The 63,830-nt window shown below is 31.3% G+C and overlaps 3 protein-coding genes across 3 annotated transcripts; 2 read left to right on the forward strand and 1 right to left on the reverse strand.

Annotated features, from left to right (window-relative positions):
- Positions 1–18,600: 18,600 nt before the first annotated feature.
- LOC123466449 (MFS-type transporter clz9-like) lies at positions 18,601–19,929 on the forward strand. Its single transcript, XM_045167871.1, has 6 exons — positions 18,601–18,621; positions 18,683–18,802; positions 18,875–19,490; positions 19,565–19,636; positions 19,707–19,871; positions 19,919–19,929. The coding sequence occupies exons 1-6, from the start codon at positions 18,601–18,603 to the stop codon at positions 19,927–19,929; spliced, it is 1,005 nt and encodes a 334-aa protein (XP_045023806.1).
- On the forward strand, positions 19,819–20,651 carry LOC123468410. The gene is made up of 2 exons (XM_045167870.1): positions 19,819–20,305; positions 20,387–20,651. Exons 1-2 carry the CDS (start codon positions 19,970–19,972, stop codon positions 20,609–20,611), a joined length of 561 nt encoding a protein of 186 aa, XP_045023805.1. The 5' UTR covers positions 19,819–19,969; the 3' UTR covers positions 20,612–20,651.
- A 20-nt stretch (positions 20,652–20,671) lies between these two features.
- On the reverse strand, positions 20,672–21,593 carry LOC116935788. The gene is made up of 3 exons (XM_032943032.2): positions 21,409–21,593; positions 21,119–21,340; positions 20,672–21,053 (listed from the first exon to the last, which is right to left on the reverse strand). The coding sequence occupies exons 1-3, from the start codon at positions 21,528–21,530 to the stop codon at positions 20,753–20,755; spliced, it is 645 nt and encodes a 214-aa protein (XP_032798923.1). The 5' UTR covers positions 21,531–21,593; the 3' UTR covers positions 20,672–20,752.
- Between the last annotated feature and the right edge of the window lie 42,237 nt (positions 21,594–63,830).

Genomic DNA, 63,830 nt, shown 5'->3' on the forward strand with positions numbered 1-63,830 from the left:
GAGTTTTTAACTTCTATATGTAAACAGCATCAAATATACTTGTATTCAATGTGAATACACTGTTATACCATGAGTTTTTACTTCTATATGTAAACAGCATCAAATATACTTGTATTCAATGTGAATACACTGTTATACCATGAGCTTTTACTTCTATATGTAAACAGCATCAAATATACTTGTATTCAATGTGAATACACTGTTATACCATGAGTTTTTATTCTATATGTAAACTGCATGGAATATACTTGTATTCAAAGTGAATACACTGTTATACCATGAGTTTATACTTCTATATGTAAACGGCATGGAATATACTTGTATTCAATGTGAATACACTGTTATACCATGAGTTTTTACTTCTATATGTGTACTGCATCAAATATACTTGTATTCAATGTGAATACACTGTTATACCATGAGTTTTTACTTCTATTTGTATACTGCATCAAATATACCTTTATTCAATGTGAATACACTGTTATACCATGAGTTTTTACTTCTATATGTAAACAGAATCAAATATACTTGTATTCAATGTAAATACACTGTTATACCATGAGTTTTTACTTCTATATGTAAACAGCATCAAATATACTTGTATTCAATGTGAATACACTGTTATACCATGAGTTTTTACTTCTATATGTAAACAGCATCAAATATACTTGCATTCAATGTGAATACACTGTTACACCATGTGTTTTTACTTCTATTTGTAATCTGCATGGAATATACTTGTATTCAATGTGAATACACTGTTATACCATGAGTTTTTACTTCTATATGTATACTGCATCAAATATACTTTTATTCAATGTGAATACACTGTTATACCATGAGCTTTTACTTCTATATGTATACTGCATCAAATAAACTTGTATTCAATGTGAATACACTGTTTTACCATGAGTTTTTACTTCTATATGTAAACAGCATCAAATATACTTGTATTCAATGTGAATACACTGTTATACCATGAGCTTTTACTTCTATTTGTATACTGCATCAAATATACTTGTATTCAATGTGAATACACTGTTATACCATGAGTTTTTACTTCTATATGTAAACAGCATCAAATATACTTGTATTCAATGTGAATACACTGTTATACCATGAGTTTTTACTTCTATATGTAAACTGCATCAAATATACTTGTATTCAATGTGAATACACTGTTATACCATGAGTTTTTACTTCTATATGTAAACAGCATCAAATATACTTGTATTCAATGTGAATACACTGTTATACCATGAGTTTTTACTTCTATATGTAAACAGCATCAAATATACTTGTATTCAATGTGAATACACTGTTATACCATGAGTTTTTTACTTCTATATGTAAACAGCATCAAATATACTTGTATTCAATGTGAATACACTGTTATACCATGAGTTTTTACTTCTATATGTAAACTGCATGGAATATACTTGTATTCAAAGTGAATACACTGTTATACCATGAGTTTATACTTCTATATGTAAACGGCATGGAATATACTTGTATTCAATGTGAATACACTGTTATACCATGAGTTTTTACTTCTATATGTAAACAGCATCAAATATACTTGTATTAGATGTGAATACACTGTTATACCATGAGTTTTTACTTCTATATGTAAACAGCATCAAATATACTTGTATTCAATGTGAATACACTGTTATACCATGAGTTTTTACTTCTATATGTAAAATGCATGGAATATACTTGTATTCAATGTGAATACACTGTTCTAATATGAGTTTTTACTTCTATATGTAAACTGCCTGGAATATACTTGTATTCAATGTGAATACACTGTTATACCATGAGTTTTTACTTCTATATGTAAATATGTATACTGCATCAAATATACTTGTATTCAATGTGAATACACTGTTATACCATGAATTTTTACTTCTATAGGTAAACAGCATCAAATATACTTGTATTCAATGTTAATACACTGTCATACCATGAGTTTTTACTTCTATATGTAAACAGCATCAAATATACTTGTATTAAATGTGAATACACTGTTATACCATGAGTTTTTACTTCTATATGTATACTGCATCAAATATACTTGTATTCAATATGAATACACTGTTATACCATGAGTTTTTACTTCTATATGTAAACAGCATCAAATATACTTGCATTCAATGTGAATACACTGTTATACCATGAGTTTTTACTTCTATATGTAATCTGCATGGAATATACTTGTATTCAATGTGAATACACTGTTATACCATGAGTTTTTACTTCTATATGTAAACAGCTTCAAATATACTTGTATTCAATGTGAATACACTGTTATACCATGAGCTTTTACTTCTATATGTAAACAGCATCAAATATACTTGTATTCAATGTGAATACACTGTTACACCATGAGTTTTTACTTCTATATGTAAACTGCATGGAATATACTTGTATTCAAAGTGAATACACTGTTATACCATGAGTTAATACTTCTATATGTAAACGGCATGGAATATACTTGTATTCAATGTGAATACACTGTTATACCATGAGTTTTTACTTCTATATGTATACTGCATCAAATATACTTTTATTCAATGTGAATACACTGTTATACCATGAGTTTTTACTTATGTATGTAAACAGCATCAAATATACTTGTATTCAATGTGAATACACTGTTATACCATGAGTTTTTACTACTATATGTAAACTGCATGGAATATACTTCTATTCAATGTGAATACACTGTTATACCAGGAGTTTTAACTTCTATATGTATACTGCATCAAATATACTTTAATACAATGTGAATACACTGTTATACCATGAGCTTTTACTTCTTTATGTAAACAGCATCAAATATACTTGTATTCAATGTGAATACACTGTTATACCATGAGTTTTTACTTCTATATGTAAACTGCATGGAATATACTTGTATTCAAAGTGAATACACTGTTATACCATGAGTTTTTACTTCTATATGTAAACGGCATGGAATATACTTTATTCAATGTGATACCTGTTATACCATGAGTTTTTCTTTATTAAACAATCAAATATCTTGTATTCAATGTGAATACACTGTTATACCATGAGTTTTTACTTCTATGTAAACAGCAAATATACTTGTATTCAATGTGAATACACTGTTATACCAGAGTTTTACTTCTTATGTAAACGATTTTTTTGTTATTTTCATTTTTATTTTTAAACTCTGAATACACTTGTTTCTGATATGTTATACCATGAGTTTATACTTCTATATGTAAACGGCATGGAATATACTTGTATTCAATGTGAATACACTGTTATACCATGAGTTTTTACTTCTATATGTAAACAGCATCAAATATACTTGTATTCAATGTGAATACACTGTTATACCATGAGTTTTTACTTCTATATGTAAACAGCATCAAATATACTTGTATTCAATGTGAATACACTGTTATACCATGAGTTTTTACTTCTATATGTAAACAGCATCAAATATACTTGTATTCAATGTGAATACACTGTTATACCATGAGTTTTTACTTCTATATGTAAACTGCATGGAATATACTTGTATTCAATGTGAATACACTGTTATACCATGAGTTTTTACTTCTATATGTAAAGCATCAAAATACGCATTCAATGTGAATACACTGTTTCATTTTATTTTTAGAATATACTTGTATTCAATGTGAATACACTGTTATACCATGAGTTTTTACTTCTATATGTATACTGCATCAAATATACTTGTATTCAATGTGAATACACTGTTATACCATGAGTTTTTACTTCTATTTGTATACTGCATCAAATATACTTGTATTCAATGTGAATACACTGTTATACCATGAGTTTTTACTTCTATATGTAAACAGCATCAAATATACTTGTATTCAATGTAAATACACTGTTATACCATGAGTTTTTACTTCTATATGTAAACAGCATCAAATATACTTGTATTCAATGTGAATACACTGTTATACCATGAGTTTTTACTTCTATATGTAAACAGCATCAAATATACTTGTATTCAATGTGAATACACTGTTATACCATGAGTTTTTACTTCTATATGTAAACAGCATGGAATATACTTGTATTCAATGTGAATACACTGTTATACCATGAGTTTTTACTTCTATATGTAAACTGCATCAAATATACTTGTATTCAATGTGAATACACTGTTATACCATGAGTTTTTACTTCTATATGTATACTGCATCAAATATACTTGTATTCAATGTGAATACACTGTTATACCATGAGTTTTTACTTCTATATGTAAAACTGCATCAAATATACTTGTATTCAATGTAAATACACTGTTATACCATGAATTTTTACTTCTATATGTAAACTGCATCAAATATACTTGTATTCAATGTGAATACACTGTTATACCATGAGTTTTTACTTCTATATGTAAACAGCATCAAATATACTTGTATTAAATGTGAATACACTGTTATACCATGAGTTTTTACTTCTATATTGTAAACTGCATCAAATATACTTGTATTCAATGTGAATACACTGTTATACCATGAGTTTTTACTTCTATATGTAAACTGCATGGAATATACTTGTATTCAATGTGAATACACTGTTATACCATGAGTTTTTACTTCTATATGTAAACTGCATGGAATATACTTGTATTCAATGTGAATACACTGTTATACCATGAGTTTTTACTTCTATATGTAAATAGTATACTCATCAAATATACTTGTATTCAATGTGAATACACTGTTATACCATGAGTTTTTACTTCTATAGGTAAACAGCATCAAATATACTTGTATTCAATGTGAATACACTGTTATACCATGAGTTTTTACTTCTATATGTAAACAGCATCAAATATACTTGTATTCAATGTGAATACACTGTTATACCATGAGTTTTTACTTCTATATGTATACTGCATCAAATATACTTGTATTCAATATGAATACACTGTTATACCATGAGTTTTTACTTCTATATGTAAACAGCATCAAATATACTTGTATTCAATGTGAATACACTGTTATACCATGAGTTTTTACTTCTATATGTAAACTGCATGGAATATACTTGTATTCAATGTGAATACACTGTTATACCATGAGTTTTTACTTCTATATGTAAACTGCATGGAATATACTTGTATTCAAAGTGAATACACTGTTATACCATGAGTTAATACTTCTATATGTAAACGGCATGGAATATACTTGTATTCAATGTGAATACACTGTTATACCATGAGTTTTTACTTCTATATGTATACTGCATCAAATATACTTTTATTCAATGTGAATACACTGTTATACCATGAGTTTTTACTTATATATGTAAACAGCATCAAATATACTTGTATTCAATGTGAATACACTGTTATACCATGAGTTTTTACTACTATATGTAAACTGCATGGAATATACTTGTATTCAATGTGAATACACTGTTATACCATGAGTTTTAACTTCTATATGTATACTGCATCAAATATACTTTGTATACAATGTGAATACACTGTTATACCATGAGCTTTTACTTCTATATGTAAACAGCATCAAATATACTTGTATTCAATGTGAATACACTGTTATACCATGAGTTTTTACTTCTATATGTAAACTGCATGGAATATACTTGTATTCAAAGTGAATACACTGTTATACCATGAGTTTTTAATACTTCTATATGTAAACGGCATGGAATATACTTGTATTCAATGTGAATACACTGTTATACCATGAGTTTTAACTTCTATATGTAAACAGCATCAAATATACTTGTATTCAATGTGAATACACTGTTATACCATGAGTTTTTACTTCTATATGTAAACAGCATCAAATATACTTGTATTCAATGTGAATACACTGTTATACCATGAGCTTTTACTTCTATATGTAAACAGCATCAAATATACTTGTATTCAATGTGAATACACTGTTATACCATGAGTTTTTACTTCTATATGTAAACTGCATGGAATATACTTGTATTCAAAGTGAATACACTGTTATACCATGAGTTTATACTTCTATATGTAAACGGCATGGAATATACTTGTATTCAATGTGAATACACTGTTATACCATGAGTTTTTACTTCTATATGTATACTGCATCAAATATACTTGTATTCAATGTCAATACACTGTTATACCATGAGTTTTTACTTCTATTTGTATACTGCATCAAATATACTTGTATTCAATGTGAATACACTGTTATACCATGAGTTTTTACTTCTATATGTAAACAGAATCAAATATACTTGTATTCAATGTAAATACACTGTTATACCATGAGTTTTTACTTCTATATGTAAACAGCATCAAATATACTTGTATTCAATGTGAATACACTGTTATACCATGAGTTTTTACTTCTATATGTAAACAGCATCAAATATACTTGTACTCAATGTGAATACACTGTTATACCATGAGTTTTTACTTCTATATGTAAACTGCATGGAATATACTTGTATTCAACGTGAATACACTGTTATACCATGAGTTTTTACTTCTATATGTAATATATATACTGCATCAAATATACTTGTATTCAATGTGAATACACTGTTATACCATGAGTTTTTACTTCTATAGGTAAACAGCATCAAATATACTTGTATTCAATGTGAATACACTGTTATACCATGAGTTTTTACTTCTATATGTAAACAGCATCAAATATACTTGTATTCAATGTGAATACACTGTTATACCATGAGTTTTTACTTCTTTATGTATACTGCATCAAATATACTTGTATTCAATGTGAATACACTGTTATACCATGAGTTTTTACTTCTATTTGGATACTGCATCAAATATACTTGTATTCAATGTGAATACACTGTTATACCATGAGTTTTTACTTCTATATGTAAACAGCATCAAATATACTTGTATTCAATGTGAATACACTGTTATACCATGAGTTTTTACTTCTATATGTAAACAGCATCAAATATACTTGTATTCAATGTGAATACACTGTTATACCATGAGTTTTTACTTCTATATGTAAACTGCATGGAATATACTTGTATTCAATGTGAATACACTGTTATACCATGAGTTTTTACTTCTATATGTAAACTGCATGGAATATACTTGTATTCAATGTGAATACACTGTTCTAATATGAGTTTTTACTTCTATATGTAAACTGCCTGGAATATACTTGTATTCAATGTGAATACACTGTTATACCATGAGTTTTTACTTCTATATGTAAATATGTATACTGCATCAAATATACTTGTATTCAATGTGAATACACTGTTATACCATGAATTTTTACTTCTATAGGTAAACAGCATCAAATATACTTGTATTCAATGTGAATACACTGTTATACCATGAGTTTTTACTTCTATATGTAAACAGCATCAAATATACTTGTATTAAATGTGAATACACTGTTATACCATGAGTTTTTACTTCTATATGTATACTGCATCAAATATACTTCTATTCAATATGAATACACTGTTATACCATGAGTTTTTACTTCTATATGTAAACAGCATCAAATATACTTGCATTCAATGTGAATACACTGTTATACCATGAGTTTTTACTACTATATGTAAACTGCATGGAATATACTTGTATTCAATGTGAATACACTGTTATACCATGAGTTTTAACTTCTATATGTATACTGCATCAAATATACTTTTATACAATGTGAATACACTGTTATACCATGAGCTTTTACTTCTATATGTAAACAGCATCAAATATACTTGTATTCAATGTGAATACACTGTTATACCATGAGTTTTTACTTCTATATGTAAACTGCATGGAATATACTTGTATTCAAAGTGAATACACTGTTATACCATGAGTTAATACTTCTATATGTAAACGGCATGGAATATACTTGTATTCAATGTGAATACACTGTTATACCATGAGTTTTAACTTCTATATGTAAACAGCATCAAATATACTTGTATTCAATGTGAATACACTGTTATACCATGAGTTTTTACTTCTATATGTAAACAGCATCAAATATACTTGTATTCAATGTGAATACACTGTTATACCATGAGCTTTTACTTCTATATGTAAACAGCATCAAATATACTTGTATTCAATGTGAATACACTGTTATACCATGAGTTTTTACTTCTATATGTAAACTGCATGGAATATACTTGTATTCAAAGTGAATACACTGTTATACCATGAGTTTATACTTCTATACGTAAACGGCATGGAATATACTTGTATTCAATGTGAATACACTGTTATACCATGAGTTTTTACTTCTATATGTATACTGCATCAAATATACTTGTATTCAATGTCAATACACTGTTATACCATGAGTTTTTACTTCTATTTGTATACTGCATCAAATATACTTGTATTCAATGTGAATACACTGTTATACCATGAGTTTTTACTTCTATATGTAAACAGAATCAAATATACTTGTATTCAATGTAAATACACTGTTATACCATGAGTTTTTACTTCTATATGTAAACAGCATCAAATATACTTGTATTCAATGTGAATACACTGTTATACCATGAGTTTTTACTTCTATATGTAAACAGCATCAAATATACTTGTACTCAATGTGAATACACTGTTATACCATGAGTTTTACTTCTATATGTAAACTGCATGGAATATACTTGTATTCAACGTGAATACACTGTTATACCATGAGTTTTTACTTCTATATGTAAATATATATACTGCATCAAATATACTTGTATTCAATGTGAATACACTGTTATACCATGAGTTTTTACTTCTATAGGTAAACAGCATCAAATATACTTGTATTCAATGTGAATACACTGTTATACCATGAGTTTTTACTTCTATATGTAAACAGCATCAAATATACTTGTATTTGTAAATACATTGTGATACAATGAGTTTTTACTTCTTTATGTATACTGCATCAAATATACTTGTATTCAATGTGAATACACTGTTATACCATGAGTTTTTACTTCTATTTGGATACTGCATCAAATATACTTGTATTCAATGTGAATACACTGTTATACCATGAGTTTTTACTTCTATATGTAAACAGCATCAAATATACTTGTATTCAATGTGAATACACTGTTATACCATGAGCTTTTACTTCTATATGTAAACAGCATCAAATATACTTGTATTCAATGTGAATACACTGTTATACCATGAGTTTTTACTTCTAAATGTAAACTGCATGGAATATACTTGTATTCAAAGTGAATACACTGTTATACCATGAGTTAATACTTCTATATGTAAACGGCATGGAATATACTTGTATTCAATGTGAATACACTGTTATACCATGAGTTTTTACTTCTATATGTATACTGCATCAAATATACTTTTATTCAATGTGAATACACTGTTATACCATGAGTTTTTACTTATATATGTAAACAGCATCAAATATACTTCTATTCAATGTGAATACACTGTTATACCATGAGTTTTTACTACTATATGTAAACTGCATGGAATATACTTGTATTCAATGTGAATACACTGTTATACCATGAGTTTTAACTTCTATATGTATACTGCATCAAATATACTTTTATACAATGTGAATACACTGTTATACCATGAGCTTTTACTTCTATATGTAAACAGCATCAAATATACTTGTATTCAATGTGAATACACTGTTATACCATGAGTTTTTACTTCTATATGTAAACTGCATGGAATATACTTGTATTCAAAGTGAATACACTGTTATACCATGAGTTAATACTTCTATATGTAAACGGCATGGAATATACTTGTATTCAATGTGAATACACTGTTATACCATGAGTTTTAACTTCTATATGTAAACAGCATCAAATATACTTGTATTCAATGTGAATACACTGTTATACCATGAGTTTTTACTTCTATATGTAAACAGCATCAAATATACTTGTATTCAATGTGAATACACTGTTATACCATGAGCTTTTACTTCTATATGTAAACAGCATCAAATATACTTGTATTCAATGTGAATACACTGTTATACCATGAGTTTTTACTTCTATATGTAAACTGCATGGAATATACTTGTATTCAAAGTGAATACACTGTTATACCATGAGTTTATACTTCTATATGTAAACGGCATGGAATATACTTGTATTCAATGTGAATACACTGTTATACCATGAGTTTTTACTTCTATATGTATACTGCATCAAATATACTTGTATTCAATGTCAATACACTGTTATACCATGAGTTTTTACTTCTATTTGTATACTGCATCAAATATACTTGTATTCAATGTGAATACACTGTTATACCATGAGTTTTTACTTCTATATGTAAACAGAATCAAATATACTTGTATTCAATGTAAATACACTGTTATACCATGAGTTTTTACTTCTATATGTAAACAGCATCAAATATACTTGTATTCAATGTGAATACACTGTTATACCATGAGTTTTTACTTCTATATGTTAACAGCATCAAATATACTTGTACTCAATGTGAATACACTGTTATACCATGAGTTTTTACTTCTATATGTAAACTGCATGGAATATACTTGTATTCAACTTGAATACACTGTTATACCATGAGTTTTTACTTCTATATGTAAATATATATACTGCATCAAATATACTTGTATTCAATGTGAATACACTGTTATACCATGAGTTTTTACTTCTATAGGTAAACAGCATCAAATATACTTGTATTCAATGTGAATACACTGTTATACCATGAGTTTTTACTTCTATATGTAAACAGCATCAAATATACTTGTATTCAATGTGAATACACTGTGATACAATGAGTTTTTACTTCTATATGTATACTGCATCAAATATACTTGTATTCAATGTGAATACACTGTTATACCATGAGTTTTTACTTCTATTTGGATACTGCATCAAATATACTTGTATTCAATGTGAATACACTGTTATACCATGAGTTTTTACTTCTATATGTAAACAGCATCAAATATACTTGTATTCAATGTGAATACACTGTTATACCATGAGCTTTTACTTCTATATGTAAACAGCATCAAATATACTTGTATTCAATGTGAATACACTGTTATACCATGAGTTTTTACTTCTATATGTAAACTGCATGGAATATACTTGTATTCAAAGTGAATACACTGTTATACCATGAGTTAATACTTCTATATGTAAACGGCATGGAATATACTTGTATTCAATGTGAATACACTGTTATACCATGAGTTTTTACTTCTATATGTATACTGCATCAAATATACTTTTATTCAATGTGAATACACTGTTATACCATGAGTTTTTACTTCTATATGTAAACAGCATCAAATATACTTGTTTTCAATGTGAATACACTGTTATACCATGAGTTTTTACTACTATAGGTAAACTGCATGGAATATACTTGTATTCAATGTGAATACACTGTTATACCATGAGTTTTAACTTCTATATGTATACTGTATCAAATATACTTTTATACAATGTGAATACACTGTTATACCATGAGTTTTTACTTCTATATGTATACTGCATCAAATAAACTTGTATTCAATGTGAATACACTGTTTTACCATGAGTTTTTACTTCTATATGTAAACAGCATCAAATATACTTGTATTCAATGTGAATACACTGTTATACCATGAGCTTTTACTTCTATTTGTATACTGCATCAAATATACTTGTATTCAATGTGAATACACTGTTATACCATGAGTTTTTACTTCTATATGTAAACAGAATCAAATATACTTGTATTCAATGTAAATACACTGTTATACCATGAGTTTTTACTTCTATATGTATACTGCATCAAATTTACTTGTATTCAATGTGAATACACTGTTATACCATGAGTTTTTACTTCTATATGTAAACAGCATCAAATATACTTGTATTCAATGTGAATACACTGTTATACCATGAGTTTTTACTTCTATATGTAAACAGCATCAAATATACTTGTATTCAATGTGAATACACTGTTATACCATGAGCTTTTACTTCTATATGTAAACAGCATCAAATATACTTGTATTCAATGTGAATACACTGTTATACCATGAGTTTTTACTTCTATAAGTAAACTGAATGAAATATACTTGTATTCAATGTGAATACACTGTTATACCATGAGTTTTTACTTCTATATGTATACTGCATCAAATATACTTTTATACAATGTGAATACACTGTTATACCATGAGTTTTTACTTCTATATGTATACTGCATCAAATAAACTTGTATTCAATGTGAATATACTGTTTTACCATGAGTTTTTACTTCTATATGTAAACAGCATCAAATATACTTGTATTCAATGTGAATACACTGTTATACCATGAGCTTTTACTTCTATTTGTATACTGCATCAAATATACTTGTATTCAATGTGAATACACTGTTATACCATGAGTTTTTACTTCTATATGTAAACAGAATCAAATATACTTGTATTCAATGTGTATACAATGTTGTACCATGAGTTTTTACTTCTATTTGTATACTGCATCAAATATACTTGTATTCAATGTGAATACACTGTTATACCATGAGTTTTTACTTCTATATGTAAACAGAATCAAATATACTTGTATTCAATGTGATTACACTGTGATACAATGAGTTTTTACTTCTATATGTATACTGCATCAAATATACTTGTATTCAATGTGAATACACTGTTATACCATGAGTTTTTACTTTTATTTGGATACTGCATAAAATATATACTTGTATTCAATGTGAATACACTGTTATACCATGAGTTTTTACTTCTATATGTAAACAGCATCAAATATACTTGTATTCAATGTGAATACACTGTTATACCATGAGCTTTTACTTCTATATGTAAACAGCATCAAATATACTTTTATTCAATGTGAATACACTGTTATACCCTGAGTTTTTACTTCTATATGTAAACTGCATGGAATATACTTGTATTCAATGTGAATACACTGTTATAACCTGAGTTTTTACTTCTATATGTAAACTGCATGGAATATACTTGTATTCAAGGTGAATACACTGTTATACCATGACTTTTTACTTCTATATGTATACTGCATCAAATATACTTTTATTCAATGTGAATACACTGTAATACCATGAGTTTTTACTTCTATATGTAAACAGCATCAAATATACTTGTATTCAATGTGAATACACTCTTATACCATGAGTTTTTACTACTATATGTAAACTGCATGGAATATACTTGTATTCAATGTGAATACACTGTTATACCATGAGTTTTTACTTCTATATGTATACTGCATCAAATAAACTTGTATTCAATGTGAATACACTGTTTTACCATGAGTTTTTACTTCTATATGTAAACAGCATCAAATATACATGTATTCAATGTGAATACACTGTTATACCATGAGTTTTTACTTCTATATGTAAACAGCATCAAATATACTTGTATTCAATGTGAATACACTGTTATACCATGAGTTTTTACTTCTATTTGTATACTGCATCAAATATACTTGTATTCAATGTGAATACACTGTTATACCATGAGTTTTTACTTTTATATGTAAACAGCATCAAATATACTTGTATTCAATGTGAATACACTGTTATACCATGAGTTCTTACTTCTATTTGTATACTGCATCAAATATACTTGTATTCAATGTGAATACACTGTTATACCATGAGTTTTTACTTCTATATGTAAACAGCATCAAATATACTTGTATTCAATGTGAATACACTGTTATACCATGAGTGTTTACTTCTATATGTAAACTGCATGGAATATACTTGTATTCAATGTGAATACACTGTTATACCATGAGTTTTTACTTCTATATGTAAATATATATACTGCATCAAATATACTTGTATTCAATGTGAATACACTGTTATACCATGAGTTTTTACTTCTATATGTAAACAGCATCAAATATACTTGTATTCAATGTGAATACACTGTTATACCATGAGTTTTTACTTCTATTTGTATACTGCATCAAATATACTTGTATTCAATGTGAATACACTGTTATACCATGAGTTTTTACTTCTATATGTAAACAGCATCAAATATACTTGTATTCAATGTGAATACACTGTTATACCATGAGTTCTTACTTCTATTTGTATACTGCATCAAATATACTTGTATTCAATGTGAATACACTGTTATACCATGAGTTTTTACTTCTATATGTAAACAGCATCAAATATACTTGTATTCAATGTGAATACACTGTTATACCATGAGTTTTTACTTCTATATGTAAACTGCATGGAATATACTTGTATTCAATGTGAATACACTGTTATACCATGAGTTTTTACTTCTATATGTAAATATATATACTGCATCAAATATACTTGTATTCAATGTGAATACACTGTAATACCATGAGTTTTTACTTCTATAGGTAAACAGCATCAAATATACTTGTATTCAATGTGAATACACTGTTATACCATGAGTTTTTACTTCTATATGTATACTGCATTAAATTTACTTGTATTCAATGTGAATACACTGTTATACCATGAGTTTTTACTTCTATATGTAAACAGCATCAAATATACTTGTATTCAATGTGAATACACTGTTATACCATGAGCTTTTACTTCTATATGTAAACAGCATCAAATATACTTGTATTCAATGTGAATACACTGTTATACCCTGAGTTTTTACTTCTATATGTAAACTGCATGGAATATACTTGTATTCAAAGTGAATACACTGTTATACCATGAGTTTATACTTCTATATGTAAACGGCATGGAATATACTTGTATTCAATGTGAATTCACTGTTATACCATGAGTTTTAACTTCTATATGTATACTGCATCAAATATACTTTTATACAATGTGAATACACTGTTATACCATGAGTTTTTACTTCTATATGTATACTGCATCAAATAAACTTTTATTCAATGTGAATACACTGTTTTACCATGAGTTTTTACTTCTATATTTAAACAGCATCAAATATACTTGTATTCAATGTGAATACACTGTTATACCATGAGCTTTTACTTCTATTTGTATACTGCATCAAATATACTTGTATTCAATGTGAATACACTGTTATACCATGTGTTTTTACTTCTATATGTAAACAGAATCAAATATACTTGTATTCAATGTAAATACACTGTTATACCATGAGTTTTTACTTCTATATGTAAACAGCATAAATATACTTGTATTCAATGTGAATACACTGTTATACCATGAGTTTTTACTTCTATATGTAAACAGCATCAAATATACTTGTATTTAATGTGAATACACTGTTATACCATGAGTTTTTACTTCTATATGTAAACAGCATCAAATATACTTGTATTCAATGTGAATACACTGTGATACAATGAGTTTTTACTTCTATATGTATACTGCATCAAATATACTTGTATTCAATGTGAATACACTGTTATACCATGAGTTTTTACTTCTATATGTAAACAGCATCAAATATACTTGTATTCAATGTGAATACACTGTTATACCATGAGCTTTTACTTCTATATGTAAACAGCATCAAATATACTTGTATTCAATGTGAATACACTGTTATACCATGAGTTCTTACTTCTATTTGTATACTGCATCAAATATACTTGTATTCAATTTGAATACACTGTTATACCATGAGTTTTTACTTCTATATGTATACAGCATCAAATATACTTGTATTCAATGTGAATACACTGTTATACCATGAGTGTTTACTTCTATATGTAAACTGCATGGAATATACTTGTATTCAATGTGAATACACTGTTATACCATGAGTTTTTACTTCTATATGTAAATATATATACTGCATCAAATTAACTTGTATTCAATGTGAATACACTGTTATACCATGAGTTTTTACTTCTATATGTATACTGCATCAAATATACTTGTTTTCAATGTGAATACATTGTTATACCATGAGTTTTTACTTCTATATGTAAACAGCATCAAATATACTTGTATTCAATGTGAATACACTGTTATACCATGAGTTTTTACTTCTATTTGTATACTGCATCAAATATACTTGTATTCAATGTGAATACACTGTTATACCATGAGTTTTTACTTCTATATGTAAACAGCATCAAATATACTTGTATTCAATGTGAATACACTGTTATACCATGAGCTTTTACTTCTATATGTAAACAGCATCAAATATACTTGTATTCAATGTATATACACTGTTGTACCATGAGTTTTTACTTCTATTTGTAAACTGCATGGAATATACTTGTATTCAAAGTGAATACACTGTTATACCATGAGTTTTTACTTCTATAGGTAAACAGCATCAAATATACTTGTATTCAATGTGAATACACTGTTATACCATAAGTTTTTACTTCCATATGTAAACAGCATAAAAAATACTTGTATTCAATGTGAATACACTGTTATACCATGAGTTTTTACTTCTATATGTATACTGCATCAAATATTCTTGTTTTCAATGTGAATACACTGTTATACCATGAGTTTTTACTTCTATATGTAAACAGCATCAAATATACTTGTATTCAATGTGAATACACTGTTATACCATGAGTTTTTACTTCTATTTGTATACTGCATCAAATATACTTGTATTCAATGTGAATACACTGTTATACCATGAGTTTTTACTTCTATATGTAAACAGCATCAAATATACTTGTATCCAATGTGAATACACTGTTATACCATGAGCTTTTACTTTTATATGTAAACAGCATCAAATATACTTGTATTCAATGTATATACACTGTTGTACCATGAGTTTTTACTTCTATTTGTAAACTGCATGGAATATACTTGTATTCAAAGTGAATACACTGTTATACCATGAGTTTTTACTTCTATATGTAAACTGCATCAAATATACTTGTATTCAATATGAATACACTGTTATACCATGAGTTTTTACTTCTATATGTATACTGCATCAAATATACTTTTATTCAATGTGAATACACTGTTATACCATGACTTTTTACTTCTATATGTATACTGCATCAAATATACTTGCATTCAATGTGAATACACTGTTATACCATGAGTTTTTACTTCTATATGTAAACAGCATCAAATATACTTGTATTCAATGTGAATACACTGTTATACCATGAGTTTTTACTTCTATTTGTATACTGCATCAAATATACTTGTATTCAATGTGAATACACTGTTATACCATGAGTTTTTACTTCTATATGTATACTGCATCAAATATACTTGTATTCAATGTGAATACACTGTTATACCATGAATTTTTACTTCTATATTTAAACTGCATGGAATATACTTGTATTCAAAGTGAATACACTGTTATATCACGAGTTTATACTTCTATATGTAAACTGCATGGAATATACTTGTATTCAATGTGAATACACTGTTATACCATGAGTTTTTACTTCTATATGTATACTGCATCAAATATACTTGTATTCAATGTGAATACACTGTTATACCATGAGTTTTTACTTCTATATGTAAACTGCATGGAAAATACTTGTATTCAATGTGAATACACTGTTATACCATGAGTTTTTACTTCTATATGTATAGGGGGGAGCGGGGCTATTTCGGACAAAATTTTGCCAACTGTGTTCTAGTTGACATTTATTTAAATACAAGCAAATATAAGTAATCGTTTTTGTACCAAAATGTAGCCTAGGTTTTCTACTTTTAAAAACTTATTTTACAATTTCTTTCTGGTGATAAATGGCTTAAATATAAACATTTTAGTTTCATTGCCTTTTTGTCCGGTTTTACCCAACCGAAGGGGCTTTTTCGGACAGTTGAAGAATATATATATTTAAAATAATTTTAGCCAATATTTATTACGTATAAATATACCAATCGAACCGAAATTTCATTTCCGTTTTGATGGTTTACCTTTTATGTTACTTTATAGTAAAGAAATTCAAAGAAATGAAATGAAATGAAATACAGTATAGTAAAGGTTTGTTTTCCCTTTTTCTGCAGTTTGTTTAGCCGAACCCGCAAAAGAAGGGAGGAGCCTATGGTAGCAGACGTTCTAGTTTAAAAACGGCGGGTTCTTTAAATATTCTGTGTAAAAACTATTCCATAATTTCGTTGTAAAAATGGTTCGTGTCTACAAGAGAAAAAAGGCTAAACCACCACCTACTGATGCTGAGATAGCTTCTGCATTACTTTTGATTAAAACTAGTGGTAAATCATTAAGAGAAGTTGCTTTAACAAGTGGTATACCAAAAAGTACACTTTTTGGTTATTCGAAACGGTTTCCAGACTTTTCAAACCTACCACCTGATACCAAAATTAAACCAACATTTCACCATCTGCAAGTGCTGAAACCAGAACACGAGCAAGAATTGACTGATTACTTGATTGTATCACAACTAAGAAGCCATGGCTTGACCCCAAAAAAACTGAAACTTCTCGTGTACTCTTATGCTGTTTTTAATGGTATCCCGGTCCCTCCAACTTGGCTGCATAAGAAAACAGCTGGAAAAGATTGGTTTAGTAGTTTTCTAAAACGAAACAAGAGGCTATCAATTCGTAAACCTGAAGCAACAAGCCAGGCTAGGGCAGCTGCTTTAAACAAAGTTGTAATGAACAACTTTTACGACCAGGTATTTAGATTAATTTCTTTCAATAGTTTCTTTTTTACTTAATCTTTGAAATTTCTTGTAGGTGGATGAGCTATATGAAAAACACAAGTTTGATGCAGATTCCGTTTTCAATACAGATGAGACTAATAACACAACTGTAGTTGAACCAGCAAAAATTATTGCACAAAAAGGCACTCACCAGGTATAATTTTTGGTTAAATTTGTGTTATGATTTCTAAATATGAACATAATAATATGAATTTCATAATTTCAGGTTTATCAAATGACTTCTCAAGAAAGAGGTGTAAACGTGACAATGTTGCCCTTCGTAAATGCTTCTGGAAAGTTATTCGGTGGTGTTTTTGTATTCCCACGTAAGAAAGTGAGCGAGAAAATGAAAAACTTGCCAGAAGGCTTTATTGCATTAGCCCACTCTTCAGGATGGATGACAGAAGAAAACTTTTTGATCGCTCTGAAACATTTTCATTCCCAAGTTCAAAGTAGGCCTACTAAAGAAAAGCCTATATTGTTGTTCCTCGATAACCACATCAGCCATATGGGTTATTCCATTTGTATTTTCGCCAAAGAAAATGGCATAATTCTTCAAACATTGCCCCCTCACACTTCTCATGCTTCACAGCCATTGGACAGAACTACCTTTGGCCCATTTAAGTCCAATCTTGCAGATAGTCACTCGGATTGGATGAGGGAACATCCAGGTCAACGCATTTCAATTTATGAAATCCCTCTTCTTTCAAAACCTGCTCTGCAACGTGCATTTACTGAGAAAAATATCAAGAAAGGGTTCAAGGCAACAGGCTTATTCCCTTTTAATCGTAATGCCATTCCTGACAGCATGTATGCTCCTTCTATCGTAACTGATTTACCAGGTATGTAAGTGTTTTCATTACATTTACTCCTATGTTCATAAATTAATGTCGACTTTACCACATTATACCTACAGCGCCAACTGAGGTTAATTCTCGTCAAAATGGTTTAACTATCTGTAATGCTATCCAGCATCTTCCCATCTCAGGTAAGTTATTTAAATGTATTCTAATAACAATCAACGTTATTAAAGTAATATCCCTTTTTGCATGCAATAGTAAACCAAACATTGCGATTTGAGATGCCATCTTCTATAGCTGCCCAGCATACCACAGTGGCAACCCAAGAACCTCCAAAGAGTCATTATTTATTGACAGTTTCAACAGCTGGACAGTTGACGTTGAGTCCAATCAGCGTTTCCCCTGTTGCTCAGCCACAAGCAGGTCCTTCTTCTGAAATTAGGTCATCTAGTTCTACGCCAATTATTCAGACGGAACATGAAAGAACAACGCCAACTGGGTCACCCTCAACAATTAATGATATGGCTTCTACTACTGCAAGTTTGCCTAACCAGCTCAGCCCTCAACAGCTGCTAACTACTCCAGTAAAATTTCGCGAGCCTCACTCTTTTCGTCCACAGGATCTTCTGCAATTGCCACAAGTAGCACAAAATGGCCCAAGAAATTCCAATCATAATAAACGACTTGGGGCATCACGATGTTTGACCAGCTCTCCAGAAATAAAACGAATTCGAGAGGAACACGAAGAAAAGGAGCGGAAGCTAAAAGCAGCAGAGAATCGGAAGATAGCCAAAGCAACAAAAGCAAAAGCAGCTGAAGGAAAAAGGAAATCAAACAAAGTACACAGTGTGGAAGAGGTAATCAAAATTTTTGTTTGTTATATTTTTTAAACCAATGATGCATTTCTTTGTTAACTGAATTAATTATATAATTTTCAGGATCAATACTTCGAAACTACACCTGCAGTTTCGAATCCGCAACAGGGAAGGAAAAGTACCTCCAGAGTGCTACGGTACGATAAGGAAAATGTGTCATCAATCAATCTAGTGGAAGAAGAAGAGGACCTTCCCAGTGAACCACGTAATAGTCCAGTTGTCCCAAGAAGGGAAAGAATAACTCGAGCAGTAAAGCAAAATAGAATGCGTAATGTATGTGGTCGTTAACCATGTCTTCGTGTTTGTTTTCTTGATAAGAATACCAAATAAGGTTTCAATACAACACAATTAATCGATTGAACCTCTCTTGTGTTTTTATTTCCCTGATCAAGAAATCAATGTTTCAATGCAGTTTACTTAATCGGTGAATCAAAGTGAATCACCTTTCTTCAAAACAATCGTTTGCAACTTAATTGGGATTTGGGAAATAAGAGACTTTACATAACCATCTTTTTCAGTTAAAGACACAAATGTGGTTCTGATTTCTTCATAAAGAGCTTTTTCACTGTGTACACGCATTTCTTGTTCGTCGAAGTCTGTCAAAATTTCTGAGAACACTGAATCAATTGGCATCAAATCACCACTAGCTGGTGGCCAGCTATCCAAAACAGACATTCTTGGATTATCTCCGATCCATTTAGTTACTTTGAGACTGCTATAAACTGGATATCTAAAATGATAAGAATTGTTACATAGGAAATGAACATTAAGTTTTCATATAAACAATAGGCCTACTTATTGTGAACAACTGTAATGGGCTCCACTTTTGGATATGATGACATCACCTCCAAGAGAAAACTAATATACTGTTGTGAGTCAATCCTGGTTTGAACTTGACGAATAAGATTGCATCCATCATCATTTGGTTGTGAGATGCAACCAACCACGGAAACACTATTTGGTATATTGGTTCGTTGAGTACCAACATATGAAGATATTACTCCTTTTCCATCAAACCTGCCACAATATGAACGTGATGGTTTAAAAGTATGCATATGAATATAAATCAATAAAATTTAGTATACTTGTAGCGATGTTCGTTGACGTAAACTTTTGACAACCAAAATGTAACTGGCTTTTCACGAAACTTTGAAGAAAAATCAATTCGTTCCTCTTTCTGTGAGCTAGAAATAGGCCACTGTGCCATCTTTCACAAATGAGCTCGTCTAATTATATGTGTAATACACAAATCAATTTGTTCAACACAATTTGAGAATACTTGTCAATCAGAATCGTCAATCAATCATCAAGATTGTTTGTCAATTGCGGAATATTCCGCATCACGTTTCTTGTTAAAAGCAAAATTAGGCTCCACCCAAAAAGAGGGGCTTAGCAGGCCAAAAAATCACACTTTTTGCCGTCCGGAATAACCCCGCCAACATAACATATACATTTTCGTTAATTGTGAATCAACGAGAAAAGAAAACAAAACAAAAATTTTACACTTTAAAAGAAAATTAAATGGGCTATTCAGTAATATATAGTTTAACTAGATTTTTAATTTTTGTAATGTTCAAAATAACAATTAAAGCAGAAAAGAAAAAAAAATTGTATTGGAAAAACAACATTTTCTTAAATAACTCTAAAACTAATTATTATTTTTTTACCAAACTTGGCATACCAATACCTCACATGGTTATGCATCACTTGGTAAAAAATTATTTCCGTAATTGATTTATAACAGGTTGATAAGACCGTTGTCCGGAATAGCCCCCGTCCGGAATAGCCCCGCTCCCCCCTACTGCATCAAATATACTTTTATTCAATGTGAATACACTGTTATACCATGAGCTTTTACTTCTATATGTAAACAGAATCAAATATACTTGTATTCAATGTAAATACACTGTTATACCATGAGTTTTTACTTCTATATGTATACTGCATCAAATTTACTTTTATTCAATGTGAATACACTGTTATACCATGAGCTTTTACTTCTATATGTAAACAGCATTAAATATACTTGTATTCAATGTGAATACACTGTTATACCATGAGCTTTTACTTCTATATGTAAACAGCATCAACTATACTTGTATTCAATGTGAATACACTGTTTTACCATGAGTTTTTACTTCTATATGTATACTGCATCAAATATACTTGTATTCAATGTGAATACACTGTTTTACCATTAGTTTTTACTTCTATAGGTAAACTGCATGGAATATACTTGTATTCAATGTAAATACACTGTTATACCATGAGTTTTTACTTCTATTTGTTTATTGCATCAAATATACTTGTATTCAATGTGAATACACTGTTATACCATGAGTTTTTACTTCTATATGTAAACAGCATCAAATATACTTGTAGTCAATGTGAATACACTGTTATACCATGAGTTTTTACTTCTATATGTAAACTGCATGGAATATACTTGTATTCAATGTGAATACACTGTTATACCATGAGTTTTTACTTCTATATGTAAATATATATACTGCATCAAATATACTTGTATTCAATGTGAATACACTGTTATACCATGAGTTTTTACTTCTATATGTAAACAGCATCAAATATACTTGAATTCAATGTATATACACTGTTGTACCATGAGTTTTTACTTCTATTTGTAAACTGCATGGAATATACTTGTATTCAAAGTGAATACACTGTTATACCATGAGTTTTTACTTCTATAGGTAAACAGCATCAAATATACTTGTATTCAATGTGAATACACTGTTATACCATAAGTTTTTACTTCCATATGTAAACAGCATAAAAAATACTTGTATTCAATGTGAATACACTGTTATACCATGAGTTTTTACTTCTATATGTATACTGCATCAAATATACTTGTTTTCAATGTGAATACACTGTTATACCATGAGTTTTTACTTCTATTTGTATACTGCATCAAATATACTTGTATTCAATGTGAATACACTGTTATACCATGAGTTTTTACTTCTATATGTAAACAGCATCAAATATACTTGTATTCAATGTGAATACACTGTTATACCATGAGCTTTTACTTCTATATGTAAACAGCATCAAATATACTTGTATTCAATGTATTGCACTGTTGTACCATGAGTTTTTACTTCTATTTGTAAACTGCATGGAATATACTTGTATTCAAAGTGAATTCACTGTTATACCATGAGTTTTTACTTCTATATGTAAACTGCATCAAATATACTTGTATTCAATATGAATACACTGTTATACCATGAGTTTTTACTTGTATATGTATACTGCACCAAATATACTTTTATTCAATGTGAATACACTGTTATACCATGACTTTTTACTTCTATATGTATACTGCATCAAATATACTTGCATTCAATGTGAATACACTGTTATACCATGAGTTTTTACTTCTATATGTAAACAGCATCAAATATACTTGTATTCAATGTGAATACACTGTTATACCATGAGTTTTTACTTCTATTTGTATACTGCATCAAATATACTTGTATTCAATGTGAATACACTGTTATACCATGAGTTTTTACTTCTATATGTATACTGCATCAAATATACTTGTATTCAATGTGAATACACTGTTATACCATGAATTTTTACTTCTATATTTAAACTGCATGGAATATACTTGTATTTAAAGTGAATACACTGTTATATCACGAGTTTATACTTCTATATGTAAACTGCATGGAATATACTTGTATTCAATGTGAATACACTGTTATACCATGAGTTTTTACTTCTATATGTATACTGCATCAAATATACTTGTATTCAATGTGAATACACTGTTATACCATGAGTTTTTACTTCTATATGTATACTGCATCAAATAAACTTTTATTCAATGTGAATACACTGTTATACCATGAGCTTTTACTTCTATATGTAAACAGAATCAAATATACTTGTATTCAATGTAAATACACTGTTGTACCATGAGTTTTTACTTCTATATGTATACTGCATCAAATTTACTTTTATTCAATGTGAATACACTGTTATACCATGAGTTTTTACCTCTATATGTAAACAGCATCAAATATACTTGTATTCAATGTGAATACACTGTTATACCATGAGTTTTTACTTCTATTTGTGAACAGTATCAAATATACTTGTATTCAATGTGAATACACTGTTATACCATGAGTTTTTACTTCTATTTGTATACTGCATCAAATATACTTGTATTCAATGTTAATACACTGTTATATCATGAGTTTTTACTTCTATATGTAAACAGCATCAAATATACTTGTATTCAATGTGAATACACTGTTATACCATGAGTTTCTACTTCTATATGTAAACAGGATCAAATATACTTGTATTCAATGTGAATACACTGTTATACCATGAGTTTTCACTTCTTTATGTAAACAGCATCAAATATACTTGTATTCAATGTGAATACACAGTTATACAATGAGTTTTTACTTCTGTATGTAAACAGCATCAAATATACTTGTATTCAATGTGAATACACTATTATACCATGAGTTTTTACTTCTATATGTAAACAGCATCGAATATACTTGTTCTCAATATGAATACACTGTTATACCATGAGTTTTTACTTCTATATGTAAACTGCATGGAATATACTTGTATTCAATGTGAATACACTGTTATACCATGAGTTTTTATTTCTATATGTAAACTGCATGGAATATACTTGCATTCAATGTGAATACACTGTTATAACATGAGTTTGTACTTCTATTTGTATACTGCATCAAATACACTTTTATTCAATGTGAATACACTGTTATAGCATGAGTTTTTACTTCTATATGTATACTGCATCAAATATACTTGTATTCATTGTGAATACTCTGTTATACAATGAGTTTTTACTTCTATATGTAAACAGCATCAAATATACTTGTAGTCAATGTGAATACACTGTTATACCATGAGTTTTTACTTCTATATGTAAACTGCATGGAATATACTTGTATTCAATGTGAATACACTGTTATACCATGAGTTTTTACTTCTATTTGTATACTGCATCAAATATACTCGTATTCAATGTGAATACACTGTTATACCATGAGTTTTTACTTCTATATGTGAACAGCATCAAATATACTTGTATTCAATGTGAATACACTGTTATACCATGAGCTTTTACTTCTATATGTAAACAGCATCAAATATACTTGTATTCAATGTGAATACACTGTTGTACCATGAGTTTTTACTTCTGTTTGTAAACTGCATGGAATATACTTGTATTCAAAGTGAATACACTGTTATACCATGAGTTTTTTTTCTATATGTAAACTGCATGGAATATACTTGTATTCAATGTGAATACACTGTTATACCATGAGTTTTTACTTCTATATGTGTACTGCATCAAATATACTTTTATTCAATGTGAATACACTGTTATACCATGAGTTTTTACTTCTATATGTATACTGCATCAAATATACTTGTATTCAATGTGAATACACTGTTATACCATGAGTTTTTACTTCTATATGTAAACAGCATCAAATATACTTGTATTCAATGTGAATACACTGTTATACCATGAGTTTTTACTTCTATATATAAACAGGATCAAATATACTTGTATACAATGTAAATACACTGTTATACCATGAGTTTTTACTTCTATATGTAAACTGCATCAAATATACTTGTATTCAATGTGAATATTGTTATACCATGAGTTTTTACTTCTATATGTAAACAGCATCAAATATACTTGTATTCAATGTGAATACACTGTTATACCATGAGTTTTTACTTCTATATGTAAACTGCATGAAATATACTTGTATTCAATGTGAATACACTGTTATACCATGAGTTTTTACTTCTATATGTATACTGCGTAAAATATTCTTTTATTCAATGTGAATACACTGTTATACCATGAGTTTTTACTTCTATATGTATACTGCATCAAATATACTTGTATTCAATGTGAATACACAGTTATACAATGAGTTTTTACTTCTATATGTAAACAGCATCAAATATACTTGTATTCAATGTGAATACACTGTTATACCATGAGTTTTTACTTCTATATGTAAACAGCATCGAATATACTTGTTCTCAATATGAATACACTGTTATACCATGAGTTTTTACCTCTATATCTAAACTGCATGGAATATACTTGTATTCAATGTGAATACACTGTTATATCATGAGTTTTTATTTCTATATGTAAACTGCATGGAATATACTTGCATTCAATGTGAATACATTGTTATATCATGAGTTTGTACTTCTATTTGTATACTGCATCAAATACACTTTTATTCAATGTGAATACACTGTTATACCATGATTTTTTACTTCTATATGTATACTGCATCAAATATAGTTGTATTCAATGTGAATACTCTGTTATACAATGAGTTTTTACTTCTATATGTAAACAGCATCAAATATACTTGTATACAATGTAAATACACTGTTATACCATGAGTTTTTACTTCTATATGTAAACTGCATCAAATATACTTTTATTCAATGTGAATATTGTTATACCATGAGTTTTTACTTCTATATGTAAACAGCATCAAATATACTTGTATTCAATGTGAATACACTGTTATACCATGAGTTTTTACTTCTATATGTAAACTGCATGGAATATACTTGTATTCAATGTGAATACACTGTTATACCATGAGTTTTTACTTCTATATGTATACTGCATCAAATATACTTTTATTCAATGTGAATACACTGTTATACCATGAGTTTTTACTTCTATATGTATACTGCATCAAATATACTTGTATTCAATGTGAATACACAGTTATACAATGAGTTTTTACTTCTATATGTAAACAGCATCAAATATACTTGTATTCAATGTGAATACACTGTTATACCATGAGTTTTTACTTCTATATGTAAACAGCATCGAATATACTTGTTCTCAATATGAATACACTGTTATACCATGAGTTTTTACTTCTATATCTAAACTGCATGGAATATTCTTGTATTCAATGTGAATACAATGTTATACCATGAGTTTTTATTTCTATATGTAAACTGCATGGAATATACTTGCATTCAATGTGAATACATTGTTATATCATGAGTTTGTACTTCTATTTGTATACTGCATCAAATACACTTTTATTCAATGTGAATACACTGTTATACCATGATTTTTTACTTCTATATGTATACTGCATCAAATATACTTGTATTCAATGTGAATACTCTGTTATACAATGAGTTTTTACTTCTATATGTAAACAGCATCAAATATACTTGTAGTCAATGTGAATACACTGTTATACCATGAGTTTTTACTTCTATATGTAAACAGCATCAAATATACTTGTATTCAATGTGAATACACTGTTATACCATGAGTTTTTACTTCTATATGTAAACAGCATCAAATATACTTGTATTCAATGTAAATACACTGTTATACCATGAGTTTTTACTTCTATATGTAAACTGCATCAAATATACTTGTATTCAATGTGAATACACTGTGATACCACGCGTTTTTACTTCTATATGTAAACAGCATCAAATATACTTGTATTCAATGTGAATACACTGTTATACCATGAGTTTTTACTTCTATATGTAAACAGCATCAAATATACTTGTATTCAATGTGAATTCACTGTTATACCACGAGTTTTTACTTCTATATGTAAACAGCATCAAATATACTTGTATTCAATGTAAATACACTGTTATACCATGAGTTTTTACTTCTACATGTAAACTGCATCAACTATACTTGTATTCAATGTGAATACACTGTTATACCATGAGTTTTTACTTCTATATGTAAACTGCATCAACTATACTTGTATTCAATGTGAATACACTGTTATACCATGAGTTTTTACTTCTATATGTAAACAGCATCAAATATACTTGTATTCAATGTAAATACACTGTTATACCATGAGTTTTTACTTCTATATGTAAACTGCATCAAATATACTTGTATTCAATGTGAATACACTGTTATACCATGAGTTTTTACTTCTATTTGTAAACTACATGGAATATACTTGTATTCAATGTTAATACACTGTTATACCATGAGTTTTTACTTCCATATCTATACTGAATCAAATATACTTTTATTCAATGTGAATACACTGTTATACCATGAGTTTTTACTTCTATATGTATACTGCATCAAATATACTTGTATTCAATGTGAATACACTGTTATACCATGAGTTTTAACTTCTATATGTATACTGTATCAAATATACTTGTATTCAATGTGAATACGCTGTTATACCATGAGTTTTTACTTCTATATGTAAACAGAATCAAATATACTTGTATTCAATGTGAATACACTGTTATACCATGAGTTTTTCCTTCTATATGTATACTGCATCAAATTTACTTGTATTCAATGTGAATACACTGTTATACCATGAGTTTTTACTTCTATATGTAAACAGAATCAAATATACTTGTATTCAATGTGAATACACTGTTATACCATGAATTTTTACTTCTATATGTAAAACGCATCAAATATACTTGTATTCAATGTGAATACACTGTTATACCATGAGTTTTTACTTCTATATGTTAACAGCATTAAATATACTTGTATTCAATGTGAATACACTGTTATACCATGAGTTTTTACTTCTATATGTAAACAGCATCAAATATACTTGTATTCAATGTGAAAACACTGTTATACCATGAGTTTTTACTTCTATATGTAAACTGCATCAAATATACTTGTATTCAATGTGTATACGCTGTTATACGATGAGTATTTATTTCTATATGTAAACAGCATCAAATATACTTGTATTCAATGTGAATACACTGTTATACCATGAGTTTTTACTTCTATATGTAAACAGCATCAAATATACTTGTAATCAATGTGAATACACTGTTATACCATGAGTTTTTACTTCTATTTGTATACTGCATCAAATATACTTGTATTCAATGTGAATACAATGTTATACCATGAGTTTTTACTTCTATATATATACTGCACGAAATATACTTGTATTCAATGTGAATACACTGTTATACCATGAGTTTTTACTTCTATATGTAAACAGCATCAAATATACTTGTATTCAATGTGAATACACTGTTATACCATGAGTTTCTACTTCTATATGTAAACAGCATCAAATATACTTGTATTCAATGTAAATACACTGTTATACCATTAGTTTTTACTTCTATATGTAAACTGCATCAAATATACTTGTATTCAATGTGAATACACTGTTATACCATGAGTTTTTACTTCTATATGTATACTTCATAAAATATACTTGTATTCAATATGAATACACTGTTATACCATGAGTTTTTACTTCTATATGTATACTGCATCAAATATACTTGTATTCAATGTGAATACACTGTTATACCATGAATTTTTACTTCTATATGAAAACAGCATCAAATATACTTGTATTCAATGTGAATACAATGTTATACCATGAGCTTTTACTTCTATATGTATACTGCATCAAATATAATTGTATTCAATGTGAATACACTGTTATACCATGAGTTTTTACTTCTATATGTAAACAGCATCAAATATACTAGTATTCAATGTGAATACACTGTTATACCATGAGTTTCTACTTCTATATGTATACTGCATCAAATATACTTGTATTCAATTTGAATACACTGTTATACCATGAGATTTTACTTCTATATGTAAAAAGCATCAAATATACTTGTATTCAATGTGAATACACTGTTATACCATGAGTTTTTACTTCTATATGTAAACAGCATCAAATATACTTGTATTTAATGTGAATACACTGTTATACCACGAGTTTTTACTTCTATATGTATACTGCATCAAATATAATTGTATTCAATGTGAATACACTGTTATACCATGAGTTTTTACTTCTATATGTAAACAGCATCAAATATACTTGTATTCAATGTGAATACACTGTTATACCATGAGTTTCTACTTCTATATGTATACTGCATCAAATATACTTGTATTCAATTAGAATACACTGTTATACCATGAGATTTTACTTCTATATGTAAAAAGCATCAAATATACTTGTATTCAATGTGAATACACTGTTATACCATGAGTTTTTACTTCTATATGTAAACAGCATCAAATATACTTGTATTTAATGTGAATACACTGTTATACCATGAGTTTTTACTTCTATATGTAAACTGCATGGAATATACTTGTATTCAATGTGAATAAACTGTTATACCATGAATTTTTACTTCTATATGTATACTTAATAAAATATATTTGTATTCAATGTGAATACACTGTTATACCACGAGTTTTTACTTCTATATGTATACTGCATCAAATATACTTGTATTCAATGTGAATACACTGTTATACCATGAATTTTTACTTCTATATGTAAACAGGTTCAAATATACTTGTATTCAATGTGAATACACTGTTATACCATGAGTTTTTACTTCTATATGTATACTGCATCAAATATACTTGTATTCAACGTGAATACACAATTATACAATGAGTTTCTACTTATATATGTAAACTGCATGGAATATACTTGTATTCAATGTGAATACACTGTCATACCATGAGTTTTTACTTCTATATGTATACTTCATAAAATATACTTGTATTCAATGTGAATACACTGTTATACCACGAGTTTTTACTTCTATATGTATACTGCATCAAATATACTTGTATTCAATGTGAATACACTGTTATACCATGAGTTTTTACTTCTATTTGTATACTGCACCAAATATACTTGTATTCAATGTGAATACACTGTTATACTATGAGTTTTTACTTCTATATGTAAACTGCATGGAATATACTTGTATTCAATGTGAATACACTGTATACCATGAGTTTTTACTTCTATATGTATACTGCATCAAATATACTTTTATTCAATGTGAATACACTGTTATACCATGAGTTTTTACTTCTATATGTATACTGCATCAAATATACTTGTATTCAATGTGAATACACTGTTATACAATGAGTTTTTACTTCTATATGTAAACAGCATCAAATGTACTTGTATTCAATGTGAATACACTGTTATACCATGAGTTTTTACTTCTATATGTAAACTGAATGGAATATACTTGTATTCAATGTGAATACACTGTTATACCATGAGTTTTTACTTCTATATGTATACTGCATCAAATATACTTGTATTCAATGTGAATACACTGTTATACCATTAGTTTTTACTTCTCTATGTAAACTTCATGGAATATACTTGTATTCCATGTGAATACACTGTTATACCATGAGTTTTTACTTCTATATGTAAACTGCATGGAATATACTTGTATTCAATGTTAATACACTGTTATACCATGAGTTTTTACTTCCATATGTATACTGAATCAAATATACTTTTATTCAATGTGAATACACTGTTATACCATGAGTTTTTACTTCTATATGTATACTGCATCAAATATACTTGTATTCAATGTGAATACACTGTTATACCATGAGTTTTTACTTCTATATGTATACTGCATCAAATATACTTGTATTCAATGTGAATACGCTGTTATACCATGAGTTTTTACTTCTATATGTAAACAGAATCAAATATACTTGTATTCAATGTGAATACACTGTTATACCATGAGTTTTTACTTCTATATGTATACTGCATCAAATTTACTTGTATTCAATGTGAATACACTATTATACCATGAGTTTTTACTTCTATATGTAAACAGAATCAAATATACTTGTATTCAATGTGAATACACTGTTATACCATGAGTTTTTACTTCTATATGTAAAACGCATCAAATATACTTGTATTCAATGTGAATACACGGTTATACCATGGGTTTTTACTTCTATATGTAAACAGCATCAAATATACTTGTATTCAATGTGAATACACTGTTATACCATGAGTTTTTACTTCTATATGTAAACTGCATGAAATATACTTGTATTCAATGTGAATACACTGTTATACCATGAGTTTTTACTTCTATATGTATACTGCATCAAATTAACTTGTATTCAATGTGAATACACTGTTATACCATGAGTTTTTACTTCTATATGTAAACAGAATAAAATATACTTGTATTCAATGTGAATACACTGTTATACCATGGATTTTTACTTCTATATGTAAAACGCATCAAATATACTTGTATTCAATGTGAATACACTGTTATACCATGAGTTTTTACTTCTATATGTAAACAGCATTAAATATACTTGTATTCAATGTGAATACACTGTTATACCATGATTTTTTACTTCTATATGTAAACAGCATCAAATATACTTGTATTCAATGTGAAAACACTGTTATACCATGAGTTTTTACTTCTATATGTAAACTGCATCAAATATACTTGTATTCAATGTGTATACGCTGTTATACGATGAGTATTTATTTCTATATGTAAACAGCATCAAATATACTTGTATTCAATGTGAAAACACTGTTATACCATGAGTTTTTACTTCTATATGTAAACTGCATCAAATATACTTGTATTCAATGTGTATACGCTGTTATACGATGAGTATTTATTTCTATATGTAAACAGCATCAAATATACTTGTATTCAATGTGAATACACTGTTATACCATGAGTTTTTACTTCTATATGTAAACAGCATCAAATATACTTGTATTCAATTTAAATACACTGTTATACCATGAGTTTTTACTTCTATATGTAAACTGCATCAAATATACTTGTATTCAATGTGAATACACTGTTATACCACGAGTTTTTACTTCTATATGTTAACAGCATGAAATATACTTGTATTCAATGTGAATACACTGTTATACCATGAGTTTTTACTTCTATATGTAAACAGCATCAAATATACTTGTATTTAATGTGAATACACTGTTATACCATTAGTTTTTACTTCTATATGTATACTGCATCAAATATACTTGTATTCAATGTGAATACACTGTTATACCATGAGTTTTTACTTCTATATGTAAACAGCATCAAATATACTTGTATTCAATGTAAATACACTGTTATACCATGAGTTTTTACTTCTTTATGTAAACAGCATCAAATATACTTGTATTCAATGTGAATACACTGTTATACCATGAGTTTTTACTTCTATATGTATACTGCATGGAATATACTTGTATATATGTGAATACACTGTTATACCATGAGTTTTTACTTCTATATGTAAACAGCATCAAATATACTTGTATTCAATGTGAATACACTGTTATACCATTAGTTTTTACTTCTATATGTAAACAGCATGAAATATACTTGTATTCAATGTAAATACACTGTTATACCATGAGTTTTTACTTTTACATGTAAACAGCATCAAATATACTTGTATTCAATGTGAATACACTGTTATACCATGAGTTTTTACTACTATATGTAAACTGCATGGAATATACTTGTATTCAATGTGAATACACTGTTATACCATGATTTTTTACTTCTATATGTAAACTGCATGGAATATACTTGTATTCAATGTGAATACATTGTTATACCATGAGTTTTTACTTCTATATGTATACTGCATCAAATATACTTGTATTCAATGTGAATACACTGTTATACCACGAGTTTTTACTTCTATATGTAAACAGCATCAAATATACTTGTATTCAATCTAAATACACTGTTATACCATGAGTTTTTACTTCTTTATGTAAACAGCATCAAATATACTTGTATTCAATGTGAATACACTGTTATACCATGAGTTTTTACTTCTATATGTATACTGCATGGAATATACTTGTATATATGTGAATACACTGTTATACCATGAGTTTTTACTTCTATATGTAAACAGCATCAAATATACTTGTATTCAATGTGAATACACTGTTATACCATTAGTTTTTACTTCTATATGTAAACAGCATGAAATATACTTGTATTCAATGTAAATACACTGTTATACCATGAGTTTTTACTTCTATATGTAAACAGCATCAAATATACTTGTATTCAATGTGAATACACTGTTATACCATGAGTTTTTACTTTTACATGTAAACAGCATCAAATATACTTGTATTCAATGTGAATACACTGTTATACCATGAGTTTTTACTTCTATATGTAAACTGCATGGAATATACTTGTATTCAATGTGAATACACTGTTATACCATGAGTTTTTACTTCAATATGTATACTGCATCAAATATACTTGTATTCAATGGTAATATACTGTTATACCATGAGTTTTTACTTCTATATGTAAACAGCATCAAATTAAGTTGTATTCAATATGAATACACTGTTATACCATGAGTTTTTACTTCTATATGTAAACAGCATCAAATATACTTGTATTCAATGTGAATACACTGTTATACCATGAGTTTTTACTTCTATATGTAAACAGCATGAAATATACTTGTATTCAATGTAAATACACTGTTATACCATGAGTTTTTACTTCTATATGTAAACAGCATCAAATATACTTGTATTCAATGTGAATACACTGTTATACCATGAGTTTTTACTTCTATATGTAAACAGCATCAAATATACTTGTATTCAATGTGAATACACTGTTATACCATGAGTTTTTACTTCTATATGTAAACTGCATGGAATATACTTGTATTCAATGTGAATACACTGTTATACCATGAGTTTTTACTTCTATATGTATACTGCATCAAATATACTTGTATTCAATGTGAATACACTGTTATACCATGAGTTTTTACTTCTATAAGTAAACAGCATCAAATATACTTGTATTCAATGTGAATACACTGTTATACCATTAGTTTCTACTTCTATATGTAAACAGCATCAAATATACTTGTATTCAATGTGAATACACTGTTATACCATGAATTTTTACTTCTATATGTAAACAGCATCAAATATACTTGTATTCAATGTGAATACACTGTTATACCATGAGTTTTTATTTCTATATGTATACTGCATGGAATATACTTGTATTCAATGTGAATACACTGTTATACCATGAGTTTTTACTTCTATATGTATACTGCATCAAATATACTTGTATTCAATGTGAATACACTGTTATACCATGAGTTTTTACTTCTATATGTAAACTGCATGAAAAAATACTTGTATTCAATGTGAATACACTGTTATACCATGAGTTTTTACTTCTATATGTATACTGCATCAAATATACTTGTATTCAATGTGAATACACTGTTATACCACGAGTTTTTACTTCTATATGTATACTGCATCAAATATACTTTTATTCAATGTGAATACACTGTTATACCATGAGTTTTTACTTCTATATGTAAAAAGCACCAAATATACTTGTATTCAATGTGAATACACTGTTATACCATGAGTTTTTACTTCTATATGTAAACTGCATGGAATATACTTGTATTCAATGTGAATACACTGTCATACCATGAGTTTTTACTTCAATATGTATACTGCATCAAATATACTTGTATTCAATGGTAATATACTGTTATACCATGAGTTTTTACTTCTATATGTAAACAGCATCAAATTAAGTTGTATTCAATATGAATACACTGTTATACCATGAGTTTTTACTTCTATATGTAAACAGCATCAAATATACTTGTATTCAATGTGAATACACTGTTATACCATGAGTTTTTACTTCTATATGTATACTGCATGGAATATACTTGTATATATGTGAATACACTGTTATACCATGAGTTTTTACTTCTATATGTAAACAGCATCAAATATACTTGTATTCAATGTGAATACACTGTTATACCATTAGTTTTTACTTCTATATGTAAACAGCATGAAATATACTTGTATTCAATGTAAATACACTGTTATACCATGAGTTTTTACTTCTATATGTAAACAGCATCAAATATACTTGTATTCAATGTGAATACACTGTTATACCATGAGTTTTTACTTTTACATGTAAACAGCATCAAATATACTTGTATTCAATGTGAATACACTGTTATACCATGAGTTTTTACTACTATATGTAAACTGCATGGAATATACTTGTATTCAATGTGAATACACTGTTATACCATGATTTTTTACTTCTATATGTAAACTGCATGGAATATACTTGTATTCAATGTGAATACATTGTTATACCATGAGTTTTTACTTCTATATGTATACTGCATCAAATATACTTGTATTCAATGTGAATACACTGTTATACCACGAGTTTTTACTTCTATATGTATACTGCATCAAATATACTTGTATTCAATGTGAATACACTGTTATACCATGAGTTTTTACTTCTATATGTAAACTGCATGGAATATACTTGTATTCAATGTGAATACACTGTTATGCCATGAGTTTTTACTTCTATATGTATACTGCATCAAATATACTTGTATTCAATGTGAATACACTGTTATACCATGAGTTTTTACTTCTATAAGTAAACAGCATCAAATATACTTGTATTCAATGTGAATACACTGTTATACCATTAGTTTCTACTTCTATATGTAAACAGCATCAAATATACTTGTATTCAATGTGAATACACTGTTATACCATGAATTTTTACTTCTATATGTAAACAGCATCAAATATACTTGTATTCAATGTGAATACACTGTTATACCATGAGTTTTTATTTCTATATGTATACTGCATGGAATATACTTGTATTCAATGTGAATACACTGTTATACCATGAGTTTTTACTTCTATATGTATACTGCATCAAATATACTTGTATTCAATGTGAATACACTGTTATACCATGAGTTTTTACTTCTATATGTAAACTGCATGAAAAAATACTTGTATTCAATGTGAATACACTGTTATACCATGAGTTTTTACTTCTATATGTATACTGCATCAAATATACTTGTATTCAATGTGAATACACTGTTATACCACGAGTTTTTACTTCTATATGTATACTGCATCAAATATACTTTTATTCAATGTGAATACACTGTTATACCATGAGTTTTTACTTCTATATGTAAACTGCATGAAAAAATACTTGTATTCAATGTGAATACACTGTTATACCATGAGTTTTTACTTCTATATGTATACTGCATCAAATATACTTGTATTCAATGTGAATACACTGTTATACCACGAGTTTTTTACTTCTATATGTATACTGCATCAAATATACTTTTATTCAATGTGAATACACTGTTATACCATGAGTTTTTACTTCTATATGTAAAAGCACCCCAAATATACTTGTATTCAATGTGAATACACTGTTATACCATGAGTTTTTACTTCTATATGTAAACTGCATGGAATATACTTGTATTCAATGTGAATACACTGTTATACCATGAGTTTTTACTTCAATATGTATACTGCATCAAATATACTTGTATTCAATGGTAATATACTGTTATACCATGAGTTTTTACTTCTATATGTAAACAGCATCAAATTAAGTTGTATTCAATATGAATACACTGTTATACCATGAGTTTTTACTTCTATATGTAAACAGCATCAAATATACTTGTATTCAATGTGAATACACTGTTATACCATGAGTTTTTACTTCTATATGTAAACAGCATGAAATATACTTGTATTCAATGTAAATACACTGTTATACCATGAGTTTTTACTTCTATATGTAAACAGTCAAATATACTTGTATTCAATGTGAATACACTGTTATACCATGAGTTTTTACTTCTATATGTAAACAGCATCAAATATACTTGTATTCAATGTGAATACACTGTTATACCATGAGTTTTTATTTTTTTTGTAAACTATGATATACTTGTATTCAATGTGAATACACTGTTATACCATGAGTTTTTACTTCTATATGTATAACTGCATCAAATATACTTGTATTCAATGTGAATACACTGTTATACCATGAGTTTTTACTTCTATATGTAAACAGCATCAAATATACTTGTATTCAATGTGAATACACTGTTATACCATGAGTTTCTACTTCTTATATGTAAACAGCATCAAATATACTTGTATTCAATGTGAATACACTGTTATACCATGAGTTTTTACTTCTATATGTAAACAGCATCAAATATACTTGTATTCAATGTGAATACACTGTTATACCATGAGATTTTACTTCTATATGTAAACTGCATGGAATATACTTGTATTCAATGTGAATACACTGTTATACCATGAGTTTTTACTTCTATATGTATACTGCATCAAATATACTTGTATTCAATGTGAATACACTGTTATACCATCGAGTTTTTACTTCTATATGTATACTGCATCAAATATACTTGTATTCAATGTGAATACACTGTTATACCATGAGTTTTTACTTCTATATGTAAACTGCATGGAATATACTTGTATTCAATGTGAATACACTGTTATGCCATGAGTTTTTACTTCTATATGTATACTGCATCAAATATACTTGTATTCAATGTGAATACACTGTTATACCATGAGTTTTTACTTCTATAAGTAAACAGCATCAAATATACTTGTATTCAATGTGAATACACTGTTATACCATTAGTTTCTACTTCTATATGTAAACAGCATCAAATATACTTGTATTCAATGTGAATACACTGTTATACCATGAATTTTTACTTCTATATGTAAACAGCATCAAATATACTTGTATTCAATGTGAATACACTGTTATACCATGAGTTTTTATTTCTATATGTATACTGCATGGAATATACTTGTATTCAATGTGAATACACTGTTATACCATGAGTTTTTACTTCTATATGTATACTGCATCAAATATACTTGTATTCAATGTGAATACACTGTTATACCATGAGTTTTTACTTCTATATGTAAACTGCATGAAAAAATACTTGTATTCAATGTGAATACACTGTTATACCATGAGTTTTTACTTCTATATGTATACTGCATCAAATATACTTGTATTCAATGTGAATACACTGTTATACCATGAGTTTTTACTTCTATATGTATACTGCATCAAATATACTTTTATTCAATGTGAATACACTGTTATACCATGAGTTTTTACTTCTTATATGTAAACTGCATGAAAAAATACTTGTATTCAATGTGAATACACTGTTATACCATGAGTTTTTACTTCTATATGTAATACTGCATCAAATATACTTGTATTCAATGTGAATACACTGTTATACCATGAGTTTTTACTTCTATATGTATACTGCATCAAATATACTTTTATTCAATGTGAATACACTGTTATACCATGAGTTTTTACTTCTATATGTAAAAGCACCAAATATACTTGTATTCAATGTGAATACACTGTTATACCATGAGTTTTTACTTCTATATGTAAACTGCATGGAATATACTTGTATTCAATGTGAATACACTGTTATACCATGAGTTTTTACTTCAATATGTATACTGCATCAAATATACTTGTATTCAATGGTAATATACTGTTATACCATGAGTTTTTACTTCTATATGTAAACAGCATCAAATTAAGTTGTATTCAATATGAATACACTGTTATACCATGAGTTTTTACTTCTATATGTAAACAGCATCAAATATACTTGTATTCAATGTGAATACACTGTTATACCATGAGTTTTTACTTCTATATGTAAACAGCATGAAATATACTTGTATTCAATGTAAATACACTGTTATACCATGAGTTTTTACTTCTATATGTAAACAGCATCAAATATACTTGTATTCAATGTGAATACACTGTTATACCATGAGTTTTTACTTCTATATGTAAACAGCATCAAATATACTTGTATTCAATGTGAATACACTGTTATACCATGAGTTTTTACTTCTATATGTAAACTGCATGGAATATACTTTTATTCAATGTGAATACACTGTTATACCATGAGTTTTTACTTCTATATGTATACTGCATCAAATATACTTGTATTCAATGTGAATACACTGTTATACCATGAGTTTTTACTTCTATAAGTAAACAGCATCAAATATACTTGTATTCAATGTGAATACACTGTTATACCATTAGTTTCTACTTCTATATGTAAACAGCATCAAATATACTTGTATTCAATGTGAATACACTGTTATACCATGAATTTTTACTTCTATATGTAAACAGCATCAAATATACTTGTATTCAATGTGAATACACTGTTATACCATGAGATTTTATTTCTATATGTATACTGCATGGAATATACTTGTATTCAATGTGAATACACTGTTATACCATGAGTTTTTACTTCTATATGTATACTGCATCAAATATACTTGTATTCAATGTGAATACACTGTTATACCATGAGTTTTTACTTCTATATGTAAACTGCATGAAAAATACTTGTATTCAATGTGAATACACTGTTATACCATGAGTTTTTACTTCTATATGTATACTGCATCAAATATACTTGTATTCAATGTGAATACACTGTTATACCACGAGTTTTTACTTCTATATGTATACTGCATCAAATATACTTGTATTCAATGTGAATACACTGTTATACCATGAGTTTTTACTTCTATATGTAAAAAGCACCAAATATACTTGTATTCAATGTGAATACACTGTTATACCATGAGTTTTTACTTCTATATGTAAACTGCATGGAATATACTTGTATTCAATGTGAATACACTGTTATACCATGAGTTTTTACTTCAATATGTATACTGCATCAAATATACTTGTATTCAATGGTAATATACTGTTATACCATGAGTTTTTACTTCTATATGTAAACAGCATCAAATTAAGTTGTATTCAATATGAATACACTGTTATACCATGAGTTTTTACTTCTATATGTAAACAGCATCAAATATACTTGTATTCAATGTGAATACACTGTTATACCATGAGTTTTTACTTCTATATGTAAACAGCATGAAATATACTTGTATTCAATGTAAATACACTGTTATACCATGAGTTTTTACTTCTATATGTAAACAGCATCAAATATACTTGTATTCAATGTGAATACACTGTTATACCATGAGTTTTTACTTCTATATGTAAACAGCATCAAATATACTTGTATTCAATGTGAATACACTGTTATACCATGAGTTTTTACTTCTATATGTAAACTGCATGGAATATACTTGTATTCAATGTGAATACACTGTTATACCATGATTTTTTACTTCTATATGTAAACTGCATGGAATATACTTGTATTCAATGTGAATACACTGTTATACCATGAGTTTTTACTTCTATATGTATACTGCATCAAATATACTTGTATTCAATGTGAATACACTGTTATACCACGAGTTTTTACTTCTATATGTATACTGCATCAAATATACTTGTATTCAATGTGAATACACTGTTATACCATGAGTTATTACTTCTATATGTAAACTGCATGGAATATACTTGTATTCAATGTGAATACACTGTTATACCATGAGTTTTTACTTCTATATGTATACTGCATCAAATATACTTGTATTCAATGTGAATACACTGTTATACCATGAGTTTTTACTTCTATATGTAAACTGCATGGAATATACTTGTATTCAATGTGAATACACTGTCATACCATGAGTTTTTACTTCAATATGTATACTGCATCAAATATACTTGTATTCAATGGTAATATACTGTTATACCATGAGTTTTTACTTCTATATGTAAACAGCATCAAATTAAGTTGTATTCAATATGAATACACTGTTATACCATGAGTTTTTACTTCTATATGTAAACAGCATCAAATATACTTGTATTCAATGTGAATACACTGTTATACCATGAGTTTTTACTTCTATATGTATACTGCATGGAATATACTTGTATTCATATGTGAATACACTGTTATACCATGAGTTTTTACTTCTATATGTAAACAGCATCAAATATACTTGTATTCAATGTGAATACACTGTTATACCATTAGTTTTTACTTCTATATGTAAACAGCATGAAATATACTTGTATTCAATGTAAATACACTGTTATACCATGAGTTTTTACTTCTATATGTAAACAGCATCAAATATACTTGTATTCAATGTGAATACACTGTTATACCATGAGTTTTTACTTTTACATGTAAACAGCATCAAATATACTTGTATTCAATGTGAATACACTGTTATACCATGAGTTTTTACTACTATATGTAAACTGCATGGAATATACTTGTATTCAATGTGAATACACTGTTATACCATGATTTTTTACTTCTATATGTAAACTGCATGGAATATACTTGTATTCAATGTGAATACATTGTTATACCATGAGTTTTTACTTCTATATGTATACTGCATCAAATATACTTGTATTCAATGTGAATACACTGTTATACCACGAGTTTTTACTTCTATATGTATACTGCATCAAATATACTTGTATTCAATGTGAATACACTGTTATACCATGAGTTTTTACTTCTATATGTAAACTGCATGGAATATACTTGTATTCAATGTGAATACACTGTTATGCCATGAGTTTTTACTTCTATATGTATACTGCATCAAATATACTTGTATTCAATGTGAATACACTGTTATACCATGAGTTTTTACTTCTATAAGTAAACAGCATCAAATATACTTGTATTCAATGTGAATACACTGTTATACCATTAGTTTCTACTTCTATATGTAAACAGCATCAAATATACTTGTATTCAATGTGAATACACTGTTATACCATGAATTTTTACTTCTATATGTAAACAGCATCAAATATACTTGTATTCAATGTGAATACACTGTTATACCATGAGTTTTTATTTCTATATGTATACTGCATGGAATATACTTGTATTCAATGTGAATACACTGTTATACCATGAGTTTTTACTTCTATATGTATACTGCATCAAATATACTTGTATTCAATGTGAATACACTGTTATACCATGAGTTTTTACTTCTATATGTAAACTGCATGAAAAAATACTTGTATTCAATGTGAATACACTGTTATACCATGAGTTTTTACTTCTATATGTATACTGCATCAAATATACTTGTATTCAATGTGAATACACTGTTATACCACGAGTTTTTACTTCTATATGTATACTGCATCAAATATACTTTTATTCAATGTGAATACACTGTTATACCATGAGTTTTTACTTCTATATGTAAACTGCATGAAAAAATACTTGTATTCAATGTGAATACACTGTTATACCATGAGTTTTTACTTCTATATGTATACTGCATCAAATATACTTGTATTCAATGTGAATACACTGTTATACCACGAGTTTTTACTTCTATATGTATACTGCATCAAATATACTTTTATTCAATGTGAATACACTGTTATACCATGAGTTTTTACTTCTATATGTAAAAAGCACCAAATATACTTGTATTCAATGTGAATACACTGTTATACCATGAGTTTTTACTTCTATATGTAAACTGCATGGAATATACTTGTATTCAATGTGAATACACTGTTATACCATGAGTTTTTACTTCAATATGTATACTGCATCAAATATACTTGTATTCAATGGTAATATACTGTTATACCATGAGTTTTTACTTCTATATGTAAACAGCATCAAATTAAGTTGTATTCAATATGAATACACTGTTATACCATGAGTTTTTACTTCTATATGTAAACAGCATCAAATATACTTGTATTCAATGTGAATACACTGTTATACCATGAGTTTTTACTTCTATATGTAAACAGCATGAAATATACTTGAATTCAATGTAAATACACTGTTATACCATGAGTTTTTACTTCTATATGTAAACAGCATCAAATATACTTGTATTCAATGTGAATACACTGTTATACCATGAGTTTTTACTTCTATATGTAAACAGCATCAAATATACTTGTATTCAATGTGAATACACTGTTATACCATGAGTTTTTACTTCTATATGTAAACTGCATGGAATATACTTGTATTCAATGTGAATACACTGTTATACCATGAGTTTTTACTTCTATATGTATACTGCATCAAATATACTTGTATTCAATGTGAATACACTGTTATACCATGAGTTTTTACTTCTATAAGTAAACAGCATCAAATATACTTGTATTCAATGTGAATACACTGTTATACCATTAGTTTCTACTTCTATATGTAAACAGCATCAAATATACTTGTATTCAATGTGAATACACTGTTATACCATGAATTTTTACTTCTATATGTAAACAGCATCAAATATACTTGTTTCAATGTGAATACACTGTTATACCATGAGATTTTATTTCTATATGTATACTGCATGGAATATACTTGTATTCAATGTGAATACACTGTTATACCATGAGTTTTTACTTCTATATGTATACTGCATCAAATATACTTGTATTCAATGTGAATACACTGTTATACCATGAGTTTTTACTTCTATATGTAAACTGCATGAAAAAATACTTGTATTCAATGTGAATACACTGTTATACCATGAGTTTTTACTTCTATATGTATACTGCATCAAATATACTTGTATTCAATGTGAATACACTGTTATACCATGAGTTTTTACTTCTATATGTATACTGCTCAAATATTGTATTCAATGTGAATACCTGTTTACCTGGTTTTTCTTTATATGTAAAAAGCACCAAATATACTTGTATTCAATGTGAATACACTGTTATACCATGAGTTTTTACTTCTATATGTAAACTGCATGGAATATACTTGTATTCAATGTGAATACACTGTTATACCATGAGTTTTTACTTCAATATGTATACTGCATCAAATATACTTGTATTCAATGGTAATATACTGTTATACCATGAGTTTTTACTTCTATATGTAAACAGCATCAAATTAAGTTGTATTCAATATGAATACACTGTTATACCATGAGTTTTTACTTCTATATGTAAACAGCATCAAATATACTTGTATTCAATGTGAATACACTGTTATACCATGAGTTTTTACTTCTATATGTAAACAGCATGAAATATACTTGTATTCAATGTAAATACACTGTTATACCATGAGTTTTTACTTCTATATGTAAACAGCATCAAATATACTTGTATTCAATGTGAATACACTGTTATACCATGAGTTTTTACTTCTATATGTAAACAGCATCAAATATACTTGTATTCAATGTGAATACACTGTTATACCATGAGTTTTTACTTCTATATGTAAACTGCATGGAATATACTTGTATTCAATGTGAATACACTGTTATACCATGATTTTTTACTTCTATATGTAAACTGCATGGAATATACTTGTATTCAATGTGAATACACTGTTATACCATGAGTTTTTACTTCTATATGTATACTGCATCAAATATACTTGTATTCAATGTGAATACACTGTTATACCACGAGTTTTTACTTCTATATGTATACTGCATCAAATATACTTGTATTCAATGTGAATACACTGTTATACCATGAGTTATTACTTCTATATGTAAACTGCATGGAATATACTTGTATTCAATGTGAATACACTGGTATACCATGAGTTTTTACTTCTATATGTATACTGCATCAAATATACTTGTATTCAATGTGAATACACTGTTATACCATGAGTTTTTACTTCTATAAGTAAACAGCATGAAATATACTTGTATTCAATGTGAATACACTGTTATACCATTAGTTTCTACTTCTATATGTAAACAGCATCAAATATACTTGTATTCAATGTGAATACACTGTTATACCATGAATTTTTACTTCTATATGTAAACAGCATCAAATATACTTGTATTCAATGTGAATACACTGTTATACCATGAGTTTTTATTTCTATATGTATACTGCATGGAATATACTTGTATTCAATGTGAATACACTGTTTTACCACGAGTTTTTACTTCTATATGTATACTGTATCAAATATACTTGTATTCAATGGTAATACACTGTTATACCATTAGTTTTTACTTCTATATGTATACTGCATCAAATATACTTGTATTCAATGTGAATACACTGTTATACCATGAGATTTTACTTCTATATGTAAACAGCATCAAATATACGTGTATTCAATGTGAATACACTGTTATACCACGAGTTTTTACTTCTATATGTAAGCTGCATGGAATATACTTGTATTCAATGTGAATACACTGTTATACCTTGAGTTTTTACTTCTATATGTAAACTGCATGGAATATACTTGTATTCAATGTGAATACACTGTTATTCCATGAGTTTTTACTTCTATATGTATACTGCATCAAATATACTTGTATTCAATGTGAATACACTGTTATACCATGAGTTTTTACTTCTATATGTATTCTGCATCAAATATACTTGTATTCAATGTGAATACACTGTTATTCCATGAGTTTTTACTTCTATATGTAAACAGCATCAAATATACTTGTATTCAATGTGAATACACTGTTATACCGTGAGTTTTTACTTCTATATGTAAACAGCATCAAATATACTTGTATTTAATGTGAATACACTGTTATACCATGAGTTTTTACTCCTATATGTATACTGCATCAAATATACTTGTATTCAATGTGAATACACTGTTATACCATGAGTTTTTACTTCTATATGTATACTGCATCAAATATACTTGTATTCAATGTGAATACACTGTTATACCATGAGTTTTTACTTCTATATGTAAACAGCATCAAATATTCTTGTATTTAATGTGAATACACTGTTATACCATGAGTTTTTTCTTCTATATGTATACTGCATCAAATATACTTGTATTCAATGTGAATACACTGTTATACCATGAGTTTTTACTTCTATATGTAAACAGCATCAAATATACTTGTAATCAATGTGAATACACTGTTATACCATGAGTTTTTACTTCTATATGTATACTGCATCAAATATACTTGTATTAAATGTGAATACACTGTTATACCATGAGTTTTTACTTCTATATGTATTCTGCTTCAAATATACTTGTATTCAATTTGAATACACTGTTATACCATGAGTTTTTACTTCTATATGTAAACAGCATCAAATATACTTGTATTCAATGGGAATACACTGTTATACCATGAGTTTCTACTTCTATATGTAAACAGGATCAAATATACTTGTATTCAATGTGAATACACTGTTATACCATGAATTTTTACTTCTATATGTAAACAGCATCAAATATACTTGTATTCAATGTGAATACACTGTTATACCATTAGTTTTTACTTCTATATGTATACTGCATCAAATATACTTGTATTGAATGTGAATACACTGTTATACCATGAGTTTTTTCTTCTATATGTAAACAGAATGAAATTTACTTGTATTCAATGTGAATACACTGTTATACCATGAGTTTTTACTTCTATATGTATACTGCATCAAATATACTTGTATTGAATGTGAATACACTGTTATACCATGAGTTTTTACTTCTATATGTAAACTGCGTGGAATATACTTGTATTCAATGGGAATACACTATTATTCCATGAGTTTTTACTTCTATATGTAAACTGCATGGAATATACTTGTATTCAATGTGAATACACTGTTATACCACGAGTTTTTACTTCTATATGTAAACAGCATCAAATATACTTCTATTCACTGTGAATACACTGTTATACCATGAGTTTTTACTTCTATATTTAAACAGCATCAGATATACAAGTATTGAATGTGAATACACTGTTATATCATGAGTTTTTACTTCTATATGTAAACAGCATCAAATATACTTGTATTCAATGTGAATACACTGTTATACCATGAATTCTTACTTCTATATGTAAACTGCATGGAATATACTTGTATTCAATGTCAATACACTGTTATACAATGAGTTTTTACTTCTATATGTAAACTGCATGGAATATACTTGTATTCAATGTGAATACACTGTTATACCATGAGTTTTTACTTCTATATTGTAGCGAATGGTTTCTTGCTAGTTCAAGAAATACGAGAGTGGCGTGAGAGAGAGAGCTTCGACGCCCGTTCTCACTCTCCGTTATGGGTGTAACGGAGAGACTCGCCATCCGTCAGAAATGGTCATGTTACATCCTCCAATCGCTTTAGCCTTGAATGGACGGAAGAGTCGAACGATGAAAAACCCGGGGGGGAGTTGAGTGGGCAGGCAGTCTTGTGTTAGTCGTGAGTTATTTTCATTCTCTTTGCTAAGTGTAGTTAGTTTTTCTGTCTTGGTGGTACCCTCTTCTATTGCATCTTGTGTACTTGTGAGTGTTGATCGAAAACCCCCTAATAAATAGTGTTACCCCGTGATCGCTCGTGACATGGTGGAGATGAAGGGTACACCTGCCTGCTAGAGTAAGGTAAGACTAAACAGGGTTTTCTTTTCTCGTCGTTTGTGAAGGTAATAGTGGAGTAAGGGACTAGGAGGCGGGTACTGTTGAGAGGTCCTTGGGAAGTGCGACCAGCGGGTACGGTTACCTTAAATTGCTTGGGCATAGGACCACAGTCCCGGCCGAACTTCTTACCCCTCTGTTTTCCCTCACTACCTGTGAAGACCTTGCTCTGTGGGTAAAATAGGTGTACGGGGGGAACCTTGAGACCGGAGAGTCGTACGATTTCCGTTTAAGGGGGTAGATGAATTTTGGTCAACCTAGGCAAAGTAAAAGGATAAGAGGGATCGCAGCATCACCTGAAAGGGAAGCTAGCGAGCGAGGAAGGCAAGGAAGTGAGTTGGGGGTTAAGCCGGAGGTCCTGGCGGGAGCTTGCGTGGACGCAGGGACTCAGACTTCACCCTCGATCGACCATTCAGCTTCAAATCTTGGAGCTGAACCTCAGAATCCGATCGGAGGTGTAGGTGGTCAGACCCAGGTTGTTTGTAATTATCAGAGGTTGCGAGTGCAACAGAGGCCCCGGGATAGTGGGATTGGGGAGCAAACGGTGGTAGATCCAGCGAGTACCTCTGAGGAGGTAGTGGGAAGAGTGCGGGCATCGACGTATCCACTCGCTCCAGGTAATGAGTCCGCTAGTAGACGCGAGCTTGTCGAGAGCGGGGTAGAAGGTACATTCAACGCTGAATCCCTTCAGTGGGACTCGGGGGATTTGCGTGAGATTTGGTTAGAGCCGAGACACTCAGAGGGGGAAGACTCTAGCGAAGACCAAGGTAGATTAAGCTCCCAGGGTGGGAGAGGCCTGAGTGTCTTATCGGGAGATTCGCCGGGAGAGACTTCGAGTGACGACGAGAGAGAGTCAAGTAGCGAATTTTCTAGCGCTTCGAGTGTCCCTTCCTCTGTACCCCCTTTAGCAATGGCCCAACGAGCCCCCGCACCGCAGCTGAAATACCGTGCTTCCCCAATTTTCTTCGGGAAAAAGGACGAAGATGCCGCCTATTGGCTGGAGCGCTACGAAAGTACCGCTCACTACAACCGTTGGGGAAACAATGAAAAAGCGGAAAATTTTGGGATGCATTTAGACGGGGCAGCCCGTAAATGGTTCCTTTGTTCGGGCGCTCCCGCCCAATGGGAGGATAACCCTGCTGTGGCAGCGGCGCCAGGGGTGGCTGCTGTGCCGGCAGTGCCGGGCTACGAACAAGGTTCCTAACGGAATTTCAGTCGCAGCATTATAGTCGTTACCAAGAAGCTCGGTTACGCCAGCGCAAGCAGGGCATTGAGGAGTCGGGAATCGAGTACTTTTATGACGTAATCGATTTATGTCGTAAGGTAGACCCGGGGATGACCGAAGAGGCGAAAGTTGATCTTTTTAGGGGGCTGAAACCCACCTTGTTGGAGAAGATTTGGATTGTTAGCCCTAAAACGTCCGCAGAATTTTTGGCAGCTCTGAAATTGCACTCGGAAGCCTCAGAATTGGCTAATCGACCTGACTGGGCTATTAGCGTCCTAAGTGCTGCGAAGGGAGGGGCGCCGCCTCAGAAGGATGCGAGGGATGAGTTCGTTTGCGTCTCGTACAGCAGACGGGAAACCAATTTGCCATAGGTGTGGGAAGGCAGGCCACATAGCTCGTTTTTGTATGGCGGAGAAGGTGAATGACAAAAAGAAGGAACCGGCGCGCCAACAGACGGAGGGAGGACGAGACGACTCGCCGGATGACCGGAAGGGGAACCGGAAGGAAGAAAGAAGGGACGCGTCGCGGACCGGTGGGGCAACTCGCGAGAAGAAAGTCGAGAGTCGCGAGGCCCGAGACAGTGACGGGGTTAGTGTCGGAATGGTCTCGACCGATGAAGATGAAGCTGAGGAACCCACGGTTCTACTCATAGATTCCTCACGTTTAATTACCGAAACTGTAACCTGTCAAGGGGTGGATATCCAGGCCGTAATCGACACTGGCGCCGTAGTGTCAGTCGCGTCCCCCGAGTTGCAGCGTAAGCTACAGAGGGAACGGGTGGAGTGGGACGGGCCGTCAGTGGTAATGGTGAATGGGCAAAAGGCCCCCCCACTAGGTGCCATGGAGTTAGAAATCCAGCACTAGGGGAAAAGAGCCAACGGTCGAGTACTAGTACTCGAGATGAAGGGCATCGAGCTGCTGCTGGGAAATGATTTCCTTAGTCAGTTTAAAAGGCTGCAAATAAACTACGATGCAGAGCGCCCGGAGTTGTTGCTAGGAAGTATAGTGGAGGAGTTGGCTGATGAAGAAGAACACAAATCAAGCCCGAAGATAGTGACAAAAAAGGCTAGAATGCTCCCTCCCCGGGCCATAGTTCCGGTTGAAATTGAACCGGCGAACTTGGGCAAAGCAACCTGGATGATTGAGCCCTCCGAGCACCTCTCACGAGTTAAGGGAATCACCACTGGGAAGGTGCTAGTGTCGGCTGACCCTCTACTGGATCGCGTGCTTATCGTAAACTGGGCAAATAGTAAGACGTATTTACGGGAGGGCACGGTGTTGGGTCAGATAGAAATCGTTGATTCATCAGTAGTTCCCATTGAGGAAGCGGCACCGCAAAGAGAGGGTGTGGCTGTCATGCACATGTCAGAGGAAGCCCGCCCTGGGCCGTCGCAACCGGGTGTCATCCCCCGCGAAGCTTTTAGAAAGCAAGTCTCGACTGACCTCCCCGCCGCAGACGCTGAGAAGCTAATAGACGTGCTCGAAGAGTTTGGCGCCTGTTTCGCCCTTAAAGATGGTGAGCTAGGGATGTGCCGAAAAGCAGTGCATCGAATCAACACCGGAGCTGCCGCACCAGTGCACCAACCGCCGTACAAAAGCGCATGGAAGGAGAGGGCGATAGTGCAGGAGCAGGTGGACGAGATGTTGCAAAAGGGAGTAATCGAGCGCTCCAGTAGCCCCTGGGCTTCCCCGGTCGTTTTGGTGAAAAAAAAAGATGGGAGCTGGAGGTTTTGCGTGGATTATCGGCGGTTGAACGCCATCTCGGTGAAGGACGTATATCCCTTACCGAGAATAGAGGAAACGTTATCTCGTCTGGGGAATGCTTGTGTTTTTAGTACAATCGACCTCGAGAGCGGGTACTGGCAAGTACCCCTCCACGAGGCCGATAAAGAAAAGACGGCTTTTGTGACGCCGGACGGTCTTTACCAGTTCTTAGTGATGCCGTTTGGTTTGGCCACGGCCCCAGGGACTTTCCAACGGATGATGGATTTAGTGCTTACAGGTCTCAGGTGGACAGTCTGCCTCGTCTACCTGGACGACATTATTATTTACGCGGCTGGGGTTGACGAGCATTTGAGCCGAGTCCGTCAAGTCTTGTCTACCCTACAAGGAGCGGGGTTGAAGATCAAGTTAGTTAAGTGCCAGTTCGGGGCGGGCGAGATCAAGGCTCTAGGTCATGTAATCAGTGGGTTAGGTATTCGCCCAGACCCCGAAAAGATAAATGCCGTCGTCAATTTCCCTACCCCCACCTCGTTCAGAAAGCCCAGTGAAAGACTGAAATGCGTGCGTAGCTTTGTGGGGCTGTGTTCGTATTACCGCAGATTTATCCCTCAGTTCGCGCAGTCTGCTAAACCCCTGACGGACATGTTTAAAAAAGGGGGGTGTTTTGTATGGGAAGTGCCACAAGAGACGAGTTTTTTCGTCTTGAAGCAAGCCCTGGCCCGAACGGCCGCTCTAGCCTATCCCGACTTTAATAGGCCATTTGAAATTCACCCCGACGCGTGTGATTACGGCCTAGGGGCCGTACTATTGCAACGCGTCGACAATGTTGAGAGGCCACTAGCGTATGCGAGTCGAATCCTGTCCAAGAGTGAGTGTAACTACTCCATAACAGAAAAGGAGTGCTTGGCTCTAGTGTGGGCTGTGAAGAAGTTCCGCAGTTACATCTGGGGAATGGAGACTCTGGTGGTGACCGACCACCACGCCCTTTGCTGGCTGCTGACGAAGTAAGATCTAGCGGGACGCCTAGCCCGTTTGAGTCTCCAACTCCAGGAGATTTTACTGCGTATCGCGTACCGAAACGGGCGATTACACTCGGACGCCGATGCACTGTCTCGTTACCCAGCTGACGCACCTCTGGAGCTTCCTGAGGAATTACAGTGCATGTTTGCTGCTCTGAGTGTCGACCTAGAGACCAAAAGTGCAATCCTGAGTGCCCAAAAAGCCGAGTGGAGTCGCGCCTTTTCTGAACTGGAAGAGGGGAAGCGATATCCCCAATTCCGTCTCAGAGATGGAATGCTATGTCGAGCGCTAGAAAGAGAGGACGGCCTCCTTTTACGATTGTGTATCCCTCAGTCATTCCGAGAGGAAGTGATGCGTGCCTGCCACCATGACATTACTGCGGGACATTTGGGGTTAACACGGACCCTCCACAAGGTGCAAGCTCGGTATTACTGGCCGGGTATGGGAAATGACATTCGTGAATTCGTGCGGAAGTGCCGCGAGTGTCAGTCGCGCAAACCGATATACCAGCGTCCGGCTGGATACATGGAGATCCAGCAGAGTGAGCATCCCTTCGAGAGACTGGGAATGGACATTCTAGGCCCTTTCCCTCAGTCCAAAACTGGTAACACCAACATCGTTGTTGCCGTGGACTACGTTACAAAGTGGGCGGAGACTAAGGCTCTGCCGAGAGCGGACGCCGCGGAGGTGGCTGACTTCTTAGTGAAAAGTGTATTGTTGCGTCACGGAACCCCTCGTCAGTTGACAACCGATCAAGGACGCTGTTTTATGGCCGAGGTGACACGAAAGGTACTACAGGCGATGGAAACCAACCATACGCCCACCACGGCATACCGGCCCCAGGCGAATGGTTTGGTCGAACGGCTAAATCACACTCTGGCTGATATGTTATCCATGTATGTAAGTGCGGATCACCGGGATTGGGATGAATCCTTACCATACGTTACCTTTGCCTACAATACCAGTCGTCAGGAGAGCACGGGAAGAACCCCTTTCTACCTCGTGTATGGGAGGGAGCCCATTCTTCCTGTCGACGGTGCCTTCAATTCCGACCCGAATCTTGTTCCTCCTCGCGACCAAGACCCCACGGAATGGGCCCTAGGAAGGTTACACCGAGCGCGTCAAGATTTACAAAGGCTCAGTGCTGCTGTACACAGAAAACAAAAGACTCGGTACGATGGGGGACGCCGAGAACCCCCGACTTACCTGCCGGGTGAGGAGGTGTTAATTTACAAACCAGTCCGGAAGATCGGGAAGTCGGAAAAGCTTCTACATCGCTGGTTTGGTCCCTACACGATCATACGCCAAACCACCCCCAGCAACTACGAGATCAGACTTGGCAGGTCCCCCAAGTCCGAAATTGTGCATGTGGAGCGCATGAAGCCCTTCATCGATTGTGTGAGCCCTAGGCCCCAGGTGCAAACTACAAGTGCCTTGAGCTCCGGCGATGAAGAGGCCTCTCAGCAGGACTCGCCCCAGGCCCCCACTGGAAATCGGGCGCAGGTCCAACCACCGGAGCGGCCTCCGTCGTAGGAATCAACCATTCGCAGCAAGCTACACCAGCCGCTGAAGAAGTAGGCGGAGGCCTCCGTCGTTCCGCGAGGGTCCGGGCGGCCAGAAAAACATTCCTGTTGACCTTCCCGCTCCTATTGTTTCTCACGGTGATGGGAGAGTTTAAGCCCACCTCAACCAAGGAAGTAGTGGCTTACCAAGGGGTGATTTTTAAGTCAGAGGGCGAGGTATCGTTCTCTGATTCCGAATGCCGGTGGTGGGTGATCTACCGTCCGGTCGTGGCTACCGTAAGGTCGGTAGCCACGACCGGACGGTAGATCACCTGACGACCATGATGAAGACCCTGCAAGAGTGGCTCGACGTGAGGATGGATACTATGGCTAATCGTTATGACGGCCCTAGAGACAAATTCAAGCTAACGCTACAACAGCATGTGAAGGGGAGAGCAACCGTCGAGCTAGGGAAGCTGCGACGCTGTAACCAACGTTTCAGTGATCTAAAGGCGGCCGTCAACCTGCAAGCTGCGAGGCGAAAGCGAGGACTAATCGACAGAGGTGGCAAAGTCCTAAATTGGCTCTTCGGAGTGTCCACGCAGGAGGATCTCGAGCATGTACACGGTCGCCTTGACAGGTTATCCATGGAGACTACGTCCATTGTGCATGCTTTGGAGGTTCACGCAAATCTCAGCAATGAGACCTTGTGGGAGACTAAAGCAGTTGCTGACACTGTGGCCGAATTACAGACCGCTTTCGCACAAATCGAGAAGGAGACCTGGAAACTGGACCAAAAAATTGATGGTGTTGCACGGGAAATGGAAACGCATTGGATAGCTATTACGAAAGTGGAAGATGCGTTTCGGCAGGTGGAGTCCGCGATCGCCTGGCTTGATGAGGCGCTGAATAATTTTTCGGTTGGCATCGCCACTATGTGCATGGGGCGGCTTCCTGTTACTTTTTTCCCTCCATTGCAAGTGCAAGCGGTGCTGAAGGAAATCAAGGCGGTTTTACCGCCCGGCTGGTCGCTGAGTCCCTCCATTCAGAACGGGGATATCTGGAAGGTTTACACAGAAGCGAAGGTTGTCGTAGCGACCGTAGGTAACTACCTCCGCATCTTTATACATTTACCCGTGTTCGAGTTCCCCTTTAGGTTTACGCTATATGAGATCGTCAGCTTACCGCGCCCCATTGGCAATGCCACACTAGGTGCTCAGTTTGAGCCCCTTTCTCCATTTCTCGCCGTGGCTAGAGATGGCCAGGCCTTCGTGGAACTGACGGCCTCTGATTCTTCCCGCTGCGTGGCTTCACCTACGTCCATATGCCCACTCAGCCGAGCCGTAAGTAGGAAGCACCGGGAGTCGAGCTGTGCTATGGCACTGTTTTTGAAGGACAAGGTGCGGAGCCGCATCTACTGCAGAACTAAGCTTTCACCCTGGAGAGGCCAACAGACGGTTTATTTAGGTCACCGTAGATGGGGTTATTCCACCACACAAGGAACCACTATCACGTTCACCTGTCCACACGAACGCGGGAGGCCCAACACCGTCATCGAGAAGGAAGCGTTTGATGTCTTCGAGGTTCCCATGTCGTGTTCCGCCCACACCGACGACTGGATTTTTCAAGCAAGCCTCAGGAAGAGTGTCATACATCTACTCAGTAACCATACTTTACCGACTCTGACGCAGCTGGAGAACCTAGATCAGCTTTTTTTTCCTCCCTTATATGTAGTATGACCGGTATTTTATGTGTGGTTTTTCTGCTGTTAAAGTTAGTGTGTTGAATTGGTTTCATGTATGTTAATTAGAACGAGACATTAGGCCCGTCTAGTTTCTGCTCGAGGAAAAGTGCGATCGGATCGAGTCGCCGGCTGAGGAGGGGGATGTAGCGAATGGTTTCTTGCTAGTTCAAGAAATACGAGAGTGGCGTGAGAGAGAGAGCTTCGACGCCCGTTCTCACGTTATGGGTGTAACGGAGAGACTCGCCATCCGTCAGAAATGGTCATGTTACATCCTCCAATCGCTTTAGCCTTGAATGGACGGAAGATTCGAACGATGAAAAACCCGGGGGGGGGGGGGTTAAGTAGGCAGGCAGTCTTGTGTTAGTCGTGAGTTATTTTCATTCTCTTTGCTAAGTGTAGTTAGTTTTTCTGTCTTGGTGTTACCCTCTTCTATTGTTGATCGAAAACCCCCTAATAAATAGTGTTACCCCGTGATCGCTCGTGACAATATGTATACTGCATCAAATATACTTGTATTCAATGTGAAAACACTGTTATACCATGAGTTTTTACTTCTATATATAAACAGAATCAAATATACGTGTATTCAATGTGAATACACTGTTATACCATGAGTTTTTACTTCTATATGTAAACAGCATCAAATATACTTGTATTCAATGTAAATACACTGTTATACCATGAGTTTTCACTTCTATATGTAAACTGCATTGAATATACTTGTATTCAATGTGAATACACTGTTATACCATGAGTTTTTACTTCAATATGTAAACAGCATCAAATATACTTGTATTCAATGTGAATACACTGTTATACCATGAGTTTTTACTTCTATATGTAAACAGCATCAAATATACTTGTATTCAATGTGAATACACTGTTATACCATGAGTTTTTACTTCTATATGTATACTGCATCAAATATACTTGTATTCAATGTGAATACACTGTTATACCATGAGTTTTTACTTCTTTATGTATACTGCGTCAAATATACTTGTATTCATTGTGAATACACTGTTATACCATGAGTTTTTACTTCTACATGTATAGTGCATCAAATATACTTGTATTCAATGTGAATACACTGTTATACCATGAGTTTTTACTTCTATATTTAAACAGCATCAAATATACAAGTATTCGATGTGAATACACTGTTATATCATGAGTTTTTACTTCTATATGTAAACAGCATCAAATATACTTGTATTTAATGTGAATACACTGTTATACCATGAATTCTTACTTCTATATGTAAACTGCATGGAATATACTTGTATTCAATGTCAATACACTGTTATACAATGAGTTTTTATTTCTATATTTAAACTGCATGGAATATACTTGTATTCAATGTGAATACACTGTTATACCATGAGTTTTTACTTCTATATGTATACTGCATCAAATATACATGTATTCAATGTGAATACACTGTTATACCATGAGTTTTTACTTCTATATGTAAACAGCATCAAATATACGTGTATTCAATTTGAATACACTGTTATACCATGAGTTTTTACTTCTATCTGTAAACAGCATCAAATATACTTGTATTCAATGTAAATCCACTGTTATACCATGAGTTTTTACTTCTATATGTAAACTGCATGGAATATACTTGTATTCAATGTGAATACACTGTTATATCATGAGTTTTTACTTCAATATGTAAACAGCATCAAATATACTTGTATTCAATGTGAATACACTGTTATACCATGAGTTTTTACTTCTATATGTAAACAGCATCAAATATACTTGTATTAAATGTGAATACACTGTTATACCATGAGTTTTTACTTCTATATGTATACTGCATCAAATATACTTGTAGTCAATGTGAATACACTGTTATACCATGAGTTTTTACTTCTATATGTAAACAGCATCAAATATACTTGTATTCAATGTAAATACACTGTTATACCATGAGTTTTTACTTCTATATGTATACTGAATCAAATATACTTGTATTCAATGAGAATAAACTGTTATAACATGAGTTTTTACTTCTGTATTTAAACAGCATCAAATATAGTTGTATTCAATGTGAATACAATGTTATACCATGAATTTTTACTTCTATATGTAAACACCATCAAATATACTAGTATTTAATCTGAATACACTGTTATACCATGAGTTTTTACTTCTATATGTAAACAGCATCAAATATACTTGTATTCAATGCGAATACACTGTTATACCATGAGTTTTTACTTCTATATGTATACTGCATCAAATAAACTTGTATTCAATGTGAATACACTGTTATACCATGAGTTTTTACTTCTATATGTATACTGCTTCAAATATACTTGTATTCAATGTGAATACACTGTTATACCATGAGTTTTTACTTCTATATGTAAACAGCATCAAATATACTTGTATTCAATGTGAATACACTGTTATACCATAAAATTTTACTTCTATATGTAAGCAGCATCAAATAATCTTGTATTCAATGTGAATACACTGTTATACCATGTTTTTTTACTTCTATATTTAAACAGCATCAAATATACTAGTATTCAATGTGAATAAACTGTTATACCATGAGTTTTTACCTCTATATGTAAACAGCATCAAATATACTTGTATTCAATGTGAATACACTGTTATACCATGAATTCTTACTTCTATGTGTAAACTGCATGGAATATACTTGTATTCAATGTGAATACACTGTTATACCATGAGCTTTTACATCTATATGTATACTGCATCAAATATACTTGTATTCAATGTGAATACACTGTTATACCATGAGTTTTTACTTCTATATGTTAACTGCATGGAATATACTTGTATTCAATGTGAATACACTAGTACCATTAGTTTTTACTTCTATATGTATACTGCATCAAATATACTTGTATTCAATGTGAATACACTGTTATACCATGAGTTTTTACTTCTATATGTAAACTGCATGGAATATACTTGTATTCAATGTGAATACACTGTTATACCATTAGTTTTTACTTCTATATGTATACTGCATCAAATATACTTGTATTCAATGTGAATACACTGTTATACCATGAGTTTTTACTTCTTTATGTATACCGCGTCAAATATACTTGTATTCATTGTGAATACACTGTTATACCATGAGTTTTTACTTCTACATGTATAGTGCATCAAATATACTTGTATTCAATGTGAATACACTGTTATACCATGAGTTTTTACTTCTATATTTAAACAGCATCAAATATACAAGTATTCGATGTGAATACACTGTTATATCATGAGTTTTTACTTCTATATGTAAACAGCATCAAATATACTTGTATTTAATGTGAATACACTGTTATACCATGAATTCTTACTTCTATATGTAAACTGCATGGAATATACTTGTATTCAATGTCAATACACTGTTATACAATGAGTTTTTATTTCTATATTTAAACTGCATGGAATATACTTGTATTCAATGTGAATACACTGTTATACCATGAGTTTTTACTTCTATATGTATGCTGCATCAAATATACTTGTATTCAATGTGAATACACTGTTATACCATGAGTTTTTACTTCTATATGTAAACAGCATCAAATATACGTGTATTCAATGTGAATACACTGTTATACCATGAGTTTTTACTTCTATCTGTAAAAAGCATCAAATATACTTGTATTCAATGTAAATCCACTGTTATACCATGAGTTTTTACTTCTATATGTAAACTGCATGGAATATACTTATATCCAATGTGAATACACTGTTATATCATGAGTTTTTACTTCAATATGTAAACAGCATCAAATATACTTGTATTCAATGTGAATACACTGTTATACCATGAGTTTTTACTTCTATATGTAAACAGCATCAAATATACTTGTATTAAATGTGAATACACTGTTATACCATGAGTTTTTACTTCTATATGTATACTGCATCAAATATACTTGTAGTCAATGTGAATACACTGTTATACCATGAGTTTTTACTTCTATATGTAAACAGCATCAAATATACTTGTATTCAATGTAAATACACTGTTATACCATGAGTTTTTACTTCTATATGTATACTGAATCAAATATACTTGTATTCAATGAGAATACACTGTTATAACATGAGTTTTTACTTCTATATGTAAACAGCATCAAATATAGTTGTATTCAATGTGAATACAATGTTATACCATGAATTTTTACTTCTATATGTAAACACCATCAAATATACTAGTATTTAATCTGAATACACTGTTATACCATGAGTTTTTACTTCTATATGTAAACAGCATCAAATATACTTGTATTCAATGCGAATACACTGTTATACCATGAGTTTTTACTTCTATATGTATACTGCATCAAATAAACTTGTATTCAATGTGAATACACTGTTATACCATGAGTTTTTACTTCTATATGTATACTGCTTCAAATATACTTGTATTCAATGTGAATACACTGTTATACCATGAGTTTTTACTTCTATATGTAAACAGCATCAAATATACTTGTATTCAATGTGAATACACTGTTATACCATGAAATTTTACTTCTATATGTAAGCAGCATCAAATAATCTTGTATTCAATGTGAATACACTGTTATACCATGTGTTTTTACTTCTATATTTAAACAGCATCAAATATACTAGTATTCAATGTGAATAAACTGTTATACCATGAGTTTTTACCTCTATATGTAAACAGCATCAAATATAATTGTATTCAATTTGAATACACTGTTATACCATGAATTCTTACTTCTATGTGTAAACTGCATGGAATATACTTGTATTCAATGTGAATACACTGTTATACCATGAGCTTTTACATCTATATGTATACTGCATCAAATATACTTGTATTCAATGTGAATACACTGTTATACCATGAGTTTTTACTTCTATATGTAAACTGCATGGAATATACTTGTATTCAATGTGAATACACTAGTACCATTAGTTTTTACTTCTATATGTATACTGCATCAAATATACTTGTATTCAATGTGAATACACTGTTATACCATGAGTTTTTACTTCTATATGTAAACTGCATGGAATATACTTGTATTCAATGTGAATACACTGTTATACCATTAGTTTTTACTTCTATATGTATACTGCATCAAATATACTTGTATTCAATGTGAATACACTGTTATACCATGAGTTTTTACTTCTTTATGTATACTGCGTCAAATATACTTGTATTCATTGTGAATACACTGTTATACCATGAGTTTTTACTTCTACATGTATAGTGCATCAACTATACTTGTATTCAATGTGAATACACTGTTATACCATGAGTTTTTACTTCTATATTTAAACAGCATCAAATATACAAGTATTCGATGTGAATACACTGTTATATCATGAGTTTTTACTTCTATATGTAAACAGCATCAAATATACTTGTATTTAATGTGAATACACTGTTATACCATGAATTCTTACTTCTATATGTAAACTGCATGGAATATACTTGTATTCAATGTCAATACACTGTTATACAATGAGTTTTTATTTCTATATTTAAACTGCATGGAATATACTTGTATTCAATGTGAATACACTGTTATACCATGAGTTTTTACTTCTATATGTATGCTGCATCAAATATACTTGTATTCAATGTGAATACACTGTTATACCATGAGTTTTTACTTCTATATGTAAACAGCATCAAATATACTTGTATTTAATGTGAATACACTGTTATACCATGAATTCTTACTTCTATATGTAAACTGCATGGAATATACTTTTATTCAATGTAAATCCACTGTTATACCATGAGTTTTTACTTCTATATGTAAACTGCATGGAATATACTTGTATTCAATGTGAATACACTGTTATATCATGAGTTTTTACTTCAATATGTAAACAGCATCAAATATACTTGTATTCAATGTGAATACACTGTTATACCATGAGTTTTTACTTCTATATGTAAACAGCATCAAATATACTTGTATTAAATGTGAATACACTGTTATACCATGAGTTTTTACTTCTATATGTATACTGCATCAAATATACTTGTAGTCAATGTGAATACACTGTTATACCATGAGTTTTTACTTCTATATGTAAACAGCATCAAATATACTTGTATTCAATGTAAATACACTGTTATACCATGAGTTTTTACTTCTATATGTATACTGAATCAAATATACTTGTATTCAATGAGAATACACTGTTATAACATGAGTTTTTACTTCTATATGTAAACAGCATCAAATATAGTTGTATTCAATGTGAATACAATGTTATACCATGAATTTTTACTTCTATATGTAAACACCATCAAATATACTAGTATTTAATCTGAATACACTGTTATACCATGAGTTTTTACTTCTATATGTAAACAGCATCAAATATACTTGTATTCAATGCGAATACACTGTTATACCATGAGTTTTTACTTCTATATGTATACTGCATCAAATAAACTTGTATTCAATGTGAATACACTGTTATACCATGAGTTTTTACTTCTATATGTATACTGCTTCAAATATACTTGTATTCAATGTGAATACACTGTTATACCATGAGTTTTTACTTCTATATGTAAACAGCATCAAATATACTTGTATTCAATGTGGAAGCCGGAGAAATAGGCCCGGTCGAAATAGGCCCCGACGAAATAGGCCCGGCAAATAGGCCCGGACGAAATAGGCCCCTACGAAATAGGCCCACTTTAAAAATATTTTTAAAGTGGGCCTATTTCTCCGTCAAAGTGGGCCTATTTCTTCCAATTATTTCTAAGTTCCATTAGGTACTCTGAAATATTTTCATAAAAAAATTCGACCTACTCTACATGAGCGAGAAGGCGGAATAATCTGCGAGAGATCCGCCACCGTATATATTCATTGCCGTAGCTCAAACCACGATGAGTGATTTCACACATTGCCGTTTCGTTTTTCACATGTTAGGCAGCTGATTCCCGTCTTTATTTTTTGATGAACGTATTCCCCTTGATCTCAACTGTAAAACTCATTTGTTCAAACGTCGTTTTCACTTATTAACTATCGCTAATTTAAAAAAATGAACAAATTTCCGTGTTTTCTTCGCCATTTATTTGTTCCGTAGCTCGATCCCCCCTTCAGCGGCTCAGCCTTGAACGCGTCTCTCCCTTCCAGCGGCTCAGCCTTGAACGCATCTCCCCCTCTACCTATGCCAATGCCAGTACTCAGGTGAAGTAGGAAATGAAAATGTTTGATGAAATAAATCTTATAAATCTTACGGATTGATTTCAAACATATCCATAACAATTTCATGTTTTTTAAAGCAACAAACGCATATCACTTTTAAGTTTCTTGTTTTATGGGGCTGACGCGAGGTGCTGCTCAAGCCGGCCAGAAGGGTGGTCGAGCGGGGGAGGCTGCACGCACTCATGGGAGAGGGGTGAGTGAAGGGGGGTTTACCTGGGCCATACCATACACTCCCATGTTTTCCCTTCTCCGTACATGTCAACGGGTGGTCTAGTGGTTAGCAACTCGGGGTAATAATTTCAAGTGCCGGTGTTCGAATCTCGGCCATGTCGGAATAGAATTTAATTTACAAAATATTTTAGAAAAATAAATAGCTCAACAGCATATAGCGGTGTGGAACTACCCTGGCGAAATTGATCGTTTTTGGTTTTTTTATTGATAAAGAAGAAAGAAATATACAGCACGAAAAGAAAATTTCTATTTTAGTTGAATACCAAATGTGGTTTTGAAGATTTCCATCTATCGGTGATAGTGGCGTCAGTAGCGTGGTTCAATAGCGTCATGAAGATGGCGTCATCTGCTCATCGTCAACTTCAGCGTTTAATTTACAAATAAGAAATAGAAATCTTATAAAAAAATAAAAATAGCTTCAACATGTGTATATTTTATTTTTAATCATTTTAAAATTTGAATTACAATTTTCGTTACATTTGATCTGTAAGAATTCAATTTTGAATCATTTTCATTTCAAATTGATTCACAGGCTCCCTAGGGAACCTGTGTTGAAAGCGGCAAAACTCGTCTGA

The sequence above is a fragment of the Daphnia magna genome, unplaced genomic scaffold (genome assembly GCF_020631705.1).
Source record: "Daphnia magna isolate NIES unplaced genomic scaffold, ASM2063170v1.1 Dm_contigs347, whole genome shotgun sequence".
Taxonomy (NCBI): domain Eukaryota; kingdom Metazoa; phylum Arthropoda; class Branchiopoda; order Diplostraca; family Daphniidae; genus Daphnia; species Daphnia magna.

Excerpts from the sequence above, each read along its gene's own strand:
- LOC123468410 (XM_045167870.1), top strand. The coding sequence starts at position 19,970 with ATGGCTTCTACTACTGCAAGTTTGCCTAACCAGCTCAGCCCTCAACAG. Across the intron at positions 20,306-20,386 it reads AAGTACACAGTGTGGAAGAG|GATCAATACTTCGAAACTAC; the intron begins GTAATCAAAATT and ends TATAATTTTCAG.
- LOC116935788 (XM_032943032.2), bottom strand. The coding sequence starts at position 21,530 with ATGGCACAGTGGCCTATTTCTAGCTCACAGAAAGAGGAACGAATTGAT. Across the intron at positions 21,341-21,408 it reads GTCAACGAACATCGCTACAA|GTTTGATGGAAAAGGAGTAA; the intron begins GTATACTAAATT and ends ATATTGTGGCAG. Across the intron at positions 21,054-21,118 it reads ATTACAGTTGTTCACAATAA|ATATCCAGTTTATAGCAGTC; the intron begins GTAGGCCTATTG and ends TTATCATTTTAG.
- LOC123466449 (XM_045167871.1), top strand. The coding sequence starts at position 18,601 with ATGAACAACTTTTACGACCAG. Across the intron at positions 18,622-18,682 it reads TGAACAACTTTTACGACCAG|GTGGATGAGCTATATGAAAA; the intron begins GTATTTAGATTA and ends AATTTCTTGTAG. Across the intron at positions 19,491-19,564 it reads TATCGTAACTGATTTACCAG|CGCCAACTGAGGTTAATTCT; the intron begins GTATGTAAGTGT and ends TTATACCTACAG.